The sequence below is a fragment of the Centrocercus urophasianus genome, unplaced genomic scaffold, assembly GCF_019232065.1.
Source record: "Centrocercus urophasianus isolate 14NV4802_14NV808 unplaced genomic scaffold, USGS_Curo_1.0 seq_11, whole genome shotgun sequence".
NCBI lineage: Eukaryota > Metazoa > Chordata > Aves > Galliformes > Phasianidae > Centrocercus > Centrocercus urophasianus.
In genome coordinates, this window is record NW_024884253.1 from 37,410,686 (window position 1) to 37,482,774 (window position 72,089).

Sequence of the window (72,089 nt, forward strand, 5' to 3'; positions counted from 1 at the left end):
AACTCCCATTCCCTTGAAGAAAAAGCCAAGAAGTCACCAGGCTAAATAGACAGATAATTAGGTAGAATGACATGAAATTTTAAAAGTACTTTGCTGATGAGCAGGAATGGGTAACCGACAGTGGCAAAGCTGGCTGAATATTTCCTCTTGGTAAAAGCACTATCACTTAGGATTTCTGAAAAGTGTGTTCCTGTGTATAATTCAAGTGAAATGGCCTCCAGAAAACAGACGTGTTGGCTAAGGAGGGGAGATGGAGAAGCCGGTTCTTGCTCTAACTTGAAGGATCCTTGGGAATGGCTTCTTCTCCCTTTTTGCCTTTCACCAAAGATATACTCTTTTGACTGGTTACCTTAGTTTTCTGTCTACTCTGGTGCTAAATCAGATTAATTTGAGAAAAATCTAACCAACTATGTTATTTCAAAGTTGTCTGAGTTTTCTGTTTCATTTTCTTCCCTACCATGAACCAGGGTGTATTACTTCTGCATCAAAGTTTTAATAAGATAGTTTCTTACATCTGCCTCCCTTGCTCTGCTGAGTACACAGGAGCATGCCATTCACCATAGATTATGTTGGTTCAGGCCTCACACAGCTTTGAGGCTTTTAACAAAATCTAGAGGACAAACAACAGTTGCTTTTAATTAAGAAAATGTTTTATCTGTTCATTAGAGAGACTTTTCTATAACATTCTAGTAGATTCTAGTACTATTTGATTTCTTTGAGATATCTTTTTTTGTTAACGATCATTAAAAAACATTTGAGGTAGCATCAGTAAAAATGCAGATCTCCTCAGCATCTAAATGCCATGAAACTGCATGTTTTCCCTCACCTTTTTACCACAGATAAGCTCCATGAGGTATGAATCATTTTTATGAGTTAGATGGATGCATTTAATTTGTTGTTTGAAAGCAGACTTAAAGAGAAGGCGGATCACCAGCTTCTTTGTCCTTGTAGTTATAATATGCTGAGGAACAGAAGGTAGAGGGTGGGGCTCAGGAATGGAAGAAAGCTACTGATGTCTTGGTGACAAATTGTCTACAACTGTTATATATGACATTCACAGTTTATTTTAGCTTCTTTCCAGATAGAGCATTTACCCCATTGTCCAGAACATTCAGAAACCTTGAATTCTATCTTTGAATTAGAATAGTTCCATTGCAAGGAACCTACAAAGATCATTGAGTCCAACTGCCTGACCACCTCAGGGCTAACAAAAAGGTAATGTGTGTTTTTGAAGGTATCGATCAAATACCTTCTCAACAGTAACAGGAAAGGAGCGCGAACCACCTCTCTAGGAAGCCTGGGGCAGTGTATGGCCACTCTGCTGACAAAGTGCTCTAGTGCCCAGTCTGATTTTCTCCTGGTGCAGCTTTGTGCTTGCTAGGTGACCCAAGTGTCCTTGTCCTCTCCTCACAGGACATGCCTCCCAGCCTTTTTACCACCTTTGTCTTCCTCCTCTAGATGCAACCTTTGAAAAGATCTTACCTTGAAAAGCTGTTGTACTGTTTTAATATCCTCTTCATTTTCATTCTGCAGGGCATCCTTAGCTTGACAGCTGTCTGCATGGTAGCTGTGAGTCCTGAAGTAGAGCAGAAGTTGCCTCCACATTGAGAAATAAAAGGCTCTTCTCGAATTCAATCTTGCAGTGACCTTTCTTGGCACCGATTTTATTTAACGATGAAACAAAACCAAATCCCAGACACTGGACTGAATGACAACAACATAGAGATGGCTCTCCTTACACCAACGGGCAAATGTCAGGGCCTCTCACAGCTTGCCAGCTCCTCCTGAGGTCCCCAACATTCTGGAGACAAACAGGATTATCTGCCCTCAGATATCTGCAATGCTTCATCCCCTGAGCACTGCACCAGCTTAGAGATTAGATTTACTGCTCTGTGGGTTTTAGCAAGTCGAAAAGGAGGAAGAACGGTATGTAGTGGTTAAATATCTGTCAGAGAAATGGGCTGTAACAACCATGAAACACATTCTATCACACAGGAAGAAGCAATTCACTATGTGGTTGTACTCTGCAGACAGTACCAAAAGGAGATGTCTTGTTTTAGGTCAGTGGTACCTGTCAATCACATTTTTTCTAACCGACTGAACAGATGGCCTAGTGGTAATCCTTCCAGCTCCAAGGAAAACACCACATTAGAAGCAGCCCTGTCTGCAGACAGAGACAAACTAAATATATAGACTAATGCTCCAGGTAGATTATTAATAGTTTACTCTCTTAGTTTTGCAGAGGACTGCCAAGCCCTTGTCTCCTGTTTGTCAGCACGCACTCAGGATTCATTTTTTTTTTTTCCTTTTTGAAAAACAAATGGAAGAAACACAGAGAAGTAGAAGGAACATTGAGCAATGCTGAACTTTTCATTCAAATATTAATTGTAACTGTTTAATTAATTAATTGCAAATTAATCAATTAATTGCAAATATTAATTGCAGTTGTTTACCGTTTATAAAGAGAATTAAGGAAATGATAGCATTCCCTGTGTGGCAACATCTTTAAAAAATTCTTATTATTCAGACAGCAGGAAGTCAAAATCACACAGTAGTGTGTGTGCACTGAAAATCATCAACTTTTAAATTTGCTCATTGTTTCAAGACACTTCCAATTTTAACAATTTTATATTTTAAGTTAGTATTCTTATTAGTATTAGTATTAGCTGAAATTTCCAAATGAAAATTTACTATAAACAGGGATCAAGAGAGTTTCTAGTTTGAGTGTTGGACTCAAACAATTTTGAAAGTTTACTATATCCATTTCAAATTGAAAAAGCTCATAGAATCATAGAATGGTTTAGGTCAGAGGGGACCTTAAAGACCATCTACTTCCAATCCCCTTGCCATGGGTGGAATGCTCAAGGCTCCATCCAACTTCGTCTTGAACACCTCTAGAGATGGGGAATCCACAGCCTTGCAACTATGCCAGTGCCTCAACACTCTTTGCATAAAAAAATTCGTATCATCTAAGCTGAATTTGCCCTTGTTTAGTTTAAAGCCATTTCCCCTTGCCCTATCACTATCAGACCATGTAAAAAGTCAGTCCTGCTTCTGCTTATAAACTCCCTTCAAGTACTGGAAGGCCACAATGAGGTCTCCTCAGTGTCTTCTCTTCTCCAAGCTAAAAAAGCCCAACTCCTTCAACCTATCTTCATAGAAAAGGTGCTTTAGCCCTTTTATCATCTTCATGGCCTCCTCTAGATCTGCATCAACAGCTCCACATCTTTCTTGTACTGGAGGCTTGGACACAATACTCTAGGTAGGACATCATGAGGGCAGATTAGAGGGGGACAATCACCTTCCTCTCCCTCCTGGCCATCATCTTTTGAAGCAGCTCAGCATACAGTTGGCTACTCTCAATCCCATAATCTGTGTCATTGATAAAGATGTCGAAGAGCACCAGTCCCAAGATGGACCTCCTGGGGGACACCACTTATGACTGGCCTCCACCTGGACCTAGAGACATAGACAACTATCTGACTATGATGACAAAACCAAATCATTATTCACCTAACAGTCCAGCCTTCAAATCCATTTCTCTCCAATTTAGAGAGAAGGATATGGTACGAGATCATGTTAAAGGCTTTGCACAAGTACAGGTAGATGACACCAATTCCCTTCTTCTGCCCATTGATGCCATCACTCTGTCACAGAAGGCCACCACATTAGTCAGGCATGATCTGCCCTTGGTGAAGTTGTGTCAGCTGTCTTGTATTACCTCCACATCGCGCACATACCTTAACATCTTTTCTGGGAGACTCTGCTCCATGATCTTCCTAGGCACAGATGTGATGCAATAATCTTTTTCTGCTAAGATTAAAAAGTTTGGGTAATTCAGCACTGCGGGTATAATGTAAGTATAATGCTACCCACCCTTATAATACCTTTTGTAAGAAGAAATGCCTTGGTCACGCCTCTATCTTTGTTTTCAGAGAAATCCCATTAGTGCTGAGAGAAAAATACAGAACAATGAGAGAATGCTGTTTTCAGCATTCGGCTTAACAAGCTGAATTGCATTAGAAATCATTGCGTAGATAGAAAGCTGTTGTATAAGCTTTGGTAGTAAGCCTGACTTTGGCAGAGTTACTGCTGAGATTTAAGTAAGCATTCTCATTCCTGCTTTCCATATAGAGTTAACATCAACAGCATCAGGTAGCTCAGCATTTCCTTCTCTCACCAAGAAGCTGCTGCTCTGAACTAGCTTTTTCTGTGAGATAAGTTAGAGGATCTCTTCCTTTTTTATTACTCTTTTATCCCAGAGGTAGGCTTCATTTCACCTGCAGCACATTCCCAGAGAAGAATGCTCCTTCCACATGTTCAAGTGCCATCCACTTGTTCATAACTGCCATCAGCACAAAGCACGAGACTGCAGCAGAGAGGGATGGTGGCAGAAGAGGAGATATTGTAGGCTGTAGAGAGCTGCTGAAGAGCCAAGATACTCCAGCTTTCAATACAGAATTGAATACCCAGGAGACTGAGAGCCACTTCTCCCTGATCTCCAAATAATGCACCTTCTTTTTAGACCTCAGCTGCATTTATTACTCAAGGCTATAAATAGGTACCTTTGCTCTGACCTTTATGTTCCTCTTTCTAAAACAGTACTTCACTTTCAATTTTTGGACAATATAGCATTGTACCAGTCTACTAGGGGAAAAATTGAAGATGCAGTCATTACAATAAAATGTTTGTTTATTTTTATTTTGAAAATGTGGTTCCTACTAAGGATGCGTGTCATACCCTAACTGAGCATGCAGAATTTAATTTCAAAGAGGTTGTGAAGCAAGCAGAAGATCTCTTGCTAAAAAATTTGCTAAATTGTGGTGAATTAGCTTTATCAGATCCTTTAGGCCAGGATTTGATTAATTTTAAAGTAAATCAACCAAGTTCTAACCTAGAAGCCACACAATTCTGTATTGGTTACAGAAAGCAACTATTGTTTAAGAAAAAATGTTCATAAAATAACCATAGCCCACAGTGTCATAGACACTGAAATGAAGATAAACTAAAAAAGAGCCAAAGCAGTAAAGAAAAAGCTGTGTGTCAATCCTGCTATAATTACCCAGGAAAAAGCTTCAGTGAAACACTGTGCATTGAAAACACTTCTGTGTTTGTGAAGGGGAAGACCCTTCCGTATCAACTCTTCACTATTACACAGGAGAGACAAGCATCTTGAGCCCCCACTGTTCTCCACAGGTCCTCCCTGATGCATGAGGCATGTTACTGTAAGGCAAACACAAATTCTGCTGGAGGGGGTGGATTGAATGGGAAAACCGTGAGAAGAACATAGGGAGAAACCGGAATTGCAGAGTAAGTCAGGGTCACTTGTAAGTGCAAATGTTGCCACATTTTCTCTCCAGGAAAAGAAGTCCGGTGTGTATCAGTGGGTCACCAGAAATTGCTGGGATTTGCTCCAGAATGGGAGGAATATTTACGGTTCACTGCACTTTCAAATCATGCTAGATTTTTTATAGGCAATATGGGTATCTAAAGACATATTTTGATGGCCCCTCGCTGCAAGAAAGACATTGAGGTCCTGGAACGTGTTCAAAGGAGGGCAACAAAGCTGGTGAGGGGTCTGGAACACAGGCCATATGAGGAGAGGCTGAAGGAGCTGGGAATGTTCAGCCTGGAGAAGAGGAGGCTCAGGGGAGACCTCATTGCTCTCTATAACTTCCTGAAGGGAGGTTGTAGTGAGCTGGGGGTCGGCCTCTTCTCTCGTGTCATTAGTGATAGGACCAGGGGGAATGGCTTCAAGCTACGGCAGGGGAGATTCAGGCTGGACATGAGGAAGTATTACTTTTCAGAAAGGGTGGTCAGGCACTGGAATGGACTGCCCAGGGAGGTGGTGGAGTCACCGACCCTGGGGGTGTTCAAGGAAAGACTGGATGTTGTGTTGAGGGACATGGTTTAGTAGGAGCTATTGGGAATAGGTGAACGGTTGGACTGGGTGATCTTTTAGGTCTTTTCCCACCTTGGTGATTCTATGGTTCTAGGATTCTATGATTTTTCAAAATGTGTTGTGCTCTTTTGTTTCATACCCTGGAAAGTCTAAAGGAGCACCTCAGATGTGAAGTTTCTTGGCAAAAACACATTAAAAGAACTAAGAAAATAAATGACTTTATCTTCTACTTATCTGTAGCTGAAATACCGGGGCTGCTCCAAAAGTAATGCCTCCCATTTTATTCTGCAAGCCCACAATGTCAGAGGTGGATGTTGGTTATATGGCAGTAGAGGCTGAACTTTCCCACCAGTATTCCATTACATGTTGTTTCTGTGTAACAGATGGCAGCAAAGGGGCAGCCTGACACAATGGTGTCTGATACGGAAGTGTGTGTTAAGCAAATGTGTGTCACTGAATTCCTCCATGAGGAGAAAATGCACCCGTTGTCATTCATTGATGCTTGCTGAACGTTTCTGGACACCAAACAGTGAACGCGAACACCGCGAGGCAGTGGGTGGCATGTTTCAGCAGTGATGACAGCAACATGAAAGACAAGCCACGTTCCAGACAGCCATGCAGATTTTTACAAGTGCAACATGCAGGCTCTCATTCACTGCTGGTGAAAATGGTGGTGACTACATAGAAAAATAGCGTTTTTTAGCTGAAAATTTGCTCTATCAAATAATTACTGTGCTCTTTGTCTATGTTGCAGTTTCCAGGGAAATAAATAGGAAGTATTAATTTCAGAGCCACCTAAATATATGACCACATTATGTATGTTTTAAAATTATAAATAATTAAATAGAAGTTGTAAAGTATATTATCTAAATATTATTTTAAAAATTTAAATGATTAGTTCTATTTATTCTATCCTGAAATTTAGACAACAAAATTCTTGAGCACATCCACCTGTGGAAAAGAACACGTCATATCTTATGGGAGCCAACTAGCAATCCTATTCTTCAGGAGTCAAGGCATAACGTACCAGGTAATGCGCCAGAAGACACAAAGATAGACACATTCTGATATCCTTCTCTTCCTGTAGTAAAGACAAATTATTCTAAGTTCATTTCTTTTTTGAAACTTTTTCTTCATCCATACAGTGGGGTACAGAAATGCTTTGGGGAAAGGAGTATTTTACATTTACGTACTATTTGCTTCAGTCTTGCTTTTGTACTCACCATTCATGTGATCTTGAGCTAATTTTTTCATATTTCCCTGTGTCTCAGTTTGTTTAGAAAACTAAGACTCTTCTTTTACATTAGTTTTAGCATAGACTTAGCTATTGATGCTTAAAATGCCTTCAGGTTTCATACCTTAGGAAACTTAGATTCCCTCTAATATTTTCCTCTTCCAATTCATAGGCATACCTGAATCTTAGTTACTTCTTCTCTGCTGTTCCCTCTCTCCTTCTGTAGAATCCCCTTCACCAAAAATAACAGGCTTAATATACAGTCCACTGACTAAGTGCACCTGGCACTGAGATGTGATAGAAAAAGGATGTCCTCCAGTGCAGCCATGGATGATTCATGCTTGAAGAACTCATGCTAAGAAGCCCATGCCTGTGGCTTTCCTCCCTTCCCTGTCATGCAATGCATGTACTGTTTTCTTTCCACCTGCCCCAGGGGGTGGGTTTTAAGCCTTGGGAAAGTGGGAATGTGAGCACTCAGATCTGATCTGAAGCCCTGGATGACCTTAAGGTCAAATGAGTTGCTTGTGTTAGGAAAACAGTGAGACTACTCCCTATGCTTTTCAAGTGTATAGGTACCACTTCAAAAATGTACTCTGTTACAATTCTTGCCAGCCTCTATGTTTTGTCAAAAATATTTTGTGGATCAAAGAAGTATGTTCACTTCTCATTACTTTCTACTTCTGTTTTAGCTGAATGAGCTTTCCAAGCCACTTCTACACATGCTGGAAACTTGTACAGACATACAAAAGACAGCCTGGTAATGCAGTGAATGCTGAGAGGTTAAATGGCAGACGTGTAAAACTTCTGTAATTTGCAGAATACATGAGAGATGATGATATACCGTTCTTATACAAGAAGGGGAACAGAAAAATACCCTCACAATTCAACTGTTTGCAGTCTTACTGTGAGGATGACTCACCTGCATCCATTTTGATAGTACTAAACTATTTAACATTTAATATATTCTCTATATTATTATATTCTATATATATATTATATATATATTATATATATTATATTAATATATTCTCTGTGATCCAAGCAATTGGTGACTTTTATTCCTGCATGGTCATACTTAATTCTTCTCTATGTGTTTCACACATCAATAAGGTCACCTAAATATAGCAATATTAGCTTTTAATGGATATGATAAAAATTAGTTAAGTGAGATTAGTTTCACAGTACCAGAATCCTAAAGCTGGATGCTTATGAACAAGGTGTAACCTAGCACTTTTTCAATCATAAGCTTTAGCAGCATCCAGTTCAGAGATTCAAGCAGCATGAATAAAGCAAAATGGGGTGCTCTCTGAAGCTGATGCTGTGGAGTGGGGCTTTATTGTTAGTTCAGACAGCATCTTGCTGTCTGTAAGGATCATAGTAACTGAGAAATGCTTGAGACATGTTCCTGTAATTATTATATAATGTTTTTTTTTCTCAAAGCCCACCGTGGCAGTGCAGTGAAGTTCCTTTACACAAAATGCCTCATTAGACTTACACTGGGTGAAATTTTCAGACGTGCAAAGGCCTTTGGCAGATGAGGGATGAATGCATGTAAATCTGTAGTAATGCAGTATCCTGTGGCAAGGTACCTGCCAAAGGAGTAACACTATCATCTGAAAGGTTTTCGCTTCACTGCCTACCTCCTTTCTCAAATATTTCTGAGCAGACTCCAGCCAGATGCTTTTTGCACTCTGTTGCATGGCGAAAACTGCTTGTTTATTCTTACCTTCTGCTGTATACACACCATTGAAGAGTTAGTAATCAATACAGAAATCTTCAGAAATCTTTCCTTTTAACAAAGCAGAAGGGGCTTTTTTTTTTTTTTTTTTTTTTTTACTCTTTTAAAATTACCTGAAATTCAGGAATTTTACTGAATGCCTCTTGGAAATTCAAGCGAAATGTATCAGCCAGATGGAATCCACTGTGACAATGTTCTCCAGGCCTACAAACAACTCCAACAGAAACATGAGATCTGACTGTCCTTTACAGAGCTGTTGTGACTTTTCGTTAATTATTTCCTTTTTTTTCCAAGTGGAGAAAAATATGTGCATAAAGTCTATTACTTCACTGGTATATGAAAGAATAATTCACTGTTGATGTTCACTAATAGGGTGCACTGTGTTCCATAATTTGACTCCTCTGATAGAGTCTATTAACTTGCCTGGTCTAAATGTCATGTTTACTATTTGGTAGCTCCTTAAAAATGCTCTGGAATTCCTATTACAAAATTATTGTAATTAATTAATACTACAATTTCTTCTCCTCTTTTTGCATTTCTCTTTTTGCTAGTTCAGTAGATTTATACTTCCAGACATTATGACTCATTCCAAGGCTACAGAAAAGCTATAGGAAAATATTTCTTTACTGCAGCCTCTCAACAGCTAGTGAAATGAACAATAAAGCTAGAATCTGCCACTTATGACAAAATTGGCATGTCAAATAACATCCTTTCAAAGCTCTTCACTGTAGAAAATGATCATGTTTCTACAGTACAAAATTTTAACTTCCAACAGCAAACTCTTCTTTCAGCCAGACTGAGTGGATGGCAATAAATCTTGCAGATGGTGCAATTAGGAGAAAAAGTCTGCTATGAAAAGGACCAATGACAGCCTACATTCTAAATAAGAGATCACATTGGGCATCAAATTGAAGCCAGGAATTTGTTCTTCTGACATGAACACTTTTCTACAAAGCATTTGAAGCAATAATATTAGTAGGGACTAGAGCTGAGAATCAGTCCTATGCATATGTGTACACAGTACTCAGAGTACTCAGATACTGGTACTTGAGTTAAAGGCAGAAGGGTGCTCAAGAGGAGGTGAGAAATCAAGGGTTTGGGCAGAAGTATCATTGTGGTTGACTGAGGAAGTTTCAAGGAAGAAAATCTGAAGTAGACCCAGGTTAGATGTGGGCTGACTGGTAGTTTGTAGGATCACCCTATAGGCCTTTGACGCTTTCAGTGGATGGTAGAATATCCAGTTGGGAGGGATCCACAAGGATCCTCGAATTCAACAGCTGGCTCCACACAGGACCACCCCAAATTCAAACTCTATGTCTGAGCGCTGTTCAAACAGTCCTGGAACTCTATCGGCTTCCATCTGTGCCCACTGCCTGGGCAGCCTGCTCCATGCCCACTGCACTCTGGTGCAGACCCTACCTTTAAGCCCATTGCCCCTCCCCTGACACGGCTCCACGCCGTTCCCTCGGGCCCTGTCGCTGTCACAGAGAGCAGCTGCCTCTGTGAGGAGCTGCAGGCGCCATCAGCCCCCCCATCAGCTCCTCTGCTCTGCACTGAACGAACCCAGGGAGCTCAGCTGCGCCACAGAGACCTTGCCCTCCAGACCCTTCATTCTGCAAGTCCCATTTTCAAAGCCTGAAGTGTTGTTCTGATTGCCTAGTGAATCCTTTACACTTTGGTTTGAAAAACGGATAGAATCATACCTACAGAAGGACCTAGATAGACTGGGTCGATGGGCCAAGATTAACTGCATGAGTTTCAGTAGGGCCAAGTGTCGGGTCCTGCATTTTGGTCACAATAACCCTACAGGCTTGGGGAAGAGTGACTGGAAAGCTGCCTGATGGATAGGGACCTTGGTGTACTGACGGAAGGTCGGCAGCACGTGAGCCAGCAGTGTGCCCAGCTGGTCGTCCGCAAACTAGGCTAACTTGGCCCTCGGCGGCCGCCGTCGCCGTCAGCTGAGCGGCGTCACGTGGCGGCGGGCGCTTTGCGGAGCGGCGCTTACCGGCGTTTTTCTAGCGGTCAGCAGTGCTGTCGGCTTGCCGGGGGTAAGTGGGCGCTGCCCGGGCTGTGCCGCTCACCGGGGTGCGTGTGCGGGGCTCCCGGGTGAGGGTTGCCGGGACACGGATTCTTTTGTGGCGCTGTGAGCGCCCCGGTCAGTTCGGCGGGCGGCAGCCCCTTCTTGCTCTTCCCCACGGCCTCCCAGCCGAACCGAGTCTGCTCGTGGCAGCGCCGTCCTTTTGGTGGCACGAGGAGCTGCTCTGGCTCGGCCTCGTGGTGTTGAAACACCTATGGTGGTTGCTGAGGGGACGCAGAGAACGTTACCGTCTTTGTAGGTGTCTGATCACAGAGGTAGTTTCAGAGGGCAATCGATTTCATTGCTTGTTTTATTTTATTTCATTCTTGTTAGCGTCATATTTTCTTTGCTCAGTGATGTGAAGGCGCTGTGCCTGTTAAGGGTGGGGCAGGAGGTGCCAGTTTGCTCTTAATAACTTCTGTAATGGGAAACGAAAATGCCCACAGACAGGGTGGATGGGAGGCCTGGTCCGGTTTGGGCTGTAACAGATTCCTGCTCCAGCCGGGCCCGGAGCCTCTGCAAGCATGCTTCTTGTTTTGGCATCACAGTCAGCTGCAGATTAAATCATACAGGAAGGAGAAAGCAGAAGTGGTGAAGGTCACTATCTTAGCCTATGTGAGGTGGTTCTTACTCTATATAGGGTTTGTTTTTTCTGCTAGTGTAGTTTATTTGCTTGTATGCTTTTTTATTTAACTAGTCTAATAATTGCAAGCAGCTGAACTAAATAGGTCCTAAAGTACAGTGGGGAGGCTGGTGTGTGTGTGTGCATGGGATTGTCAGCCTTACCATCAGTCCTGATTTGTAGGTGGCTTGTGTTGTATGTAGGGCTACTTGAGCTGTGTAGAAAAGATGGTTTCATTTGGTTGTTTGAGAATTAACAAGGCCGGAAGTAATTTAATAATGATTGTATCCTAACAACCTTGGTTGTGGTTAGAGTTCAGTGTATGGCATGTATTGTTTGCTTCAGGGAAGGCGTCGTGGTAGGTGCTTTGGTTTCTTAGAAAATACTGAATATGATTTTAGGAAATGGGGCACTTGAAAACAGGTATTGTTTTGTTACTTTTATTTTTTACCTGAAAGCATTGTACAGATACTCAGCTCACTAATACTTCAACAAAAGGTCTCAAATGTAACTTTTATTTCTAGGTGCATTCTAAATATCAGTTAAGATGGATATCCGAGGTGCTGTAGATGCTGCTGTCCCAACAAATATCATTGCTGCCAAAGCTGCGGAAGTTCGGGCAAACAAAGTAAACTGGCAGTCCTACCTCCAGTAAGTAAAGTTTTTTCACAAATCATTGATTGATTGATTACTTATGTGTTAGACTTCAGCTGATCTTGGCTGAACATGAGCCAATAGTGTGCCCAGCTGGCCAAGAGGGCCAACGCATCCTGGCCTGCATTAGAAATGGTGTGGCCAGCAGGAGCAGGGAGGTGATCACCCCCCTCTACTCAGCACTGGTGAGGCCACACCTTGAGTACTGTGTTCAGTTTTGGGCCCCTCGCTACAGGGAAGGCATTGAGGCCCTGGAGTGTGTCCAGAGAAGGGCAGCGAAACTGGTGAGGGGTCTGGAGCACAAGTCTTATGAGGAGAGGCTGAGGGAGCTGGGATTGTTCAGTCTGGAGAAGAGGAGGCTCAGGGGAGACCTCATTGCACTGTGCAACTTCCTGAAGGGAGGTTGTGGTGAAGGGGGATTTGGCCTCTTCTTCCAGGCAACGAGCAGGACACGGGGTAATGGCTGCAAGTTGTATCAGAGGAGGTTTAGGTTAGACATAAGGAAGAACTTTTTCTCTCACAGAGTGGTCAGGCACTGGAATGGCTGCCCAGGGAGCTGATGGAATTGCCATCCCTGGCAGTGTTCAAGAGGTGTCTGGATGAGGAGCTGTGAGATATGGGTTAGTGCTTGTGGTGACAGTGGTGTTGAGGAGACAGTTGGACTATATGATCTTATAGGTTGTTTCCAACCTTGTAGTTCTATGATTATTGAGATTTTTGGGATATACTGAAACATTACAATGCAGGACAGTCTGTCATGCTGCCATTAAAGAAGTTGGAAAACAAATGAAACAACTGGAAAAAATCCAGGAAAACAAGCAAGTATATCAAGGAATGGTTGGAAGCAAGTACTTCTTTGTGGAGAGAGCTCTGCCATTTCATGTTAGGTCAGAATTTACTTTGGAAGTAATAGCAATGGAAATAAGTAACAGCAGTGGAAACTGAGAGAAATAAAAAGGACAAAGGATCAAGGGGGTGGAAACGGATTTGTGTGGGAGGTAGAGAATGAGGTAAAGAAATAGAATTTTGTTTATTCTCTCATCTCTGTAACCTGAAGGAAAATGAAGAATTCTTGTATCTCTGCATTGTTATTGACTGATATTCTTGACTGTGAGGAATATTAGTGAAGTGTGAAGCGATATCATCTCTTGAGCGTCCAGGTATGGTAGCAAATTACTTCAGTGTTAGCTGCTTTGGAATCAGCAAGATTTCTGCCACTTGAGTTACAGAGGTACAGACCATGCTGCTAGTGCTTTCTGATTATCACTTCAGAGAAAGGCAGGTAATTTTCCCTGTAAAACTGTACATGTGCAAGCTAAGAAATGCTTGTGCAGTAGAAACTGATGAATGACAGGTGACTTGAGTACTGTGCTGGGTAGCCCAGTCTTGCCTTTCATTTGTGTTGTTGTTGCTTTTTTCTTCTTTGTACGTCTGCATGGTAAACTAGATTAAGGAACTGATCTATAGTGGAAACTTACTTTTTCTGAGTTATTTTTTCAGATGGATTTGTTCCTGGTTTAGCTCATGGTGTGATATTACAGTGACTGCAGGTGAAAGAGCAAGTTTGGTGTTGTAACTTGACAGTGGCAGCTACCAAGCACTTGCTAACAAGTCTAAATGGCTTTTGCTGTTACTGTTTATCTGACAGAAAATGTTCTCTGAGAAAGCTTGGCAATTGTTTTGTTCTGTTGGCTAATTTGCAGTTACTCAGGATAACAGTGGGAGTACGGTTGTTCTGTTGACTGTGGGATAGTATTTTTCATGGAGTCTCTGGTGGCTCGTGTTATTGAGCTGTTAAGATTGAGCTGTTGCTTTTGTCATACAGGAGTTGGTACTGTGTGGTATGAAGTTGCATTTTTTAATACACATAGTATTAATTGCTTGACTGTGTTTAATGTTGTCTGCCATTTATAATTTGCCTTTGTTCTTGGTATCCTCTTTTCTGTGATTATGTATATAGATTGGGCGGTTTTGTTTATTTATCAGCGATTTCCTGTATAACTTCTTTTGACCAGTAGGTAGAGCTGATGATTCTTTTTCAGATCCTAAATGTAGAATTTGATTTTTGTTTTGCTATGGACTCTACAAAAGAAGAATGTGCTAATTATTTCGTTTCTGATGTATTGGGAGAGTAATGTACTGCATCTGGTTATCTGGCTAGTGATTGTATTGTGAGACTGCTCAGTGCTTGATGTCCTCTATAAGTCAATGAGGTTGTGTCTTGTTTATTATTGCTCTTAGATATAAATATAATCTTTGTGCTTTATATTTACTGATAACAGCCTGCTGTTACCTCGCTAAGGTAGGTTCAGGGATGAACATGAGTGATGCTAGAGGGACTAAAGAGCATTGTGAGGATAGCTAGTTCTTTGGCTGAGGAGTTTCCTTACCATTAGTTATTGGAAATGTTATATAAAGTTTTGGAGCTTCTAAAGAGGAAACAATTATTTCTGGTTTTGAACTCGTCCCTTCTACTTCAGCTAGGTTTGGGCATGATAGTGTCTTTGACGCTGGCTGATGCTTTAAGGGATTTTTTGAGAAGTCAGATGTTGCAGCAGTATTGGCTGGTATTTCTAGAGCAAAGCGCACTTTGACTGGAATCTGCTGGCTTCTGATGACCTGCTAGAAGCAGGTCAGAGTAGTTTGTGCTGTCCTGTAGAGTAGAAGGAAGCTGGTGTGCTGGTGGTTCTCAAGGACGCTTTTCTTTGTTTGCTTCTGAGCTGCTGTTCTGATGGTCTGTGCAGTTAGTGGTTTAAGTGTCCGTGTAAATGTATGTTTTTCTTAAGTTAAAACATCAACTTCAGCATGACCTGATTTGTGTTCCGTGAAGTGTGGATAGCATTTATGTAGCTGGAAGTAAAGAACCTCACAAGAAATGCTTGCTTGTTTTTGTTTTCAAATCTGGCTGCATCAGTTCCGTAAAGATGACTTAAAAGCAGCACCACTCACAATAGCAATGGAGTCTGGGTTGTGAATGAAGGGCTTCTGAAGATCTTTCCTGCCGTGCAGAAATTTCCTCAGTGCAGAAGTAATATGGCTTGCTAATAGCTAGGCTGCACTAGTCTGATTTCTTTTTTGGAGTCAACTCAAGCTAAAGATTAACCAGCATATTGTTCATTTCATCTGAAGGTTATAACTGTAAACTAGATGTCAAACTACACTAACATAGCTGCTGATTTTTGATGTTTTCTATGTATACTATTATCACACATGATATGTACAGTCATCATACCTAAATATTGTACTTACCTTTGCTGCTGCTGAATTTTCCAAAATTAGGCTGCCGAGTGTGGGTTTTTTTGTTTTTTTTTTTTTTTTTAATTTTGTTACTGAAACTCAGAAACCCAAGCTGGAAGTCAACACAAATCAGGCATCTTTGGGAGAAGAAATAAACAAATCTCAGAACAATTGAAGATGAATTGTTTTGGAAACTAAATGTGGTTCAGGGCAATTAGTTCTGTGCCTTTTGTGGTTTTTTTTTTTTTTTTTTAAAATTCAAGGGAGTTTAGAGATGTTGATGCTGTTGTCTGATTGAAAATACGGTACGCCACTGTTGCATCCTGTATGGATGTCGTCAGCATTTGCCTCAGGGTAATACTGCCTTTATAGGGTACCTTGTCTTGAAGGAAATGCAGTTCTGCTTGTTGAAGGTAGTAAATGATTTCTTGGAGAAGTGAACTCTTCGGAAATTGCATCTTGCTGCACTGTAGATTTTCTGTGTCTCTATGTTATTGTCCAACAATTGAATCCAGTGAGTGCCCTTTTGGTGCATGTGAAGTAGTGTAGATAACCAGATGAGGGACCATGCCTTGACACTGTGGTGGGTAGTTAAGAAAATGAGCCATTTGTAGCAGATGGACAAGAGCCCAGCATCATTCAAACAAAAAAGGAAGAAAAGCTGCTGGAGAGAATCTGTAATAATTAGGGGGAAGAAAAAAAAAAAAAGGAATCATAAGTTTGTGAATCATCTTGACCAAGAGCTTCTGAAAGCAGTGGTCTCGCAAATATTGCTTCTCTCTCTTACTTGTCACCGTATCTACTTCCCCCCAGCCTTGCAGTCTAATGTGAGATGAAAGCAAAAATTTGAAAGCTTTCTTCCTTGAAGTTTGGCAGACCTTTTCTAACAACCTGCCTGTAAACAACAATACTTCTCATGGTAAGGCTTTTTCAATCACTAAAGCAAAAAATAAAGAATTCACCTCGAGCTATCTCTGAAGTGCTTCTTAAGTGGCAATATTCTTACAGAAAGATAGATAGTTCATCTGGTTACTTCATGTCATTATTATCTAGGTGTCCCTAGATTGGCCAGCATTGATTGAAGCATTAGTGGCTGCTAGTTTGTTGTAGTTATGGCCAGTATTTATGGCAAAGTGTTGGTCCTTTTTCAACTGCTCCAACTATTTTTAATAGGAGAGAAAAGAAATAATCTAAAAGGCAGAATGCTCATCACTGTAATTATTTTTCTCTCTATAATTACTTCAATTTTAGTAGAAACTACTGTGAGTCTTCCATCTGGTAAGTCTTAATTGCCTTTGCTCAGTGTAAATTAGAATATTCCTTAAAATAGTGATGAAATGCAAGAATAGCAGGTGATGTACTGAGCTTGCTTATGTTCTTTGCTTGAAAATTAAGTAGATAGAAGGTTTTTTTTGTAATGAGGCTATCGTCATCAAAGGAAAAATAAAATTGAGAACATGGTGTAGGTCTTATTTATGTTTCTGTAGCTTATAAATTCAGATGAAACAAAAAAGTGAAAATTTTCTGTGAGTTTACCAAGATTTTAGTGGAACGTTTAGTTGAGGAGCTGGAAACCAACCGGGAATATGGAAAAGATGAATTAAAAGAATCTATGCTGTGTGACTTTGAAAAGTGGATGAGGCAGCTGAGTCAGTGGAAATGTGAAGAGATGAATCTTGGAAATACTGGAACAAAGCAAGGTCTAATGCTTAACATACCCTCTGATTTTTATCCAGATGATGGTAACATGTACAATTTTCTTCTTTCCTGAATTGGTCCTGCTATTAACTAGTCACGCTAGTCAGCTACTAGTCAATTTAAAAAATAAGTAATAATATAAAAATTCCAGGACTACTTGATTTAAAAATCAAAGTTTGTACCTGAAGAATACCAGTCTGTAGTGTTCTGTTTGGTGTGATGGTGAGTTTTGCATTGTAGCAAACAACAAAAGGCATGATATTGTGCTGGCTCTACAGCTGAGTCAACAGTTTACTGTGATAGTATTCAAGAGGTTAGTGCCATCATTAATGCAAACTTATTTCTCATTATTTCTTTTGGTTAAAGAAAACATCAGACAGAGCAGTTAGCCTGTAGTAGCCCCACAGCAGTTGTCTATTTCAAGCCCTCTTACTATGTGTTTGGATGAACTTGAACAAAGATAAACTTGTAAATAGCTATGAAAAGCTGAAATGTCTTGATTCCTAGTGTATTTTTAAATTGTTATAAATTAACTTCTCTCTACTTCTTAAAGTTCTCTTCAGTGCTTATGGCAAACTGAAAATAGCAATTAACTTCATTTTTCAGCACTTATTTCAGCTTGGGTTACTGTTATTCATATTCTGTATTACAATGTTGTGTATTTCAGTTCTTTTAACTATTTTCAGTGAACACTGCATTCCTCCTCTGAAAACTTGAAAATGATTTAGAGAATGCCATTGAACAGAGACAATGCACAGGGAAAGATTTGGAGAGGCTGTTCATTGTATGCGATACTAGTTGCAGAAAGGACATCTTTATTTTCTGCTGTAGAATGTAGGATTGGTAAAGCAGCACTATTGAGATACCAAAGTTGAAAAAGGATGTTTTGACTTGAAAGAAGGATGTTTTGAAATAATCTGCTTATGTGATACTAATGGTTCTGTATTTTGCTTTCCAGAGGGCAAATGATCTCAGGTGAAGACTGTGAATTTATTCAAAGATTTGAACAGAAAAGAAATCCAGAAGAGAAACAAGAGCTGTTGCAAACAGAAGGCAATCAAGTAATTTTCCTTTCTTTTAATAACACCTTTTTAGGGGAGGTGGATGGAAGGAAACTTTAAAGTAAAGTTGACAGTACAGTTAAGATGTTTTGGAAGAAGTATAAAACCTGTATAAAAATATACTCTCTTTTTTTGCTAGATGTACACCTCAACATTCATTTAATCACCTGGTATATTATTATTAAATAGAAAGCAGGAGAGAGGAGGTACGCTGAAGACATACAGCTTTGTTTTTTTTTTCTACCTTAATTTTAGAGTATTCTGTGTGTTTTTTTCCCAAGTTGTCAAACACTACAACTATGTAATAGGTAATAATTTGCGTAGTGATAGAAACATATCTAGTGAGTGTCATATGCCACTCTAATTACAGTGCAGCAGTTCAGAGTTCTGTGTTCCATGTGACAGAAAATTTTCTTGTAATGTGGTGCCAAATGGTATCTCTGTTGCAATCAAGATGTTGGGATGCTCAGTGCCTACGTAAGACTTCATGGGATCTCATTAATTCACAATTTTACATTATCAAAAGGAATAATGATATTACTAATATGAATGTCTCTTATTTTCTAGTGTGCTAAAACATTTATAAACTTGATGACTCATATCTCCAAGGAACAGACAGTTCAGTACATTCTGACTATGGTTGATGATATGCTACAAGTAGGTCAATAATCTGTCTTATTTATCTCTCTTTAAATGAATGTTAGAATGCTTACTGAAGTCTCCTTCAAGACTATATAGGTTTCACATTCTATGAAACTTGCAGGTTCTGTCTTCGGAAAGAAGTTAAATGTCAGAGCTAAAGATGCATGGGTGATTTAGTCTTGCGTATACGTGTTCATATTCTAAAAAATAAATATGCCTATATGTCTTATCTGTCAGTTCTCAATCCTATTTGTTACAAAACTTGGATACTCAGGAACAGTTTGTGATCTCAGTCATATCCCAGTGTGTAGGTACAATATGACAATGAACATGAAGTTGTTGAAGCTTTTCCTATGAAGGTATCATTTTGGCCACCCTTTGCAGGAAGATGTAGTTCTTGCAGCTTTAGATTTCCAACATATGTTATACACTAGAACGGTATGTCTGAAATTTTGCATAGTTAAAACTGGAGACTTATTTTTTGATTGAGAACATGTTGAAGTTGTTGTGCTTTCTTTCTTTAATCCTGTCTCCTTCATAGCTGTTGTAAAATTAACTTATTTTTGATCATTTTAGCTGGACTTCGTGTAGCATAAGTGTGAATGTTAAGTTCATTTATTTGATTAAACTCATTTTTTCATTAAACTGGTCATCATGGAGCTGAGGCTGTTCATTAAGACGCTATTCGTGAGACCTTGGGGTTTAGGGTTTTTTTTTTTCATTCCGTAGTTTGTACAGCAGACAGTAAGATATTTTTGTGTGGCTTTTGATATGTGCCTGATAGAATGCTAGGCACTTGAATAACGTGCTGTTGTAAGAGTTATGAGTATCAGATAACCAGGAATACCTAGTCCTACCCAGTAAGTGAGGAAGATGGAAATATGCAGTCCAGTGCAGTAACTTTGCTACGTTCAAGGAAGAGTTGGCTACAACTCTGACATTTAGTAAGATGCCAGTATTTGGATGATGCATGCATTCAGGTCATGTTGTGCTGTATGCGTGACACTTCAATAAGTGGGCTTGCCTAGCTAATTTTTCATCTGTAGTGTTGTTACTAGGGTGCTGTATCTGTGGAGGAAAGACCTTCAGTTAGTGGAATTTGATAAATTTCATGGGGTAGTGGAGACTGAGATACTGTGCTCATGCAAGTTGCCTTGTTATAGTGTTTTGAGCAGGTTTGTCTACCTTGATAAGAGTTTTATACTTGTTTGTAGTAGCTTGACTTCAAAGACTAAGCATCTCTTTAGAATAACAGCATCTTATGCACAAGCTAGAAAGCTTGTGGAAATGCCGAGGAAGAACAGAAATCCAAATATTGCATTTTCTGAAAGAATGTTTAAAACAACTGGGAAATATAGCTCCCCTTTCTCCTTTAGATTTTCACGTCTTCTCTGATCTTCTTTAAAGTCGTAGGTGCTTTGCACAGCTGTTATTAGACAAAATGCTGGAAGCAGTTGTGCACAATGTCCTATTTCGTCTTGTGGTTTAGCCTAGAAGCTCTCCAGAACAGACTTGTAGCGTTTGTTGTCTTGGTGCTCAGGTTGCCTGCTGTGACAGCTGAACCAGCTTTAGTATGGAAGTAAAAACAGGTGGAAAACTTTGTATAAACTTTATTGAAGAGGAGTGGTGTTCCTCTATGAAACTGGTCTCTCACTCTCTTATTCTGGTATATTTTTTACTGAATCAAGTGTTGGAGCACTGAGAAACAATTGGGGTTTCCAAGTTCATTTCCATACTCCCTAAATTTTGAACTTTTTTAGTGCTGAAATAGACTGTATCTGCAAGTAACTATTGAACTGAAAATTTTCCATGGGCTATTACAGTCCAGAATGTGCTCTGGTAATGTATATTGACTTATCAATATAATGAGGAGCATAAATATTTGTCTTATATTAAATGTTTTTGCAGGTCTCTCAATTCCTTTTCTGACTCTTAATTTCTACAGGAAAATCATCAGCGTGTTTGTATCTTCTTTGATTATGCTAAACGTGGTAAAAACACTGCATGGTCCTACTTTCTGCCAATGTTGAATCGACAGGATCTTTTCACTGTTCATATGGTAAGCTTTCAATAAATCTTGGTAGCTGGTACAGTAAAATGCTGTTTTTGATTTTTCTTCTGGTTCATTGCATGTGTTCTTGCACTGAAGCTCGTGAAAACACTGAGCTTGGCAACATTTTTTCCTCAAGTTCATTATTAATTTTTGTGTTTCCTTTTGATGTTCTGCTTTTCTTTTTCTGGGCTGGAAGTTTCTTCCATTTTGAAAATGACTTGCTTCAGTTTAAGGGGAAAAAAGCCAGCTTGAATAGCTTGCAGCCATTAAGTAATTATGGCATGTGCCAGTGCAGAAATAAAAACACTCATGCATGTTTTAGACCATTGTGTCATAGGGCTGATGGATATCTGACTGTAATAGTATCCTACAACATTAGCCTGTTGATAAACCCATTTTTTGTAGCTTTTTGTGAGCTTTATTAGCTACAGCTATCTGATAACATTCTGAAAATATACCACTTACTACAAAGCAGATACAAAATAAAGTTACTTGGAATAGAGATCCTCTTATATAGGAAACAGATTTCTCTAGGGGGTCATCTTTTGTTTAAACTTGATTTCAAGGTGCCCTCTAACACTAAATCCTGAAACTGTTGTGTCTGGGAATTTTTTTTTATTGTATTCTCTTTCAGGCAGCAAGAATTATTGCCAAACTGGCTGCTTGGGGGAGAGAACTTATGGAAGGCAGTGACTTGAATTACTACTTTAACTGGATTAAAACTCAGCTCAGTTCACAGGTAAAAACCTACTTCTGCTTGAATGTTAGAATGACTTTGGAAACACCAGTTCTTGAAATTTCAACTTAAGATTTTGAATTAAAAATAAACTTTTTTTGATTGGTTAATGCTCATTCTCTTCTGGACACTAAGAAGAAAGCATGAATTTTTTTTCTTTGTCTCTTTATGTTGTTTTGCTTCTCATAGCTTGTTAGTAGGATGAATAATCCCATGGCAGCAGGAGGTGAACATGGAAGCATTTTTCCAGTTTACTATACTGAGTCATCTTAAATTTAAAAAATTTTTATTTTCCACTTGAAGCTAAATAAATTTTAATTTGTTTAGGCAGTATTTGTATGTACTTAGCTTAGTGTGAACTGCTTACTGCTGGCTTGTCCTTCAGATATGAATTTTTCTCTTTTGAAGTCATTTTTTTGAAATTTACCTGCTTCTTCACCTTATCAAAGCCTAGTGATTTGTCATTCTCTAAGGAAATTTTGTAACAGAAGTGGAGTACAGAAAATAGAAAACATAAGTATATTTTTAACTGTATTTTTCAAATTGTAGGTTTATTAAGAGTACTATGTAGGCTTATTAAGAGTTCTAGAAAAATCTTCCAGATAAAGTTGGAGTTTTGCTAGAAAGATTCAAGAAAACAGCCTTTAAGCCCTGGAATGAAGATGGAACACAGCATTCTGTAAATCTACACTTAAACCAAAAAAACAAGTCATGATGGGGTGTTTGTGAAATAACTGCATTGTACTATTGTAATATATTGAGCAGAAAAAATATCTAATGGTCTTAGCTTTTTATAACTATAGGGATGGGAGAATCAAAACAGTGCTGGGAACAACCCTTTTGTGAGGATGAAGGATAGCTCTTATTTTCAACTTCTGTATTTTTTTGCTAGAAGCTACGTGGTACAGGGGGTTCTGTGGAAGCAGGAGCAGTCTCCACAAGTGATGTGAGTATATCTTGAAGATTTGTTAATTTGATATTTCAGGCAAACGGTATCCACTCCTCAGATTAAGGTGCAGAAGTGTTCTGGAGTCAACAACAAAAAATGGAATTGGAACTGTATTACAGAGTGCCAGGTGATGGCGCCAAGGAATTAAATTATTTTGGAAAACATTGTCTTCACAGAAAATACTGGCACTGGAAATGTATATTTTACAAGTTGGATTGGGTTGTTAAAAACTGCGGATGTGTCTAACCTCACTGTTATAACTTGAAGAAGAGATGTGCAAATGTTAAATTAATTGCCCAACACTGTTTAGCAATGAACTGTCTCACTAGAAGAAGACAAAGTATGAAGCTTATGACTTTTACAATGTGCAGAACTTGAAAAGGCATATTGGATATTATAGCAAACATTGTCCCTCAAATCTCTGTAGCATGAAATTACTAAGAGTGCTTTTGAAGCTATAATGCCGTTATATTTGAATAGCCTGAATTCAGGGGAGAGTAGATTGTCATTTTCTCATCAGTATTCATTTATACTGAATTGCACGTAGCTGTAATGAGTGTTGGGCTTAGAGATAAACTTCGGCAATATAGCAAATGCAAAAGATCGTAACACTTGATTTTTGACTTTGTTGTGACACAGTTTGTTGTGGCTCTTGAATGTGAGGTAGAATTCAGAGCGGTCTTTTTCTTCCCTCTTTCAGCCTGAAATTGTTCGTTGTCTTTCAGAAGACTTAAATATGAACCTGGAATTTGTTTCTTTTAGAAAAGTAGTTATAGCTTTGAAGTGTTAGCCTCCTATAGAGAAAAGCCTTTTCAATTACCTGACCAGAATTGAAAATAGTAAAGATGAAAGACTGCTATATATCACCGTGGGTGTTGGGGAAATTACAGCCTGAGCATGGAAGTTGAAGTATGTCAGTGTTTGTGTGTAGCTCCATGTTCCATACTGCTAAGCTGTGTTAGTTTCTGTCATGTGGCTGTATGACAGTGAATAGCTCTATTGCATGCCATACCATTCATTATAGAAATGTAAGCTATTCCCTTGGAATCTAGGAATCTATACTGGTTGTGCTCTGGCACTGAATAGACTGTAAGGTCTCAAAGCAGCAGAATCCTAGGTTAATTAAGTTGGACGAATTTGCTATTGAGTTCATTGCCGTGTTTCTGATTTTAGATATAGCTTGTGCAAGATTTTCAAGCAGGTTCAAATTTATTTCTAAGTAAAATAGGGATGCTGTTGTAACATTTTAGATAGGGAATGCTGTCTGGGATTTATTGTGAAATTTCAATTATAAGTGTTGGAAGAGAATGCTTTTGTGATAATCACCTTACAAAGTTTGGTAATATGTAGGTTGGTAATGCAAATAAATTAATAGATTATTTCAGGAGGACAGAATGTTTGTGTGTTTGTATTTGCTTTATTTACATAAGCGAATACATACTGATCCAGTGAAATAAATGTGGGGTTTTTTTTAAATCTAGATGTCCAGACTCAGTTTTTACACAAAGATTTTGATAGGGATGAACTCATTCTGTGATACTCATCAGATGTCAAATTTTCTTTTTTGCTTCTTATCTTTTCATGTGGGATTGCCTAATTTTTTTTCTCCAGTAAACATTGGAAAGGTTTGACCTTCTGTTGTGTAACTGATCTACCATGAGGCTTTGGAGGCACTTACTAAAGAAGGGGGCTTATAGGAAAAAATATTTGTAGCATGTCTGAGTATTAGTAAAGGTAATACCAGAAACTGAGCACAGAGAGAATAAAATGCCAATTCTGTACCTTGGGAGCTGCCTTTATGTTGACCAAAACCCATTTCTGAACTTCAGTTGATCTTATCTTACCGCACAAAAAATGCATGCTTTTAGTGATGAAAATCTGTTTAAACATTTGGTCTGTAATAATCTGTATAGGAACCTTGCTGAAAGTAGAGTTCAGTGATGCATCTCTCAACCTTTTCCTGATGGGAAAGTTTTAGTCTTGTCCTTCTTAGCACAGTATAATGTGCTAAGATTTTAATGAATAGAGAAAAAATTAAAATGTAAGCCTGAAGTTTGACGATGATTTTGCATAGTCATCTTCCTAATGGTATTCTTCTGTATCAGTATACATATCATTATGATGAATATGGTTAGGAACTGAATGTGGAAAGAAACCAATCTGAATTCACTTGGCTACAAAGATCTCCAGCAGACTTAACCAGACTTGATTAAAAAGTTTGTTGTGTGTTCCACAGTTTACTCAATAGAGTAGCAATTGATTCCATGGATCAAATAGCTTTGGCACTACAGTCAAACAGAACGTTGCCTACATATGTGCTAAAAGAACGCATGCTCAGATAGGCTATTACAGTCTCTTTCTGTAATGATAAACTGGTATTGCTTGCATAACAACTTCTTCCTGCTCAAAAGTCTTTTCTGTTTGTATTTTGCTTCTCAACTTTTGTTTTCATTTTATTTTATTTTTAAATAGAAGCTTGTCAAATATTGTAAGAGTGAGTCGTCTTAACTTTGAAATGTTGCTGAAGAAAAGTGCATTGATGTATGCTAGCAGAGCCTAGTTTGGAAAACTAAGCCTCTCCTGTAAAAAGTGATGTGCTCTTCTTTTCCCTTAGAGTTCCCAGTATGTACAGTGTGTTGCTGGATGCCTGCAGCTGATGCTTAGAGTTAATGAATATCGCTTTGCCTGGGTAGAAGCAGATGGGGTAAACTGGTGAGCATTTTTTTCACTTAATGTGGATATACTTGACCTTATGATAGTATATTCTCCAATGACCTGTTTTGGAATGGAACTCTTACACAAAGGGACAGCTGCTCTGTTTGAGTACAAAATTTATTTGAAAATGAACATTCATTTTTCTGTTTGACAGTAATGAAACTTGCAGATATAGGTACCAATGTGAGTCCTTGATGCTATTTTACTTTTCATGAAGAACTGTTCAGATCAGTATCTGAAGCAGATTATAGCTGTTTGCCTTCAACTTTGATTCCTTGTTTTTTACTTGATAGAACAAGGACTGAAGAAGTGATTTTCTGCTCATATTTGCTGTTCATTTTGGAGTTGTTTGATCTCAAAATATTAGTGAAAGGAGAAAATAATTAACATGGCTTCAGCTAGATCTTTTAATACAAATTCTCTTTATAAAGATCTGCATGAGTCCAAGATGTCACTCATCTTTTAAAGCTGTCTACATGACTTTTATACCATGTGTATGTCTTTGGGAGATAGTGGCTGTACAATTTATGTTTTAAGAAAAAATTACCTTGTACTCTGAATTAGAGAATATTCAAAGTAGCAGTTGAATTGAGGAATATCTCAAGGGTTCTGCACCTGAGATGGAATAATGCCAGACCAGGCATGGACTGGGAAGCAAGTGGCTGGAAAGCAGCTCAGTGCAAAGGGACGTAGAGGTGCTGGCTGACAGCAGCTCATCTGAACCAGCAGTGTTCCCAGGCAGATTGGAGGGCAAACTGCATTTTGGGGTTCAGTAAAGCTCAACCAGCTGGTCAAAAGAGGTGATTTTCCCACTGTGTTTAGTGCTGGTACATCCTCACCTTAAATATTGTTTGTAGTTCTTGGTTCCATAGTACAGTCAGGATGTTAACGTCCATGAAAGCATCCAGAAGAAGGCACCAAAGCTGGTAACAGGGCTGGAAGGTGTATTCTGTGAGAGGAGAGGCTGAGAACATTGTGCTGTCCAGGCTGTAGAGGAGGAGACCAAGAGGTAACCTCACTGCTCTCTGCAGTTTTCAGAGGAGGGGAAGCAGAGGGAGGTGCCAGGCTCCTGGGTACCAGTGTCAGCATGGGAATGGCACAAGGCTGCACCAGGGGGGAGTCGGACTGGGCATTAAGAAGTGTTTCTGTGCTGTGAGGGTGGTGAAACATGGGAACAGTCTTCCTATAGGGGTGGATTCACCATGTCTGTAAGTGTTCCAGAGGTGTTTGGACAGTGACCTTAATGATGTGCTTTAACTTTTGATTAACCTTCAAGGTCAGACAGCTGAATTAGATAGCTTTGTAGCTACTTTGTAACTGAGCTATTCTAAAATGAAAATTCAAAGGATGCTTGTGTGTGTCAAGATAGCTCCATTGGAGCAAACTTTTTCTCAAAGGAAACTGGTACAGCAATAAACTGTTTAAGTGTTACAATAAGTCTGTATTTCAACAAATTTGAATTTGTCTCAATTTTGATGACAGCTTATGCATATACACTTCTAAACTTGATTAGCCTTTATTTGGAATTGGCTTGTATCCTAGATTTAACTGGGAGAGAGTTAAAATTATTCCTACTATTTGATATAGTTCATTGTTTTGGATTTTGGAGGGGAGTAATGCTGCTAACACAGATATTGTAGCTTTTGCTGTGCATTTCTTGCACTAAGTCAGATTTTCCTGTCTCTCATGCTGCCCTGCCAGTGAAGAGCTGGGAGGGATCAGAATGAGCCACTTGAGCCAAACTGCTCAAAGGGATATATCCCAGGCCAAAAGGCATCGTGCTGAAGAGTAAAACTGAGAGAGTTGGCTGGGGGAGCTGCTGATGCTTGGGGACTGACTGGGCTTCAATCGGAGGATTTTGAACAATCACATTGTTCACTGCTTGCTTTTTATGTACCTTTATCTATTATAGTTATTTTCCCTTCACTTTCTGAACTACTAAACTGTCTTTATGTCAGCCTGTGAGTTTTACCTTACCTGTGAGTTTACTTAATCTTGTTCCCCCATACTACTGGGGGCAAGTGAGTGAATGACTGCCTGCTGGGTTAAACCACAACAGCTTGTAAACTGCTTGTTTTAAAAGCTCAGCTGAACAAAATTTCTGCAGAACTTCTTTTTCTTGTAAGTCTTGTGACACTTTTTCTTCTCCAATTGTACTTTGTATGTGTATCCCATCTCATATATGCTATACCTGTAAAATATCTCTTGAAAACTCGCATATAGTCACTAGTTAACTTAAGCTCATTTCAGATGCTTGCATGGATAAATACAATTATGGGAACAATTTGAATCTGTGTAGATTTTGTTCTGCCTTTATATTCCTCTTATATTCCTCTGTTTCTCCTAAAACCACAAATGATGCTCTAAACTTGCCACTGGTAAAAGAATTGCAGTGAAGTTAAGATAAACGCAGTTCCACAGCAGTTCACACTGGAAAAGCTTCCTTATGGCAGAGGAAGAAATAATTATATTTTCAAAAGAGTGGTTTCTGAGCGAGCTGCTTTTACAATCAATGTTAAATGCTGGTGCAGGATGCTGTGAAGTGTTGTATACTCTGCTCTTTTCAAAAAGTTCCTCTAAAACGTTACACATCTCTAGGTATAAGAGCTCAATGTATGTTATCATTAAAAGATCAAATGTATGCTGTTAATTTTTCAGTATCATGGGCGTCCTGAGCAACAAATGTGGCTTCCAGCTTCAGTATCAGATGATTTTCTGTGTGTGGCTGCTGGCATTTAGCCCTCAAATGTGTGAATATCTACGTCGGTATAATATTGTTCCAGTGCTGTCAGATATTCTTCAGGAATCAGTCAAAGAGAAAGTAACTAGAATCATCCTTGCAGCATTTCGGGTGAGTGTCGGACTGCAATTGCACTGTACTCATCTCTCAGTTGATTAGATCTGAGATGATTCTGATGCACAGCTTTTTTTGTTGGGCATTATCAGGTGTCTTGGACTGACTGCTTAATTATTCCTCTTTTTGTGTGAGATGAGCTTTGTTTTGAGTAGTAGATCTACTATTAGAGGTAATAGATGTTTACTATTCAGTGTTTTAAAGTGAAGTTGACTGCAGTAGGAGGCAATGCAACAGTTGACAAAAATTGTTAGTGTAGGCATTAGTAGTTTGCCATCTTTAGTTCAAAGTTTTATCTTCTAGTGCTTGTCTAAAAGGCTGGAGTTTACTAGCAGTACACTTTGCCTTATGAATCAACTAGAATTAAATGTAATGAAAATATTGAAAATAAAACACAAATTGAAATATTATTTTAACCAGGCATCTCTTTGGCTAGCTGACTGACTTGGATTTTATCTGCTAGTCCAGAAATCTTTTCAAGGCTCATGTCGAGCTTCTTGTCCACTAGGAATCCCCAAGTTCTTTGCGGGGCTGCTCTCAGGAGGTTCTTCTCTTAGTCTGTGTAAATACCTGGGATTGCCCCAACCCAAGTACATCACCCTGCACTTGGCCTTGTCGAACCTCATTAGATTTTTTTTCATGGGCGCACTTCTCTAGCCTGTCCAGGTCTCTCTGGGTAGCTTTCCTTCTCTCCAGTGTATTGACTGCACTGCTTAGCTTGGTGTTGTCTGAGAACTTGCTGAGGGCGTACTGTATTCTATTGTCTGCATCACTGATAAAGATGTTGAAGAGCACTGGTCCCAAGACTGACTTTTGGGGGACACTACCTGTGACCAGCCTCCACCAAGACTGAAACAATGATCACAACCCGTTGGTTACGACCAGTCAACTAGTTGTTAATCCATCAAACAGTCTGTCTTTCAGATCTGTACCTCTCCAATTTAAAGAGAAGGTTGTGGTAAGGGACCATGTCAAACGTAGATAACATCTGTTGCCCTTCCCCTGTCCACTGGTGCTGTCTCTCCATCATAGGCGGCCACCAGATTAGTCAGGCAAGGTCTGCCATTGGTGAAGCCATGCTGTCTGTCTCTGATCACCTCTTCATCTCGTATGTGCTTTAATATGGTAACTGGGAGGATCTGCTCCATGATCTTCCCTGGCACAGAGGTGATGCTTACTGGCCTGTAGTTCCCTGGGTCATCCTTTCTCCCTCACTGCTTAGTTACTCCAAATTAACTTAAATTTCACTTACGAAAAGCTTGTAAACCTCTCTTTGGTATGACTTATGTCATAGTATTTTGAGTAGCTTTCTATGTATGTCTGTCTCATAAATAACTAGGAGGTTTTTTTGGGACACTTTTTCCTACCTGTTCCTTGAACTTCTTAGGATTTGTGGTCTTTTGAGGTCTGTTATTTGTTCTTTTGTCAGCACTTACAACTTGAAGTAGGTAGTTCAGCATTTTTTTCTGTAAATTATCTTCACTTACTGAAATAGGAATGTGGTTTTTTTTTTTTTCTTATACTAATGGCTGCGTAGAATTCACTTTAAAAGCTGTAATTTGACTTATTTAAAATAGGAATTTTTTTAACATCCATTTGCAGTGTTCTATCTTATTTAGTGATAACATAAGTGTAGAGGTTCTGTGACATGAACAGGAGTGGAGTCCAGTTTCTTCTGTGTGATTGCATGACTTATTTCAGGTTGATATTGATACTTATTTATATGAATGCATGTCCTTTTCATAAGGACTTATTTTTTTCTATGGACTTCATGTTGCACCAGAAACTGTAGGTGGCTAACTCAGAACAATATAATCTGAAGCTGATTGGTTAGAAATGTAATGAATAAATAACATTGGAACTTGACTATTATATTCTGTGGTTGTAATTCCTGCAATAAGTTTGTCTTTATATAAAAGATAGCTAGTTGGAATGTTCCCAAATTCGAAAGAAGCTATCTAATCTAGATACTAGCCCTTGAGTTAGATGGCTACAGTTTTTTGATGTCTTTCTTGCTTTATACTGTTGCTATATGGAAAGCTAAAATGACAATCCCAGATGGAAGCAGTTGTTTACAGCAGAGGCTCCAGAATCTGGGATGTTTCATTGTGTCCTTTTCCTTTGACTGGTCTTCTAGTCGGTCCTATTTGACATAGAAAGTGATCAAAGCAGGTAAATTAATGCTTCTCTACGTTTAAGGTAGCATACCATCTAGATGGAGAGGGGTCAAAGTGACCCAAGATTGAATGCAGTCTTGTTTGTGCTGTTCAGCATGCATGTTTGCATTACTTTTACCTTGCAAGCAAGAGCCCTGATTTTAATTTTATTTATTTATCATTTACATTCCTCTTGATATGCAATAGTAACAAATATGAATACTCCTATATAGCATGGTTGGTCCTAGACAGCCTGCACTGCTAAATATAGATGTAGAGCGGCTATTATTTGGTAGTTGTACTTCCTTGGAGACAGTATTTCAGAAAGTGCTCAATCCTGCCAATAAGAATTTCTTAGTGATATTAGTCTTCCAAAATAGTCTTTTCTTAAAATCAAGAAATAAAAATCAACATTTTATTTCTCTAGAACTTGCTGGAGAAATCTACTGAGAGAGAAACTCGCCAAGAATATGCTCTTGCCATGATTCAGTGTAAAGTTTTAAAGCAGCTGGAGAACTTGGATCAACAGAAATATGATGATGAAGACATAAGTGAAGATATCAAGTTTCTACTGGACAAGCTTGGTGAGAGTGTGCAGGACCTTAGGTATGTTTTTAAGTATGAAGTTTTTTCAAACACACAATCCAACAAATGTTGGTTGAAAACCTTTATTTTCTTTTTTAAAAGCTGTATAGTAATATATGGTAATTACAGCTTTTAAATGATGGCTGATAAGGTATGTACAGATATTCTGGTTATGTAAGTTTCCTATTCAAATAAGTATTTATTGGCTGAACACAATCCTCATTTCTGGATATGTAATCTTCATAACTGGTAAACCTTGCAGAAACAGCTCCATGAGGAGTTTATAGGAGTTCCCAGTTTATGCTAAAGACTGCTTACTTAGCATAGTTTTGCTATCCACACTAACTCAAGATTTTGATAATGCTGATGTAGTTCTTGTTCCTTTGTATAAATTGAATTGTACTGTAGTTCATGTCAAAGGTTTTATTGTATGAAAGGCAAAGACGGGGATCCTTGATTGGAGAAATTAAATGTAGAATTGCAAAATATGAGAATTCCCAAAAAGCATAGGGTTGTGTGAGATTTTGTTTCTCCTCTCCAGGAATTCTGCTTTGAGATGGGTGGATGGGTATGTTTGAAGACAATTTTTTCTCACATTTCATGCTTTTTTTTTTTTTTTTGTGGCAGTGCTGAACTCTGAATCAAGGAGTAGTTCTAATGCTCTGCACAAAGCAGTCTTCTAGATGAGTCAAATGTGTTATAACAAATTGTGCTCCAACTTTCAGGAGGCGGGCTTTGGCGCACAGTTCAGACTCCATGGAAGCATAGCCAGTATTTCATTCAGGTCTTTTGTGCTGCAGCTCCTTCGATGAGTACAGTTCTGAGCTCAAGTCAGGAAGGCTGGAGTGGAGTCCTGTACATAAGTCTGAGAAGTTCTGGCGAGAGAATGCTGTAAGATTAAATGAGAAGAACTATGAATTACTCAAGTAAGTTTTCAGTTCTTGAATCATGCAATTCTTTAATTCAGTAGTTAAGTGAACTTTTATCTGCTTTATTTCAACGTGTGTCTAAAACAAGTGCAAGTCAGAGCATCCTGCTGTCATTGGAATGGATGGTCATTTTTGGTCCGTTTTTTTTTTTTTTTAAATATATATACTGTATGGTACTTTTAAAAACTTATCTTTAAATGCTGAATTGTTCATTTGTTTTTATTTATCAAAATGTTTTAGTAATAGTTAAGCTAGAAATATTTTCTTTTAAGTTTAAACATGTACAGCTGAATCATGTAATGCTTTCATTTGGAAAGCAACTATATACCTTAATTTTTTTTGTGTTGTCACTGGTTTGAGTGAACACTTCACTTGAATAAACTAGGTGTTCAAAGCTGTGATACTGTTTCAAGGAAAATTAAACTTATTGTATGATATACTAGATTAGTGGGCATAGTGCTAATGGGCTGATGGTTAGACTAGATGATCTTAGTGCTCTTTTCCAACCTTATTAAATCTATGATTACATTCCAGTTCATTTTGTCTTGAGTCAGTCTTATAGAAAATTGTTAGATAAAGTTGAATCTTAAGCTTATCTTTCCTGTTGGAGTCAAGTAATTGCTGACTTCTGGAAGTGTGCGCTGAAAAGAAATCTGGGTTTTAAACTGCTATGGGAGTTGTTGGTTATCTAATTGTGTTGTCATTAACTGATAATATGTGGTGTTCTTCCTATTTAGTATTTACTAGTATGTGCATGACCTAACAGAAAGCAGGAGACAATTGAAGTGTATGTTACATTGGAAGGCATGATGAGCAAGCTGGGTCTGAGCTTTAGATGCACTTCAGTCTGTCCTGAAATCAGTCTGATAAGCTCCTCTCTGAGAGCATGTTTCTAGATGCTAAATATTACACACACAAAAAAATTAGATGCTGCCAGCTGCAATGTGAAGATGATGTTGAGACTAATTTCCTGCAGCGACGGCAGTATTTTGCTGTGTTTATCTCTCCAGGTTTTGGGACAGCTTGGCAAATGTGTTGTGCTTGCACTGCCAGAAGGACAGTGATCTACAGTAGTTCCTTAAAACCAAACCAAAAAATAACCTTAACAAACAACACCACCCCCACAAAATGCATGGCAAAGAGATTCTTGTACCTAAGAATTTGAGTATTTGACAAATTTGACGAATAACCCTTCCTTCACTTCAAGCTTTATCATTTTATTTTCCTGTATCTGTCACTCTGTTTGTCTTCTAGCTCTAATATACTTTATTGTTGAACATGCTGTTCTTTCTGTCTTGCATCAAGATTGACTACTTATGCATGTGATGGACTTCTTTGCTTAACAACTTTGTGTAGATCCTTTATCATCTTTGATTAGTATAGTACTTCGATTAGTGTAATGCTTCAAGCTTCTGCTCATTCATCTTGTACTTTAAACAATTTGGACAAAGTTCTTCATGTTTAACTTTTTAAAACTTATTATCATTGCCTAGCCTTCATATCTGTCTTTTTTTTTCCCCTCCTCATTACAGGGCAGGGAACAATGTCTTATTGCTGGCTATCCACCACTAAAAGTAATTGAGCTACCTCTTAGGAAATGAAAACAATAGAATAAGTTGAGAAATTGTTTTTTAATTCTTCTGGCCCTGTGTTTCTGTTCTGTTTAATTTTTAAATGCCATTGCATGGCAGTATTCTGTGGAAATTTCTGTGCTGAGCTGAAGAAGGCTGCTGCTGTAAGGTGAAGAGAGGAACAGAGGTGGGGAAAGGCTGACCGATAGTATTCTTGATGCAGCCCTTTGCTTTGTCATTAGCATTGGAGTCTTGTAGGTTCCTAAATCCATAGTGCAGGACCTTGAGCGCAGGAGCTGGGGAACAGCATGCAGGCATGACTGGAGTCTATCGAGCAATGGAAGCAGCAGTGGCTGCCTTGTGTGCTTTGTTTTTGAGTCCTACCTGTATCCGATTCTATACATTTGCTAAGTACAGCTTACCTGGAATTCTAAACTGATGGTCTTGAACACAGCATACACAAATATGGAGGCATTTGTAAATATTGCCTATAGGTATTTGTTTGTAGGTGTGGCTTTCTAGAGAGAACTGAGCAAATGCTTTTAGTAATTTCATTAATGAAGGCAGGGTCATCTTTCTTTTAAACGCAGCTGCATATTTGGAAAAAAGAATTGCTGTTTGTGTGGCTTTTAGAATGTCTATTGTTTGTATGGTTGCAAACTTAGAACTAAGACAATAAGTTAACAAAAATAAAGACCAAGGGAAGCTGTACAAACACACGAAATAGCAACAACCGAAACCTAGGACTTCTTTGTTTCTTACCCTTTCCTAGAATCCTGACAAAACTTCTGGAGGTTTCTGATGACCCACAAGTGCTTGCTGTAGCTGCTCATGATGTGGGAGAATATGTGCGGCACTATCCCCGCGGGAAACGGTAAGCAAAATGCTGCTATGCATTGGTGTGTTTGGCACTGTGTTTCTTGACACTGGGCCACAGTACACACTTGACTGCATTTCTTTTTCTCTTACGTTAAAATATGCTACTTTGGGATCACAGGTGTTGATTAAGGGTAACTTACTGAGGTGTTGCAGATTGGAAAATCCAAACTAGATACCTGCCTCAATATATTCTAGTGTCCCTTACTAATTGAAAGGAACCTACGTTTAAAGCACTCTTAAATACTTTTTTCAGTCTAAAGCAGAAGACGTGCATAGGAAAAAATTAAAATAGCTAGTAATAATTCAATCACTGTATCATTTTTTGCCATTTATAACTATTTAACTTAAAGTGGTGATAAGCTATTTCAGTGATTAAGTATTTTTGTTTAAAACTTTTGTCACAGTTCATATTGTAATTTCAGTAGTGTTAGTACAGATTCAGTTATCACTCGTTTTCCTTTTGTTACTCAAATACAAATTGTAATTGAAAATGGTATTTTAAACATATCAAAATACAGACATTTATTTTTACTTTGTGTTGTGTTAAAAACTACAAGCAAATAAGTTACTAGCTGAATAACTGTATCTATAAGGAAAAGACTGCTGAAGCAAAAAGGGGCCTTTTGATTTTGTAGGAATCATGCTTGTCAGTCAGTCACAAAGGGACATGTGACAATTTCTGCAGCAAAGAAACAGTTTTTCTGGCTTCTGTACAGAGTTTGACTGGAAGTTGGGTGTGTCTAGAAATGTCATGAATATGTCTTTTGTGTACTGCTGGACATGATTCTACTAATGTCAAGATAGCGGATCATAACTTTGTTTGCTTGAAAGACTTGTGCACTCTAGAAAGACTCCCAGGCCTCATAAATCTTGTAAGCAATTTGAACTGAAGGTGTTTTTAGATTATTGGAGCAAATTGACTGTCTCTGACAGGTCTATTACGAAAGATCAGAGGTGTTCAGTATACTGCTTGTACTTAGCAATGCTATATATTTTCCAAATAGCTCTTGTATTTTCCAAAGAGATTTATGACAAGTAGTATTTCAAGTGGAGGCGATGTATCTTCTCATCTGGAAACTCATGCTGCTGCCTTCAAGGAAGCAAAGCTGAAGGATTAATAGACAATACTTCTGCTTCAAGTTGCCCTTTGAATGAGTTGTATTAGATGGTTACTGTAATCCTTAAACAGCTTGCCCATATCCACTCAAATGTGGTATTATGATTGGTCTAATATGGCTGTGCAGTTGCTGCACTGAAACTGTGAAGTCAAATGAATGGACAAACAGAATCTGTGTCTAAGGCAATTACCTCTTTAGGTGTGTTCTGCAGTGGACTGGGGAGACATTAATGTGTGCAATAGGGGAGTCCTGAAATCGAGGAAACTCGAGAACATGGAGACAACTGTCAGGAGCCCCCAGTCCTTACAACAGTTTATGAGGAGGTGTAGGTGTGGACAGGGCAGTGGCACAACATTTCCCCCCCCCGCCACGTACACACGGAGTGTGAGTGACTAGGATGGGCAAACAGGGCATGGCACATCACTAATCACAGGATTGTAGGTGTTGGAAGGGACCTCCAGAGATCATCGAGTCCAACCCCCCTGCCAAAGCAGGTTCCCTACAGCAGGTCGCACAGGTAGGCATCCAGGCAGGTCTTGAACATCTCCAGAGAAGGAGACTCCACCACCTCCCTGGGCAGCCTGTTCCAGTGCTCCGTCACCTCACTGTAAAGAAGTTCTTGCGCACATTTGTGCAGAACTTCCTATGCTGCAGTTTCCGGCCGTTTCCCCTTGTCCTGCCTCCACTCACCACTGAAAAGAGGCTGGCCTTGCCATTCTGCCCCCCACACCTTAGATATTTATAGACCTGCATCAGGTCCCCTCTCAGTCTTCTTTTCTCAAGGCTGAACAGACCCAGTTCACTCAGCCTTTCTTCATAGGGGAGATGCTCCAGGCCCCTCACCATCTTTGTGGCCCTCCACTGGACTCTTTCCAAGAGATCCCTGTCTTTTTTGTACTGGGGAGCCCAGAACTGGACGCAGTACTCCAGATGAGGTCTTACCAGGGCAGAGTAGAGGGGGAGGATCACCTCCCTTGACCTGCTGGCCACGCTCTTTTTAATGCACCCCAGGATGCCACTGGCCCTCTTGGCCACAAGGGCACACTGCTGGCTCATGGCCAACCTGTCGTCCACCAGGACACCCAGGTCCCTCTCTGCAGAGCTCCACTCCAGCAGCTCATCCCCCAACCTGTACCGGTAAATAGGGTGGTATTCTAGGGTGGTATTCTCCTGGTTGGTGACTAGGACCTGAGCAGGAGGAGGAATGGACCAGCTGAATGAATGGTTGGATGAATGGTGTTGCACTCAGGGTTTGGTACTATGATCTGGATGCATCTTTGATAGACAAGGTGAAGGCAATTCACCTGTGCTGCCAGGAGGGGTGGAGCCTGGCTCCACCTTTTATCTCCGTGCTGGTAGACCCATTTAAGAGCTGACTACTAGTGGGAAAGGATCTCTTCTGGAGATCCCCTCCCCTGGAGTTTCATAGCGAGCCCAGTATACGGGTAAGCATTCTATCTATTCTGTTTTAGTATAATAACTGCATAGCCAAACTCTCTGGTATATTTCATAACTATAACATCTGTACATTGATTGATTATACACATATTGACATTGGATGAAACACAACTGACCAGGAGGGACAAGAATGTTCTGGGCAGCAAGCTGTCTGAACTGATTAGCTGAACTTTAGCTGGATTTGATGAGGTATGGAGATGTATTTCTGAGTGACAGAGTAAAGCGAGGGAATGCTGACACTTAAGAGAACAGCAGGAGAAATCTTTGTATTGCTTCCAGGGGAATCTGGGAGGGCTCCTCCAAGAAGGTAACATAACTGATAGCCCAGCTTAAGTGCCTCTACACCAATGCATGTACTATGGGAAATGAGTAGGAGGAGTTGGAAACTGTGGTAGAAGAAAACTATGACTAATTGCTGTCATGGACACATAGTGGGATGAATCACACTACTGGAATAACACAATTGAGGGCTACAATAAATTATTTACTCAGACAATGGAATAAGTTGCCTGGAGAAGTTGTGCCTCATCCCTTGTAGTGTTCAAGGCCAAGTTGGATGGAGTACTGGGCAGCCTGATCTGGCCATGGTAACCATGCCCACAGGGGCTGGAACTGGATGACCTTTAATGTCCTTTCCAACCCAAGCCCTTCTGTGATTGCTGTTATTTTCTCTGTCTCTAGCTGGGGAAAAAATACTGGTGGGACTGCACCTCTGCTAAGTTGCTATGCCTGGTCCTCCTTAGCTGTTAAACCTTTTTAGAAGTGTGTTGTTGTTTAAAGGGAATGATTGCTATTGAGTAACAAGTGTCTTCAATTCTAACCTGCATTATTTCTTTTTATGATTTCTAATACATCATTTGTTGGTTTTTTTTTTTTTTTTTTTTTTTGAGCACAGCCCTGTTTAAATTAAGTTTTCTGTTTTGAAGGACAAGCTAAAATTCCTCAATATATTTCTTTTAAGGAAATTAATTGTGATCTGGTTTATTCTTAAGTATGACATAATAAATTATAGGACTAAAGGATTAAAAAACTTAATGGCTATAGTTTTTCATCTTCAGCTCTTTACTACTCTCATGCTTGGCTGGTGTTCCACACTTCTTTTTTTCACTTGTATGTCTTGCTCTGAGAAGGGATGCACTTCTTTGGTTTAGAAGAATTCAGATGTCTTCCACATCTTTTGTTCCTCATCTCTTAAGTGGATCATCCTTCAGCTTTTGAAGGTTTCAGGAGTTAATTAGAACCTGACATTTCATGAGTTTACCTTCTGCATATAGCACAGACTCAGAGTTCAGGTTCTCTCTAGCCTTCCACTTCATATGATAATGTGAAATAAAAAATACTGTCTTTTCAAGGCAATATTGAGTTCTTTAGCAAGTTGGGTAAATTACTCTTTTTGTGAAAAGGGTCATTGCTTGATGGTTAAAAACTAGGGAAGTACATAGTGGATAGCAAGCTTTCTTCTGATGTTGTGAATTCTTTAATAAATTGTAAAAAGCAACTTGTTCAGGAGGTAGTGTGAGAAATTTGTATTAGTAACATGTCAAATAAGAAGTATGTGTGTATGGGAACTGTTGTGTCATGGCCTGAACCACTGATTGAGCACCTGAGGAAAGGACTCGGTCTGCCCTGGGAGCACAGGTGAAGGCAACTTAACTGCGTGACCAGAAGGAGTGGAGCCTGGTTGCAGCTCTCCTAGACTCCATTTAAGGTCTGACTGCCACTGGGGAAGGATGTCTTTCTGGAGATCCCTCCTTGGTGGAACTTTCCCCTGTGTTCACCTGTATCAGAAGATCCCATGTTCAATCTTTTTCCCTTCCTTTATAGCACTCTTCTGTTGTGCTGTCCTGTTGTCATCACACCCTTGTTGTAACACCTTTCTCGTTGTATTGATCTGTCTGATTGCTACATTGTGCTAGGAAATAAGTACTTCAATAAAATATCTATGATAGCTGATTAAATTTGGATGCCTTGAATTATGAAATAGTTGGATGGGCTAGTTACCCAGAAGCTGAAGTAACGTGGGGGAAAAAACTTTTCTCTCTTTCAGAGTGATTGAACAACTTGGTGGTAAACAGCTAGTAATGAACCATATGCATCATGAAGATCAACAAGTTCGTTATAATGCACTGCTGGCTGTGCAGAAGCTGATGGTTCACAACTGGTATGTAAAGCTTCTTTTAACAGTAAGAAATGTTGGGCTAGAAAGGGGTACCAATTTCTTAGTGTGCTTGTATAGAATCAGAATCAAATTTTCACGTGGTAAAGCTGCATTCATTAAATAGTAGAGTAATATGTTCTTCATTGAGAGCGTGGTTGGACACTGGAACAGGCTTTCCAGGCAGGTCACAGCCCCAGGTTGCCTGATTTTTAGGAAGTGTTGGGATGATGCTCTTTGACAAAGGACAACCCGAAAATCTACATCTAATGTGGAGCTAAGGAAAGGACTTAATCTTTTATGGGTCCATTCCAGTTCAGGGTATTCTGTGGTTCTATGATGCTAATGCTAATGTCTAAGATTTCAGCTACATTCTCTGCTATTATGGCAGTTGAATTGAATAGCTTGACCTTACGGAATTGAAGTAATTCAGTAACACACTTCCTTGAACTGTTTAATACTTGTTATGAGCTGCAGTTCAGATTTGCAAAAGTGTGAAGTCATGAAAGTGGTAACAAAAATGTCCTAACAAACTTATTAGTCTTAGCTGAATGAAATGGTAGCTTGACATAGTTATGAGTACTATAATAGCAAACACTATAGTAGCAGCTATTTCGCGATCTGCATTTCTGACTAGCCTGTTGCACTGTTCATTACTCTAATCTTTTCCACCACACTACACTAGTATTTTCCTGTTTCCATTTTGAGGAGTGTTCTTTAAATTTTTCTTGAGTCTTCTGGAGCAGCAAAAGCTTGTGGGTTGCTTATTTAGGTGAAGTTGAAAATTGCTCACTCCTTTCTCTTTCATCACTTGCCTAGAGTGGTGTTTGAAGTGAGGCTTTTCCTTTCATTGTTTTTTGACTAGTTCTCTAATAAGGCTTCAAAAATCTTGAACTCTGCCATAGAAATGGCTGGTAGGTCATACTGCCTTTGCAATAGAGAGAGAATGGGACTTTTATAGATAAAGTTCTGAAGGGCTGGCATTGGGAAAAACTTTAGTGTTCACATAGCTTCAGTATAACCTGTCACATAGATTAGGTATGCTAACTGTACCTATTTTTTATGTTTAAAATTAAAATGTTGGTTCTTTGAAGTACCTGCAATTTCTGTCGTGTTTTTTTTTTTTGTTTGCTTTTGCTGCTTATACAGATTAGTTTTCAGAAGGCTGATTAGTGATGGTTCAAAGAGTGTGAAAGTGGTACGGGAAGAAGGTTTACCAAGCATATTCTGGCAGATTCTTTAAGTGATCTATTCTCTGTAGAAAACAGGCTATGAAGGGTGACAAAAGCCTCCTGATTCCCTTCCCCACAATACGTATTTTCTTATTAAATAATGGTAACTTTACCCCTTTCTTTCTAAAGTACTTGGTTTTCTAATTTGCATACTTATTATTACATTCACATGGTTTTTATTCCTCTTTCATACCATGGTAGCCTTATCTAACAGTGAAACATAAATTTAAATTATACAGACTGAATGTTCTCTACCTGTAAGGAGGACTTTGATAAATAATATTCATTTTCTGTATGTGTGGAGTTAGAGACTAAATGTATGGTGAGGCACAACCTAATTAAGGGACAGGATTTTTGTATTGCTTTCCACCTTGCTTCTCAGTTTGGTGATATCAAAACAACACAAAGGAAAAAAAAAAACAAAAAACATTAAATGTTCTTGGTGTTATAAATTCTCTTACATATATAGAGTTATAATAGAGCCCTAGATACTGAATTTTTCTTAAATAAGGGGAAAGGTCTTATTTGCTTGTGTTTTAATGTCTTGAAAGTCTGTTAATAAAAATAGTAATCTTCCTTTCTCCAGCACATTCCTCACTGACAGTAGTTTTCCTGGGTGCTTAGCCTGGCTTTTCTCATTTCCAGCTTAGGTCTACTAATTTTAAATATATCAAATCTGCTCTTCTGGGTTTGTCTTGGTTCTTTCTATAGTGTGAACGTATCAGCCCCTGCTTTTCTTTCACTGCTTCTGAACTTTTAGACTTGAGAATGGAGAGAGAAATTAAATCTAGTTAAATCTAGTTTCAGACCTACAGAGGTGTCAAAAAGTTAGTGCATTTTTCAGACTTGTATTGTCACCTCTGTAGGGATTTTTCCATTAATACTTATTGAAAGGAGAGTCTTTGGGACCCATTGTCCCTGTCAGTACTAATAATTGCAGAAGTGTTCACTTGTAATAGATAAGTGATGTATCATTTCTTTAGCACAAGCTACATGTAAGAAGCTAAATCTGTCTTTGTATAGATCTGGCTTTTGATAAGTATGAGCTCTTCTTCAGTTTCATAGCTTGTGTGGAGAGAAGAGAAACCAGTCACTTTAGGTGCTGCATAGTGCAGTTCAAAGCCTACTTGTTTAGCATCGTTTTGCCATAATATGAATTAGTGGGCAAAGTCAACATTTCCCCTACCTCGATTTTCAGAGATGGAGAAATAAGTGTTTTTCCCTTGCTTCCATGTATTTTGGAATTCCATCTTTTTCAACTGAGGCAAGTGTTTTTCCTTGACTTTAATTAGTGTGGTGAAACCCTCCATTACTGTCTGTTGTACGTGCGTGACAGAGGCAATGAGGCTCTTCCTACATCCTGGAGCCTAGCAGAGGACAAGCAAATAAAGTCTTTCTCTGCCAGGCTGAGGCTCAGTGTGAGTAGTGTGCCTTTGGAGCATAAAAGTGAGGAGAACTTCTGTAACCAGAGTGAGGGACTGCCATGGAGCAGCTGAAGTGACGATGGGTTTAAAACAGCCCTGTATCCTTAGACTGCTATTAAATCAACTTGGATACAATTAATTTCTAAGTAATTTGAGTAGTTCATTACAGGCTGCTCAGCTGTCTTTTCTGTATTTTAAGTCAGGGATAAATAGGGAGGAAATCAGACTGTCAGACGTTCTGTTCAATGGCAAAACTAGCTTGGCAAAGGCAGCAACTGCTGACAGTTTTGGTTTTTTTCTTCAGGTGAGGTAATTTAAGTGAAATATTCCATTTATATTTGCACATTAAATGATCACGCGTTTGATGAAGCAGAAAGAGAACATATCTTTTTTAGCATCACTTAATGTCTTTAATTGGTAACTTATCCTGTGCTTTAATTTCACTTGAACTAAGAGCATGTTAGTCCTGGCACTAATGACGATTGAAAACCTGTTATTGGCAGATGAGAAAGTTTGGCATGGAAATAATGGTGTAGGATTTCTTTTCTACTGTCTCTTTTTCTGCTGTGCCTTTTGCATATATGTGAGAAGCATCCTTGGCTTTGACGGAATTCAGAGAGCAGTGCCCAACATGACTATTTTATTAATGTGAACTGATTTTGATAATCTAATGCTAGTTGGAGCTATGTCTTTGCACAATTGGAAAGTATCAAATATTAAGTTCTAAAATGACAGACCTGAAGTACATTGTTTTAAGGAACCTGTGCAGGTTTGTACTGAATTGTTCTCTACCTCTGCAGAAGGAAAGGTGGAGGGGTGACAAATTATGGTAACGTGGTTGTGCTCCTTATGTCAAGGGAATAACTCTTTTGGAATTATTGTTGGCTGAGATGTGCAGAGTTATATTATTTGTGCTTTTTTTTTTTCCTCCATGGAAGTGTATCATAAAATATGGTGGCTCTCCCTCTATAGATTGAAGGTTTTCAGTTTTCATTAGAGTACTAAAACCATGGAGGATCTGGCCACAAGTTCATTTTTTCCTCTGAGTTGGGATAATGACTGAACTTGCAGCATCTTTGATTATTCACACACACAGAATCACACAGAACCACAAGGTTGGAAACTACCTGCAAGATCATCTAGTCCAACCACACTTGTTGTTCACACTGACTAAAGTACTAGACTGTGGTGTTGCGTCTTTCTGCTTAAGTCTTAGTAGTGAGTTACTGTTAGTGAGGGATTGCAAATGTTACCTCTGGGCTCAGGTGTGATGCCTAATTTCTGCTGCATCCTTTCACCTGTGTGGGCTGAGAGCTAGAGACCTCCTTCAAATGAGTAGGCTTTTAGAATAAAAAGTGATTCAATGAATAGACATCAAAGTGCAGAGTATGAGTGAGCTGGAGGATATTAACAATGGGAATTAGGATGCATGATTGATGCACATTTATTGGAAATAAAATTAATAAACTGTTGAACAAAGCAATGATTTCAGATAAGCTTCAAATGAGCTTTTTTTCAGGGAGTGTTTACCAGACACAATTACTTGCTCTTCATCTTTTAAAATGACTAGTTATGCTGGGAGACGTTTAAAACAACAACAACTAAAAACCAAACAGCCTAGAATTTGTGATGTCATCTATCTGGAAGCTATTGTTCTAGGGTTAATATTGAACAGTCAACATTTTTTATTCTTTTTTTTTTCAGTTGAATGTTATCCTAAGCCTGTGCATCTCCTGAGCTTCTGGACCTTACTGGCTCTTTTACCAAGTGCAGAGTGTAATGATAGTAAACTGGCACATGTAATGCTTAACACATTGGGCTTAAATCTAACATTTACCCAGTTTCTTGGTCTTCATTATCAATACTATTTCTTCTCAGTTATTTACTAACTAGAACTTGACTAATTCAAAAACTTGAGAAAATAGTCTAATTAATTTTTTTTTGAAGAGCACAGTTCCTAGATATGAGACAAATTGAGCAAAAATCCAGTTAATCATAGGCACATCTGATACGTAGCATTAGTGCTTCATCCTTTTATGTGGAAGTGAATGTGTCCTTGTACAGTCTCATTCAGTATCACCAGGGGCTGTTGTTTGTGCTGTGCTTGTGCTCTGTGGGATTTCACACTGTATAATGTGTTTTTTTTGTGTTTTTTTTTTTTTGTTTTGTTTTTGTTTTTTGTGAGATCTGCATCATTTGTAAAACACACTTCATTTCTCGAGTTTCAAGCACTTCTAAGCACTATCCTCAATAACAAGAGAAACCATGTCACCAAAGAAATTTCTGGTAGTTTCACTTCTAATTAGTGTTAACTTAAAGATGTGATGTCCTCATAAGTTTTGATTGTAAAATGCAGTTAAGTGATTTACGGCAGTTTCAAAGTGTTATGTACAAGGTTGAAGCTCTTAAATATTGAAAGCATTTTGCTTATAGCTCATTGTGCCAAGTGAACCGCAATACAGAGTCACTTCTGAACCACACTGCATGATTTAATCTAGTTCTTTTTAATTCATCGAATGTCTCTGAGTGTTAGCTCATAACAAATCACATAAATGAAAAAATGACTTCATCTTGTTTCCCTAATAGGAAGGAATATTGTTGAATTGAATTCCTCAGGAAATCTAAAAATTTTTGAGTAACAGAGACTCATTGATTTTCTGTTTCACTGTGGCCTGTATGTAAGTTGTGAAACTCTGGCAGCTTCTGAAAAACGGGAAAAACCTCTCTGAAAGGAGACTGCTGAGTCAAAGTGAGCTTCCTGCAATGCTCTTGAAATAATTTAATACAATCTGAAAATGCGTGTTAATCTTGAATTTCACATCATAAGGAAGGCTGTCATCCACACAGTGAATTGTTTTCCATAATCAGGTGATACGTGTAAGGTTGCCCACTCATATTGTTACGTTACGTGTATTACATTAGAGTCTCCATTTGGGGCAGGAAAAAAAAGACTTTAAATTTATAACTTGTCCGCTTAACAGTTTGGCTTTGTTCCATCTGTTGCCATTGTATCGAACCTGTAAATGTTTGGTTTTTTAAGATAACCTTGTTTTTAATTCTAATTAATTGGAGGTAAGATGTAAAACAAATATTGGCATACGTGATAGAAAAAAAACCCTTCATTTTTGCTATATTTCATTTACTCCTTTTTCTGTGCCCGCTGAAACAAAGAGTCTCCAGGTCACTTTGTTCCTGAAGGAAAAGGTAGATCTAACCAGACTAGAAATAGAAGTATAACTCTGTAAGAAGTACCCATTGAACTACAAAGCTTATTTCTGTAGCACACAAGCTCTAGAAATCAGATGTTATGGACCTTAAAAATTTTCCATCTGTCATGGGTTGTTATTGACAAGTCCTTTACTAAATCTGAAAACTAGCATAAAATTTTGAAGCAGGATCTCCTTACCTTGTACTTAATGAATTTGATGGTTGGATCAAAACCTTGTGCCTTTTCCTAAGAATGCAAAATTTTCTGGATACTATCCTGAAGAAGCACCAGTAGGTGTGTGGTTATTTTCCTTCCCTTTCTGGACAGCAGTTAAACAGTAAAGCATTACATACTATCAAAGCATGTTCGATGTTACTGGTATGCAAAATTTCATTTTCTTTCATCCCTTTAAATGATTTGAAGGGCACATCAGTGTTACATAATGGCTGGACAGGTGCTGTACATGTAATCAGAAAATCTTTTCTACTTCTGACTAGCTTGAAGTATTCTCTACAATAATATGATGCCTACTCGAGATGAAAGGTGACTTTCAAATGAGAAGAATTATTGATTGAATTTGTGTCAACTGGAATACTGTGTATATAAAGTATACTTCTGTATACTTTCAGCGTGTCACTCAGTATATATTGGTTAAGAAAGATCAGCTTGGCCTGATTAGAAAGGAAAAACTATTGTAAAATTTGTGTAGTGAAAGACAGTAAGTACGGAAGTCCCAAAGCTTGTCTGTGTCAAATGTTAGCAGAATGTGTTTTGCCTTAGTCTATATAATTGAGCTGATCAGGCATGCATGAACCTGTGGTAGCCATGTTTGTATGTCATACTGTTTCTACTTTTGCTTCTGAGTTGAACCATCTCAAAGACTGACTGTTATGCTTCTGTAAAGTTGGTCTTTTTCTGCAATTAGGAAAAAAGAAATAACAAACTGTGTTTAAAATAAGGAGAAATGGTCCTGTTTGTGAGTTTACAGCTTATTTTAGAAAGCACTTCTATTCCTAGTTGCTTTCCACTGTAGTATGTACCTCTAGTCTGTGCCAGGTGTTTCTTTTCAGTATTTTGTGAAGCTATTTGTTACTTGGCTGATGATCTATTCATCTTTCATCCTGCATGATCTTACAGTGTGTGGAATGCTTGCATTATTAAGGATAACTACAGTTCTGTGGTATAAAGATTAATTCTGAAACCTCAGCCCGTATTTTAAAATCTGGATGAATAACAGTGTGGGATAAATCAGATCTTAGATGCTTTGTAGGTAACAGCATGATGATGGATACCCATGCTCAACTTGGATGAAGACTGAAGCTTGCAATAGTGTTTGATTTCATGATGTGATCAAATATGAACGCTTAAAAAAACACCTTGAATATTCATGTATTTTAGTATTTATTTTAACAGGGAAAACAGGTGGTTGCTGAAGCTAGAGTAGCTTGAGTTTTAGTGGAAGGTGTGTGGAAGGTGATCAAAGGCCTGGCAGAGTAACAGGGCAGCCTCCTAGGGCTTCACAGGAAAGTGTCACAGCTGCCTAAATCTTTACTGAGTGTCTTATCAGTCTACCTATTACCAGGTGTAGCCCATTCAAAAACTTTTCCTATGTTACCCAGTAAAACACATTTCATAAATGATAATCAACCTGAAGAGTAACTGGTGTTTGTAACAGCATGTGGAAGGTAATACTTCTGAATACTTAAACCATGCTTCTCTGCCTTTTCAGCAGAGATATTATTGCTGAATACAGTGTAGTGTGTTTGGGTTTTAGTATGCATCAACTATAATTTTGAGACAGTATAAACCGTGCAATTTGTATTGTGAAGGACTGTTAGCTTTTTTTATGCTTCTGAATAACTTCATAGGAAATTCATGTTCTAAGTGGTCCATGTGCATTTTGAGAATAAGTAATTTGGCAGGCTTGTGCTGTGAGGTGATCTGTGCATCATTGCTTTCAGGGCTTGAGTGTGAGCAAAGATGTACTAGAACTTGTATGTGCACACAGTTATGGGGAAGGGAGGGCAAGAAGAGAGAGCAGGTGGACATTTGATTTTTGAAGCCCTTCCATAGTTGCTGGTTGTAGTTTTTGTTGGCTGTCAAATTTCAATTACATCAGTATTACAGTTTTGAGCACAGTGATCCCTTCCAACCTGAACCATTCTATCATGATTTCCTTCTTTGTCATCAGGAGTCTATTTCAAGGATGGAAAACTACATAGTACAATAAAAAGTCATATTAAAATACTGTGATTCTGCAGAAACACCTGATAAAACTTTGAAGAGAAGGTGCTAAATCATAATTCACGGCTCTAGCATACAAATTGTTATTATTTTATTACTAGCTGAATTTGAAGCTAGGATTGTACTTCATTGGAATTTTGCTTTCCTGGCCATTTAGTCTTAAAACTGCCAAACTCTATTCTGCAGTAGAAATTACTATGCATAGGGAATAGCAGTTTCAGAAGACATTAGACTGAAAAGTATTTTTTAGAATGTTCAGTAGGAACTGATCTTTTTTTTTCTTCTGGATTTAAATGTTTTGTGAACTTGATTTTGAATAACAGTTCTCTGAACTGCTTCTACTGCTTATCCTAGGTTAAACAGTGAAAGATGGGAAGACTCAAATGAAATGTTCAGTGTTTTCCATAGGATTTATATATTGTTGCTGAGAGGAGTGGTTGGAGTTTGTTCGATTGTTGAGATTACAGATACAAAATAATTGATTTAATGGATTTCAAAACAAGGCGAAGAAAACATTGTAAATGAAGTGTCTGTCTGCAGCAGGCCTGGCTTGGATCTCTTCTTTCTTCCAGCTTGAATATGAAGCTCCACAGCATCTCTTCAGCTGTGTGAAGATTTTGCTCACCTATGGGTTAAATTGTCAATATTTCTGCCAGTATTACATGCGCTTATGCAGCATGAAGAGATCCTTTTAAAATACTTTGCAATGACCTTTAATATGCATATTTAGCAAGAAAAATCTGTGGGCTTAGTGGGTGCTTTGTAACTGTTGCCAGGCCTAAGCATGAACATGGAGTCTTTGCTTTTTCTTGAGAGTTTTTGTGATGTTCAACTCGTGCCTTATTTTCAGAGGGTTAGATGATAGCTACCTAAAGCTTAGGTACCCATATATTAAAAAGTTAACTGAAGCTACTTTTAGTAGACTTGTTTTGCAGCTCAAAATATAGTGTGAAATGTATTTGAATCTCTAAATGTAAATAACACTATATGTAAAAACTACTTCCCTTCGTAATTCCTACTACCATATTACTCCATTCTTTCCAGAATATTTCTCAAACTACTTTTCTTTATTATTTCAGGGAGTACCTTGGGAAGCAATTGCAGTCAGAACAACCTCAAACGGCCACTGCACGGAGCTAAACACTTCCATCAGTGCATAACAGATCGTGCTTCTATCTAAAATGTTTGTCTTTTAATATCAAGAAAATAGTGAAGTCCGTGTTCTTTGCCTTCTACTAGTGTGTAAGCTTTCCAGCTTTCCTCCAGTGTTGTTGGCTTAGTAAAAACTTGTTCAACTAGTTCTGATGAATATGTCTATCTTGTTCTGAATATATCTGAGTAAATATGGCTAATATATTGCATTTATTTTATGTATTTATTCTCATAATAAAGAATATTATTTTCATTCCATGTCAATTAACCTAGAAAAAATGTTCTGTTCTTTGAGTGGCTTATCAGTGTTTTGACTTTCTGGGAAAAGTGAACATAAGTCCCTTTATATTATCTCCAGAGAAATTAAGAGTTTTGATTTGGTGTTCTGTAGACAATGTGACAGCATGAAAACTGATGATTAACAGTACTAAAATAAATACTGAGTCTCAAAACAGTTTTAATATCGTAAATAAATGCAAATATGTGGGGGCAGTTTTGAGTGGGGTTTTTATCCTTTTGTGAGACAAAAGTGTACAAGATGGGCTGGGAGATGAGAAGAAGAAATCTAATGAAAATTGATGCAGTAAAAACTAGTGGAGCCGTATAAACAATCAATGTTTAAATTATAGATTGAAGATCAAGTGATTTTTGCTCTTTAATAAAAATGTTCAGTAACAGTTGAACTTGGAATTTCATGGGAGTGTTTTTATTAGCATTTACAAATATTTTCAATAACTAGAATTTTGGTGTCATTTTAAAATCCATCATATTTCATTTGACATTAAGTAAAATTATTTGCCTGCCAAGTTTTTTAATTTTCTAGCATGTAGTGCAAATGATACAAGCATCAGAGAATTAAAGATTATTGATTTGGAATGCAAAAATGGTGCTGCTTATGCAGGAACTTGGCTGCAGGCACTTGTGAGTATTAGCTGCTTAGTGTTTCATGATTCACTTTTAAAATGGTAAGATATAAGAGAATGTGACTTAAAGCTGTGTGGTACAGGTTTCTGAAGAAGCATAGGATACTTAAATGGAAAACAAATTTCTCAGTCTGGATTTTCATTGTAGGTAACTAAAATTTGACCACCAACCAAGGGTGAGAGAGATGACAATTTGTAATGATTTCTTGGATTAAAAGTGAATTATATAGATTAATGATTTCCCATTATGATTAATGATTGCTTATGTATGTAAGAAACAGGCATTGGAAACTGAAGTTAGCATCATGAGGATAGATAAGGTCTGAATAGAATTAACTGATTTCATTTTGAGGGTTTTCTGGATGGATCTTATTTCAGTGCTGCGTGTTCCCACAGTGATGAGGAATACTGGTTGTCCAGAAAGCTGCTGGAATAGCATGAGTCAGTGCTCTTGAAAATCAGTCTTCCCTGATTTTACACATCAGTTGGCACCACACAGGAGTGTTTGAGGCATGAATGTGGCTCTCTGATAAAGCTAACCTGCAGGATGTATGTTGTGTGTGCACTGACTACTTGGCAAGTTTTCAGTCATCTGGACCAGGTAAGAGTTGGTTTGAAATGAGGCTCTTGGAATGCATGCTGGGTGAAGGACTGTGGTTTCTTAGTGCCAACTCTCACTCCATAAACAAGATCCTTGTGTCACACTTCTTGCTGGTATAAGTAGAACCCTAGACTTCTTTTGAAGGTGCTGTAGAAGTTTGTTCTGTGGTTACAGTTGTAACATTGGGCACAAAGTGGTGGAGTGTGGATGGGGATGGTATATACTCAAGCCTGCAAAAGCAGGAGTTTGTGGAGTATGTGGTTGTCATCAAGCAACTAACTATTGTTTGTCTATTATAAAAGCCTATTCTTTTGCTTTGATACTTTTTTTTTTACTACATGTATAAAAATGAGTGGTGTAGTCGAGACAATAGAAGGGAGCGATGCCATCCGGAGGGACCTGGATGCCCTCAAAAAGTGAGCGTGTGAAACTCTAATGTAGTTTAATGAGGCCAAGTGCAAAGTATTGTATGTGGGTTGGGACAGTCCCAGATATGAGTACAAACTCCAAAGATCTTGAAAACAACCCTGCAGAGAAGGGCTTTGGGGGTTCTGGTGGACAGAAAGCTCAGTATGAGCCAGTAGTGTGCTCCTGCAGCCTGGAAAGCCAACAGAGTCCTGGGCTGCTTCAAAAAAATGGTGGCCAGCAAGGAGAGAGGTGATTGTCCCTCTCTACTCTGCCCTCATGAGGCCTCATCTGGAATACGGTATGCTCCCAAAGTACAGGGAGGATGCAGGCTGTTGGAACAACTCCAGAGGAGGGCCACAAAGAGGGCTGGAGGCTGGGCTCCTTCCTGTCCTATAAAGGAAAGTTGAGGGAGTTGGGCTTGTTTAGTTTGGAGAAGAGAGCTCTTGGGAGACCTCATTGCAGGTTTAGATACTAGGAAGAAATTTTTTACTCACTGGCACAAGGTGCCTGGAGAGGAGGTGGATGCCTTATCTCTGGAGTTGTTCAGGGCCAGGTTTGATGGGATCCTGGGCAGCCTGATCCAGTGGTTGGCAACCCTACTTGTGGCAGGAGACAGGAACTAGACAATCTTTAACATCCTCTCCAACCAAAGCCATTCTATGACTTTATCTTAATTACGCAGTCACAGTTTCCAAGCTGTGCAATGCTTGGTGCTTTCCCTCATTTTCCTGAGAAATTTGTTGTTGGCAGATAATAATTTAAAAAGTGGTGTTTCATTTACAGCCTGGTGAAGTATGGATACTCTAGTACCTGTGAAATGTGTGAGCTCTGACACTTCCAGCCCTGACTTGCTTGGCCCAAGAGTTGTGATTTCACTGAGTCCCTTGGGTCGGTTGTACAGTAGAAAGCCTAGAAGCTTGACTAGCTAGCTAATCTGAACCAGGACTGTGAAATTCTTATGCCAGAGTTGTGATTTCTGCAGGAGTCAAGAGCACCAACTGCATCTTGCAGGTCCTGGAGAGCCTTGGCATAGCAGCAATTTGTAGGTACAAGAACCCACCCATGTGTAAGGTTCTCCACCTTCCATCTTATGACAGGCCTTATTCCTGTAGGCACTGGAAGGCTTTGGATTCACAGTCAGAAAACAGAGTTGTCCTGTAGCTTTTAAACTTTAGAAGCCTTTAAATTTCAACTAAGTTATAAAACTTTATACTGTGCCAGTTTTTAATCTGAAAAGTTCTGATTAGCTTTAGCTTTTACTGCTATGAGATAGACTGTTCAGTACTGTTCACCTATCAGAAGCTCACTTAACTTATTCAGTTGCTCCCAAAATCTAGCACAGACTTGCAGGTAGATGCTGTGGTGGCAGATATAGTGCTTCAGGACCCTGTGGTGACAGTGTGGGTACAGCTTGGTTTTGGAAAGAGAATGAGGTGCCAGCAGCTTCCTTCTTTTGCTCTGGCGAGTGGAGACTTAGAGATTACCAAAGCTGAGCTTTTATGGACCAGATGGCTAGCTTACTCCTAAAGCAAGGCGTTAAAATTTCTGCTGTTTACGTTAATCTTCTCGGAAGATTCTCTCTAGACTTTTGGTCCAGATTTACAGTATGCAACAACAATACAAAGAACTTGAACCTGGCACCATTCAAAGCAGAAGAGAGAAGGGAGAAGTGGAAGAACACTATTGACATCTGGGGCTGAGCCATGGAAAATGCCTTACTATGCTTAGTACACGTTTATTGCTCCTGCAAGCTGTTAGATATGTAGCCTGGATGAAGAGGCAGACAGATTTTGGGCTAGAAACAAGGATGATCATTGATCATTTTCACTTCCCCTTAAATTCCAAAATCAATATTAAAAAAAAAAACCCCAAAAACAAAACAACGAAACACCGGAAAAACCTTTAAACACTTAATTGGCAATACCTGACAAAGTATTTACAGGTAGGCCAATAGTCATTTGCAGAAATAAGTGTCAAACTCACCCAACCAGTGAAGGGGCCCTCTGGTTGCACAGGACTCCTTCTCAGGAAGCAACTTAGGTCCAGGAAACATCCTCTTTCTAGTGGCTGTCCCTTAAATGAGCCTATATGAACCCAGGGTGGTTCCATCTTGGGTCTACCGTTTCTGGTCACCTGAGGAACACAGTTGCAAACAATTTGCCTATGCTTAGTTCACCTTCACCAGGTGCTCAATCACTGGTTTGAGTTGTGATCTAATAGATCTACAGCTTCTTTCCTTAAGGTACGAATACTGCATCTGTAAAACTGTACTGAAGGTGCTAGAAACAGTTAGTGTCTTTATTTAAGGATGGTTTTTGTGACCTGCTGCTTAGCCTTACTGTTGCTTGAAAGCTAAGTTACTCTATGATAAGGAGCACAACAGTAGAAATAGAATAACGGTTAGTTGTTTCTGTTCTTTGGTTGTATCCAAGAAAATTTCGTGCTCTGGGAACTTAATCTTTATTGAAGAGAACTTTTAAAAGCTCTTCATATAAATGTTGGCGCTGGCACCACATTTTTCTAACCTGGTAATATCACAGATTTTCCTAGATGAGCACAATTAGTCTCTCTGAGGGAAAACTAAATCTGCATCAAAGAGCTGTTCCATTTTTCATGAATCATCTTGGTGTCCTTGACAAACAGGAGGGGAATCACCTCTTTGAAAGTGTTGATAACAGCAAGACAAGGGGAAGTGGTTTTAAATTGAGGGAGGGAAGATTTAGGTTGGATGTCAGGGGGAAGTTCTTTACAGAGAGAGTGGTGAGGTGCTGGAACAGGCTGCCCAGAGAGGTTATGGATGCCCCATCCTTGAAGGTGTTCAAGGCCAGGTTGGATGGGGCCCTGGGCAGCCTGGTCTGGTATTAAATGTGGAGGTTGGTGGCCCTGCCTGTGGCAGGGGGTTGGAGATTCATGATCCTTGAGGTCCCTTCTGACCCTGGCCATTTTGTGATTCTGCGATAAGTGTTCGTGTTTTTTTTTTTTTTTTTTTTAAGGCTCTTCAGCTACTTTGCCTTGGCTGGATTCTGTGTAGAGACAAAGCTTAAAAACTACAAAACTTTTTTAATGCAGTCACCAGCTATTTTAATAAAGCCCTGCACATCTGGCTCAACCATCACATTGTTGAAGAAGCCTCATTGGTGGTTGTGGCAAAGCAAGTTAAAGCATATTGATTCAAATACTACAGAACTGTTACGTTTTTAGAATCTTTTCTTGCAGGAGAAGGTACTAAAGATGCAGAACTGAAGTCAGTGTGCTTTAAGAAAGTGGTGCAAAATATGATGTTCCTGTTTTGTTTAGATGGCTAATATACAATTCATGTAGTTTGCCTGCATGGGGTTCACAGCTAATTGTTTGGTTGTGGTTGTACACAAATGCAGGGCAAGATATTTTAGTGATTGGTTAGATAGGTAAAAAATATCTGACTTGAATATTAAATGGGAAAATAATTTTCTAAAAACGTTCTTTTCACTTTTAAGATGTTTCAATGTTGCAACGGTTTTTTTTGCCTAAGAGATCATACGATGCTTTAATCTCAGAGAGCTGCTTTGGATTTGACTTCTCCAGCTAGCACGCGTGAATTAAATGTTTCTTTCCTGTCCAGATACACATGTATGAATCCACTGCTGTTTGATATTTTTTTTTCTGTTTGTTCTTTGAACTGCTTTCAATTCAAGCTTTAACACTTGATGGAGAATTACAGAGTAGGTTAACAGGTTGGTTAATTTACTATTTCTAAATTTTTCTTCAATTCTTTAAATAATTTCCAAAAAATGATTGGAGGCATTTCAAAAGGCCATGTGAGGAAGGTTAAAAAAGGAATAAGTAGGATGTCTAATCACAAAGCTTTACATCATAATCAACATTAGCTGATAATTAAGAAACTGAAATACTGATGTCTTAAAGGGATGAATTCCTTTTATAGGATAAATTCTTTGTATTCCATTTCTGTGGAGATTTCCATTTCCCTACCTTAATTAGTCCATCTGAATAGCCTTTATCTTGGGCCAAAGCTGAGCTGGAGCAAACTTTGGCGGTCTTGTGGGGACTATGTGTTGTAACTTGTTGATAACAGCCTGTGGGTCCTGTTATGCCTCTGTGCCCTTCCTGGAGATGGAAGGAGCTTGGCTGAAGTTTACTTGAATCTTCCTTTTTATTGTTTCCTAGCTGGATATAGTAGTTGCCAGCTTTGATAAGAGTTGTGCGGTGCAGCTCTGTATCGAGGATAAGTGGTGGATTAATCCATCAAAGCCCTGAGATCCTGTTCATACTCTGTTCACCATCTTGTGTCCATGTCATCAACACACAGTCTGAATTTTCTTTTACCTGGTTCATTGCATGAGAAATCATGCATCAGTTATATACAGTTGCATGACAGACATCCTAGTCTCTTAGAATGGAACGGAGCTGGTCTTCTGCCTTGCCTTTATCTTATGTAGTCTTCATTTGGATTTTTGTTTTAGCCATTATCTTTTCTTTCTACCTCTTTCTTCCTTGTTCTGGAAGCGTGGCAAGGTTGTTACTTTATCTGATGTCTTTTTGGTCATATAAAGACCGTTTTTTCCTCACTTTTATTTAACTTGCAAATGCTAAGTTGGCTGTTCTATCAAATTAGTGTATGAATTCTGTTTTCAAATGCAGCTACAGTTCCCAGCCACCCAGTGCTTTGTACAAAAAAGCTCTTCATTGAGAGGCTGTTTAAAACAATTAGGTAGATCTGCTGTCTACAGTCATCTTTACTGGATCATCTTCAGTGCAGCCTCAGATACCATCACTATCCTTCTCTCTATCCCTTTATTTTTGAAGTGTGAGGCCTGCTCATTTCTCATCTTGGACAATTACTCTTTCTGTCTAAAGTAACATTTTTCCTGTCAACCTGGCAAGAAAACAAAAACATTTAAAGTTGGCAGCTTGTTTAATAGGAAATAGCAAAGCAATTTCATTTCTATTGTGCATTTTGAAGATATAAAGAATGATATATATATATTTTTTACAGTAATGGAGTAGAGTAGCTTGAATTTTAGTTCTTTTATTGCTGAAGTGTTGCAGTCTAGGCAGATACAACAAATCATGATTTGGGCTTAAAAAGCTAATTTATTCTTATGGTCTAATCCTACACCACCAGTTATGATAAATACATAAGATACTTGAAACCAGTAGGTTTTTAATACATTTCTCTCTCTTTCCTGCCCCAAGATGGCATGGCAATCATCATTTTATGACATCTGTTTCTGAAGACCGTGTTCTTGAAGATCTTTTTTCATGCAGTGCTTGTAAAAGAAGTATTTTGTTTTCTTTGTGGTTGTGGCTTACAAGGTGCAGAATCCATGGCATAACCAGCATGGTACTTGAAAACTAATTGGTGTGAGTTGGGTTCCATAGCCAAGTAGAATTATGTAATGTATTCTCAAATTATGAAACAATTATGAAATGAAGTTATTAAAAATATTCCTTGTGTTTTGTTTCTCATCAGTTTCCTTTTGGCCATATGTTGGTAACAGTGAAATGTAAACCAGCTCTCAAGAAGCATTCTGAAATGACCTCTGCTACTGCTTATGTAGGGGCTATTAATAACATATGAAAAAAAAAAGTTAAATCTTAGTTAAAATAAACTGTTCTGTGCCATCTATTTTGCTCAGTGTCTCAGGCTGAATTTCATTTGAAATTCCTATGGTATGCTATCTTAAGCTATTTGCTTCTGCTTTGTGCCTGACCTGGATCCTACAGTAATAATTGAACTGGGAATATTCATCAGGTTAGAGATTCCAGAAGAGATCAGTATATTGAGGATGACTGCTGAAGCTGCACTGCAACTGTTCACAAATTGTTTGGCATAAGTTGTAAAGAATTTATATCAGTGACTTTTTTCCCACGTCTGTAGATAAAATTGATTCTTGCTTTCCTTTGGAAAGAGAACAACCAACAAGCTCCCTTGAGAATATATGCTGAGGCATCACTGTAGTGCTCATGTTCTTCTAAAGGCATTTCACCATACTTCTGTACCCTGTCTTGAGGCAAACGCTGACTCCTAGGATGGTGAAGAATTGCTTGCTGTCCCACTTAAGCTTTTTGTTTTCTAGGAGGCTGGAAAAGAAATAGAGGGGTTTACATGGTCTGTTTTGAGTATACCTAATTTCTGCCAATTTACTTCCTTCTGTACTTAGATGTACAGCTTCCTTTTTCTTTTTTTCCACACGACTGCATGACCTGTTCCCTCCCCAAAGCAAAAACACCAGGCAAGTCAGAAGTCATGTTTTTTCCTGTTCTAGTTTCATACAACTTTTCTGGGGGTAAGAGTTGTTTCTTCTTCCTTCAGAACTATTTTTCATCTTTTCCTATTTTGAGAAGCTGTTAGAAAATGCAGATGAAACATGCCTGTCACTTCATAAAATGACAAGTTATTTTCTATCTGAATTGCCTGGGGCAGGAATAGAACCAGATCTCTGAGGCTTGCTCGTGACTTGGTAATAGTACTCCTGTCGTTTTGCCTGTGCACTGAGAGAACATCATCTCATATACATATCCTGTGGGGCAGGATGTACTGGATGGGCTCTGTAGGTACAAAACCATCTTTCTGAGTCCCTGACTTGCTGGTTGAATTCCTGGTATCAGACTTCAACTAATTTAACTGACACCTTATATACTTGAAACGCCAAGTATAACAATTTGTTTCACTTTCAGAGAGACTTCTTACTGATGATCAAAGGTTAAAGCCTTTTGCACTGACTTTTCTCCTTCTGGGTATTTTGTGGACTACACAGCCCAACTGTGTAGCAATTTGTGTATTTCAGTATCTCCTACCTATGACACTTTGGATTCAGTAACTGCCAAAGAAAGTTTAGGCATTTACAGTGGGATCAAAGAATCATAGAATCCTTAGAGTTGAAAGGGACCGCTGAGAGCCATGTAGTCTAGCTCCCCTGCAATGAACAGGAACATCCACAGCTGGATCAAGTTGCCTAGGGCCTTATCAAATCTTGCCTTGAAAGTTTCTAGGGACAGGGCATCAGATACAACACCAGATAACCTGTTCCAGTGCCTCACCACCCTCACTGTCATTATTAAACTTCTCTAGGCATTTGGGAATTTGCTTACAGTAAACATTACAATGGAAAAAAACGTGTCCTTTTCCCAAAAATGTTGAAATGGCAGAACGGGAATGTGTCTGGTAAATACTAAGGGGACAGATGGTGTTTTTCTCAGCGTAGATTTGTTTTGCACAAGGAAGAAAAGATGAAGGTTACAATATTATTGGGACCTCCTGTCTAGTGTAATTTAATGACACTTCTTAATTAATCCAATGCTTAGAAAAGTTAGGGAATAACCGCTGTTGCAGAATAGGATTTAAAAATAAGCCAAAAAGGCCATACAAAATTAATTTATGTTCTGACATGAACATGTCTGAATGAACATGAACATGTCATTTTCTGTTATGAAAATAGCTGGTTTTAATCCAGTTAGCAGAGGCAGGTTCCTAGTTAGCGGGTCATCAAGCCACCATTCTTGGCTAAGGTATCAAGCAGTCACTACTTTCTGTTCAATAGCAGAGAGCTCATCAGAAGGGCCCAGCTCTTTGATGGGGCACCATGAGCAGTGTGTGGCACTGCTAGGGATCCCCAGGCTCACCATAGTGAGCACTGTGCCAGTGCACCTTGGGCCTCTGAGGCACCAGCTGTGTCTTGCTGCACTGCCCGCAGTGTAAGAACTACTCCTGATTTCATCCCTTATAAAGCATAATTCCGTGATCTTTTGTTCCCAAGGGCAGATCCTTGTCGTGATCTCTCCTGAGATGTGGGATTAAGTCTAGACGTTTGTGTCTGCAATGATGATGCAGCTCTGTGAGACAAAGACATTCCTGAGTTTCCTCATGTATTTTTCCCAGGGCTTAATGGGTTTCCATGTAGAGCTATGAGTCTTTGAATTTGTAGATGCAGATAGTAGCAGCAAGGATACTGTTAATTTATTTTTGTTTCATTTTCGTATACCTGCTTACCTTCTTTAACAGTAACTGCTCCCACTAGTCAGCTCTGAAGATCATTTCAAGCAAAATCACCTAGAAACACCAACAGCTTCTCTTTCCAGTGGGACTTAAATGTATTGTCAAGTCTGTTTTCTTCCTCAAGTCACAATGAAAAAAAAAAATAATAAACCAAAAACCAACCAAAAGCACCATAATTAAATGCACCATAAATCTGATGTATGAGAGATTTCAGAAAGTGCTGGCATGAAACTCGTGTATTATGGGGAGGCTGTTAAAGACGCATAAGCTGTATGTGTTATCTGTAATGGAGCTGATACCTCCTCATACAAATAATAAGCCTGTGATTGAGAAGCATGCATGCAACTACTAAGTGGGTAACCAGAGCCTTAGTTACCAACTGGTGCACTGTGTTTGTTTTTGGGTCAGATTTGTAGTTTTCTGGGGAGGGCTGCAGTATTGTGACACAAGAATAAAAAAGGAGAAAAAGAAAGTGTTAGGCTGTTACACACAACTACTTTTTGCATTCTTTTGTAGAGGAGCAAAACAGCTTTCATAAATGTGGCACTTCATCATTATCTTATGACTGAGTCTTCTGTTTGGACTTGTTTTTCACACAGAATGAACTACCCCATAGTATGACAATATACTTTCCGTATGTAAATACCTGAATTTGTTTTTGTCTTGTATTTGAAGGAATATGTGGTCAAATATGCTAGTTCTCACTTCACTCTTACCTAAGTGATTTAGGATGGTTATTTATGATTGCAAAATTCTATTTCTATGGTAACGTTCTCTTCTTGAAGAGAAATGTCATTTCTGCAGTCTCAGTTTTTTTCCCACCAAATTTGTTTTCCTTCTTTGAGTAGTTTCTTTCTGGTGCAACTCCTATGATGTTTTGCTAGCATCACACAGGTATTCTTGTTTCATTGGTGCCTTTGCAGTGTTCTCACAACTTATTCAATGCATACAAAGTTGTAGATAGCACTAAGTAGGCTTAAATTTAAGATAGTTTTGTGCTACCTTACTTATTAGTCATACAGCCCTTGATGTCACTGCCTTTCCTATGCTGACTCATTTCACGTTAAGTGTAACAGCTGTGCAACAGTGAGTTCTGTTTGCCCTCCCCCATCTCAGTTGTTCCTTCTGTTTGGTCTTTGCAGCCTGACAGCACAGAACACAGTCCTCTGTAACTCAATTCTTGATTACAGTAAATGAGCACCATCTGTGTTCCTGATGAGAAAAACTGGTATAATCCTGCACAAGCTTGTCATGCTTCAGAAGGTTACTGAATGCAAGAGTAGGATATATTTTGTATGTGTTTGTATTGCTAGTTTTGCTAGCAGAGAGAATGAAGTTCTGCTTTTTTTCTGGTACTGGAGCTAAGAGGTTAATTCCTGTCTGTGCTTGGTGAGACTTAAAAGTATGGCAATATGTTTTCCTGACATGAAGGATTTTTCTTGCATGCACACAGTTATGTAGCAAGACCTGACCAAGAAGCTTTGCTGTCTTCTTCCTGAGCTGAACTGCCCTGAAATGTTTCTGAAGTTTAATAAGTTGACTGTTAATGTAGCATAAAATATTTTTACTAGAATGTGTTTGGATTATGAGATTAATTTGTTTGCCATAACTAAATTGCTTAAATATAATGGTATAGGTAACTACTCTGAGCATGACACCAACTTTCCTGTATGCTTATCTTAAAATAACTGTTGAAATAACGATGCCAACATGAGTCCCTCCAGGAAAATTAACAGAAGGCTGAAGAGATCAGAAGAAGGTCGGAAATTATAGTCACTGTCTTTGAAAGCTTTTAGATCAGAGGAGCTGATATTGCAAACACATCATCTCTTGATGCATTGCTCTCTACCATATACAGGACACTAAATATTGAGGCAGAGACTAGAAGTCAGAGTAGTCTGAATACTTGCTTGAGGAACAGAAAGTGGGGGTTATATCTATCTCAGTGAATTATCTGTACAAATTAAAGCTCCTGTAGCAAAGGAGATGGGGTAGCTTTCTAAGAAGGCCAGGCTGGTAGTCCCAGTACCCTTGTGGTTACGGATACTTGGTTTCAAACTGGGTCTTTCTAATTAAGCAGCTGAAATGTTTGAACATCAACATTCACAACCTGAGAATCAAACCACTATTTTAAGGCTTGCTGATTTTTCTATTTAGACCTAAGTTCCTCAAATAGCTTAAATGCTTCAGAGTTAATGGGAAGTCTGAAATATAGTAAATAGAATGGAAATTTAATCCCACCAGGCAAACCTGATTTCATCTTATAGGGCAATATAAGTTAATCCACTTAACACCTGGATAGGAAATAGCTCTTGTGCACACAGAAGAGCTAATATAATATTGTCTTGATTTTTAATGTTGTGGTTTATTTTTCTCTCTGAACTTTACTGTAACATTTCATCCACTTGAATAGAAGTGGTATTCAGTGGATAGATACAGAAGTTATTGAATTTGAGATGAAGTTTGCTCATAAAAATGCCCATGAGCACATTATGATTCCATCGGTAGTTTTTTGTTCTTTAATTTGACTTAATTTTCTGTTTAGAACTGGGTTTTGTTCCTTTCTGTGTTGTTATTGGCAGCAGTTATGTGATTAACTGATGCCATTAGTGAGCTTGATGAGCTGTTGTAATTATATAAGTCAAAATGTTTCTATTCTAGAGCTGTTATGCTCCACAAGATATATAACTGGGGGAAGAAATGTAGACCACTGGATAGAGAGAAGAATTTGACTCTTGGGTAGCAGTAATAAATGAAGAGGATTGGGAAACTTATCTTAACCTAAGCATTATCTGAAATGTCAGCTCCAGACACAGGCCTATTTTTATCTCTACTTAGAGTGCAGATATGAAATGCAATCTTTTGCAAATTATTTAGATTACAGTAGTTTCTCCCTGCCCCAATGAGGGCTGTTGCCCTTTTTGCTATGCTGCTTGCATGCTAGCAACATTGCACTTGTTGGCCTGAAATAGGGCCCATCATCCTGTATGTGCTGTACTAGCTGCAGGGCCTTGGTGGTTTAAATGCTAAGTACTTTTACATATAATTATATCTTGAGTATGTGCAGTATTGTTTTCTTATTCTTGGAAGCAAACAAAATAAGTGTGATTACATCCAAGACAGTAATTTATCACACAACCTAATTCTTAAACTGCAGCATAAACAGAACTGCCAGAAGTTGCAAGGATTTGGTAGGCGGGAGGCAGATCTCAGCATCAGGAGGGAAAAGCGCAATAATTTTTATTATTTCACACTTTTAGCTGTGAATAGCTGACAGCTCCTTCTGGGATGAGGCATCAGCCCTGCAGCCCTTCTGGTTACAAGATGATAATCCTTTATGAGAGGTCCTTGACAAGCATTCTTCGCAAATCTGCAAGCTCTTTTCACATATTATCTTAAGAAACAGCAACTTCTGTCCTATTCTGGCAGAAGGACCTGATGCTTAATTCGTGAGCTTTGCTGGGAACATTCATGACCTGAGGCAAACCCAGCAGGGAATGTAAAAAAGGCCAGAGGTGCCAAATGCTGCTCCTCTGTAGAGGAGGAGGTCTTGGGCCTATAAACTGACTCTGTAGGTTACATTGTCTTGGTTTCTTAGTTGTATTTCTGATTCAGGAATTTCTATTGTTTCATGAGCTGAATTGCATAGATAAGAGAAAAAAAAAAAAAAAAAAAAAAAAAAAAAAAATATAAATATATATATATATATATGTATATGTTTCTGCCAGCTTCACTATGCCTGGTTTAAACCACCCTTCTGGGGTATATTTGCAACAGGTTTTCAAAAAACAAGAAGTTATGGCTGCCCAGCAAAATCAGTAGCTGTACATCTTAAATCCTCTGATCTTCTGCAAGAGCTGTTGGAGCAGAGCTGCTGTTAGGCCATAGAAAGATTAACATCTATGGAAACAGCAGGTGTTTTTCACTGTCTGAGGAACAGCCATTCAAAGGCAGACAATTGCGTGTAAGAGCTCAGGTCAGAAGAGCAATCGAATCCTCTGCCATATCTGTAGTGGTGTCTTCATTTGCATTTGCCCCCGTATACATACATGTATACTGAGCCATATAATCTGCTTACTTTTAATTCTTTTTATCTAGGTCCTTTATAAAAACAAACAAACAAAACCCAAACCCAGAGGTTTCCTATGGGTCTCTGTTGAAGTGTCTTCCCCTATAATCACTATTACAGCACAATATTGATTTCAAGTGCTTTGTTATTTGTTGGCGTTTCAATCCTTTTGAAACACGTGTATTCATGTTTTATTTTTCCTTTTTTTTTTTTTTTTTTTATAAAATCATTTGTTAATATGAATGGGTGCTCTAAGCCTGGTGCTTCCCTTTCTGTGAAGGTTGACTGAAATAAGAGAAGAAAGTGGATCAGTTATTTATGAGAAAGCAATCTTTTATTGTAATAGGCTCCATAATTTTATCTCCTGAATTATGTTCTTCTCAAGTTTGGTTTTCCTATGGAGTTAGTTGAAATAAAAACTTGTAATTGACAGTCAGCCTATAGCATTTAGATATTAAAGATGCCCTGGATTAAAGATGTCTGGAAATAGTTGCAAGGTGGCAGAGATTTGATGGAAGACTACTACTTTAGTAGTCGTCTTCAAATAAAACAGAAAAGGGTGCTGGTATGCACTCTACCTAGTTGGCTTGCATGCATTTCATTTTTTGAAATGAAAGAATAACAATGGCTCTTTTTCTTGATTTAATCATGGTAAGGATAGAGAAACAACAGTGAATAAACTGCTTATCCAAACAAATTACTTTAGTCTAGTGTTTCCTCTCTCTTTGTTTTGTTTTTCTATTTAAAGGTAGAAACAAAAAGCATTTAATGGAAAATTTAAGTATCCAGCATGTAAATTTTGAAAGGTGGTTTGCAATATGAATTTTAAAAATGAAGTATGTTGATGTGTGAATACAACCACGGAAGGAAAAAACATCACTATTAAGATTATTTGGCAAAAAAAGAAAAAGCACAAGAAAAAAAACCACCAACAAACTAGTATTTTACCATCCATGCTTTGTGCAATACTTTGTGCAATATTCACACATACTTCGTGTGATTTAAAGTTTATTTAAAGCAAGAGCACAGGTTTCCAATCCTTTGCTATATTTTCACTGCTGTCATGAAAGACACCTTCAGATTATAGTTGCCCAAAGTGCAGCTCTCTACTGTTCTCTCTTGTGCTGAGGGACATGGTTTAGTGAGTACTATTGGTGATAGGTGGATGGTTGGACTGGGTGGTCTTGAAGGTCTTTTCCAACCTTGATGATTCTGATTCTCCATTTGAGACTACATGTTCTTCACTTGCTGGCTATGGACTGCTGTGTACAGAAGGCATGTGTTCTTGATATGTAGCATTCAGCAAAAAGCATGGAGGTCAAAACAGATTGAAGTCAACAGAGTTATTTTGATTAAAAAAATCAACTGAGACATTTATGTAAAGACTGTAATAATGAAGGCATAGTGAAACTCTAAGAATACAGAAGAGTTCTCAAAGGTGAGAAGCAAGATACACTAGGAATCTGTAAACATTTTATGTTGTTAAAGCAGAAATACTTACATGATGCTCTGTATTACAGCATGAGCTCTTTCTGTGTCAGCACAAAGCAGTTCCTGATAGGGGAGTCAGTGCTGTAAACCTTGAGTCTTGGCCAACGGCAAGCCTGCCAGAAATGCTTGGATAAAGGCTTGAGGACTGAATTGACAATAGAATATATGCAAAAAGTGTTTCCAGAGCATATCCTCATCTGCTTGACCAACAGCTCATCAAAGGGGAGTAATAGGAAATGCATCTCATACTTTTGTGCATGTCTGTAGCAATGCAGCATTTAATGACACATCCCCTGTTTGCATGAAGATTGCACTTAGCCCTGAAACTATAGTATGGCTTGTGTCTGAAGAAACCTTAAAAATGGAGAGCAAAGGGATGCCATCCACTATATCAGGCTGCCCAAAGTCCTATCCAACATGGTCTTAAACGCCTCCAGGGATGGGACATCCACAGCTTCTTTGGGTTTCCTGTACCACTGCCTCACAGTCCTCGGAAGAATTTCCTCTGAACATCTGTTTCAAATTTTTTCTCTTTTAGTTTAAAACCGTGTTCATTTGGCCTATCATTATCTGTCTTTTTTAAAAAGTTATTCTCAGACATCTTTATAATCCCTCTTTAAGTACTGGAAGGCAGCTATAAGGTTCCCCTGGAGCCTTCTCTTCTTCAGACTGAATGAGCCCAGCTCCCTCAGACTTTCATTTTAAGATAGATGCTCCAGTCCTCTGATCATTCTTGTGGCCTCCTCTGCACCAGCTTCAACAGCCCTGCATCTTTCTTGTGCTGGGGGCCCCAGGTCTGGACACACTGCCTCATCTGAAGTACTATGAGGACAGAACAGAGGGGGAGAGTCTCTTCCCTCTCTCTCTTTAGATGCGGATCAGGATACTGTTGGCCTTCTAGCCTTCTACTGTTGGCTGGCTTATGCCAAGCTTTTACTCCACCAGAATATACTCCCAGATAGTTCTCTGCAGGGCTGCACTCAATTAATTCTTCTCCTAGTCTCTACAAGTATCTGGGATTCTGAGATTGTCCTGACCTTGCACTTGGCTTTGTTAAACCTCAATGTGTTCTCATGGACCTACTTTCCAAGTCCTTTCCATTGCACCAACTGTACCACACTGCTTGGTGTCTGCAAACTTGCTGAGAGTATGCTTGATCATACTGATAAAGGTGTTGAAGAGCATTGGTCTCAGTATGGATGTCTGGAAGACACCAATCATGACTGGCCTCCACTTGGACACAGAGACATTGACCACAACTTTCTCGCTGTGTTCATACAGCCTTTTCCTTATCCACTGAATTATCCATCCTTCAAATCCATCTTTCCAAATCAGCGATAAGGATGTTTGGGGAACCATATCAAAGACCTAGCAGAAATTTATGTAGATGACATTGATAAATCCTCCCTTGTTGATTGAAGCAGTTTCTCTACCATAGAAAACCACCAGATTGGTCAGATATGATCTGTCTTTGATGAAGCTATGATGACTGTTTTGGATCACCTTATTGTGCACTTAATGTAGCTTCCAGGAGGATCTGTTTTATGATCTTCCCAGGCGTAGAGCTTAGGCTCACTGATCCTGTAGTTCTGTGGGTCTTCCTTTCTCTCTTTCTTTGCACCCTTAACTCTTACTTAGAGATTCAGGGACCTGAAAAATATATGTACAAACACTCAGATGTTTGTATAGGGCATGCTGTGCCAAAGGAGTGGTGTTTAGGAGTGAAGTGAGAGCAAAGTAGATTCCTGGGGTCTGGTAGTGGCATGCAAATTAGTTGTGTGCTGCCTGTGCCTTCTTGTTGCTTAGAAAAAGTAAGGTTCTCTCTTCATGCGTGCAGTTACTGGTTCTGATCAAGAAGCAGCAAGAAGCCAGTTTTACAGAGAGGACAACAATCCAAACCCATGTATTTTAAAATTTAGAGGCATAATTTCTCTTTTCCTTGTTTCACTCAAGCTCCAAGTTAGGTGCAAATGAGAGAGAGTGAAAAGCATATAATCTCTTTCATGTGGTCAGGTTGGAAGAAATGTCCATGACATCAGAAATATAGTACTTCAAAGGATAGGTTTAACGAATGCTTGCTGGGCTGCTCTTCATCTATGCAGTAGTAAGAGAGTACAGTGATACTTGCAGGCTTTTTAAATGTTGAAAGGTGTGCTTGTGATTGAGCCAGTTCCAATTATTTAAAAGATGAAAAGAAGGCATGCTAACAAAACTGACTTCTTTTTTTTTTTTTTTTTTTTTTTTTTTTTTTTAAATAGAAAAAAGGAAAATTGAGATTTGAAGAGATTTCAGTTTTCTCAGCTCAACAATATATCAGTGGTTGGTAAAAGGTTCAAGGTGAAATAAATACAGTAATGATTGCATCATAATTATTTTGCTTAATAAATAGATAGTGGGTAAACACCAGACTTGGATAACAGCTTTATATATATGCACTGTGCAATGCCTACTTGAGTACAATGGGCAGCAAATATGTCAAAATCATCTTGGTAAATATGTAATTGTTTCAGAGAGTTTTCCCACTATCTGCTCTTTTTGGAACTGTCCATGTACAGAGGAAGTAATATATTGCCATTGAGATCTGTTCATGTCTGACTTTTGTCATGTAGAGCAGATATACATGAAAATAGCTTTTGTTATGAAGATAATTTCTTGTTACTGAGACTTCCAAAACACAAGGAGCTGATCAGCTGGAGTTGATAGGATGAATTGTATGGGAAATGATCTGGTGCATCAATGGATTGTACCTCTTGATATCATGATTGCCTCTGTCACATAAAAATATTAAGTATGCAGTTTGCAGGAAGAACACTGGTTACAAATATATATATATATATTGGATTAGGTTGAAGAGGGTGTTTTAATACTAATCTGAAGGAAAACTGTTCCCATCAGAAAGGTATCTGCCAAATTCACCATGTCTGTGGCAAAGCATGGGGTAAAATCAATCTCTGAGCAGAAGGATGACGTATAAGGCTCTGTGGTATCGATGTCCATGCAGGAAAGAGCATAACAATAAACTAGTTTGGCAGCAATCCTTTACTTCTCTGTCAGGACTTGAGGAGGGAATATGAACCTTCAGGCTAGATAACAACCTAGATAACACTTTAGTCTGTTGAAAAGCTAAATCAATAAATGTTTGTAACTCGCTGAATAGCTCTGTGGTATTTTGAGCCCATTCTTTTGGGAAATAGCTGTTGGAAAATTACTGTGCTGTGAATAATTTGGGGTATAATTTATCTGGGGGCTCCTCGTAGTAGCATACCTTGGAAAAATATGTTGCAGGAGTTGTTTTGTATTTTCTGGGAAGTGAAGCTTTTTATCAGTGGAACTTGACTCGCCTGCTTGGACAATTTATGGTGTAATAACTAAACTGTAGGCTTATGGCTCCCTTAGTGACTCATTTTACTCCCATAATGCTCTTTCCATATTGAGTAGCCTTCCCAGTGTAGTAGCAGGTTACTAGAATAGCAACGCAGGGAGATTGTCTGTGGCACCAGGAGAAGCTCTGTACTTGCTGAGGTCAAAAGTTCATTTGGTACAGAAAGAGCAGGCAGCTCCAGAACAGCAGGCACAATGGGAGAGCAATATAGTCCTGATAATTTCTTGAAATGTGTTGATGGAATCCAGTAAAGTTCATGGACCTCTGGAACCTGAGGGTATTTTTTTTTTTGTTCAGGACAAAATCTTTCTCTAGTAATTTCCAGACTTAATTTATTTTGCACAGATTCATTCAGTGCCCTTTTGAACCCAACTCTTCACATTTGTAGCATACCATGCCAGGGTACACCAGTCTAACCACCTTTTGCACTAAGAAATTGTAACTGTAGAAGGGTTTATTTTTGTTTATCTCCAGAATTGTTAGTGCCATGTAAACACAGACCTTTTGTTCCCCTTAGGAGACCATCTTTATATTCGTAGCATTGTATTCAGGACAGACATTGACGTGGAGCCTCCACACCACCAAATAAGCATGGCGAGGAGACAATATTATTTCTCAGAGTGTGAAAAACTACGGTCATTCCAACCAGTCTTCCAGAGAACAATTTTTGCTGTTTTATCTTTGACCTGTTAGCGTTCAGTTGGAAAGAAATTACGCATTTGCTACCCTTTGGTGAGGATGAAAGCAGAGATTCGAGGTATTTTCCCTTGTAGCTCAGAAATCTTCTTCCTGAACTGAGTGAAAACACAGCTGTGTTGTTCATTGAGTAAATCCTTGTGAAGAACCATCACGTCTTTAAAAACATATAAGTTTATTGGTTTTTAGGTCTTGAGAGATACTACTAGTTGAAATCTCTAACTAGAATGGCAGTATTTCATGTAAAGAAGGAAAGCTTCATTCAGTCCTTCAACAAAAACTGGTCTTAAGTTGTCTGTTGGCTTTCCTAGACAGCAGGTTGGGGGAGCATCTGTCCAAGGATGAATTGGATTCTATCTCATTTTCCTTGCATTCTGTGTTGTTGCTTCTGAATTTTCCGAAATATATATTCAAAGCAGAACAGGACACTGAATGATTTGCACTATAATTGCCAATATTTCATTAGCATTATGTTCTTGAAGCTCACTCTTAGCTGTGAATGTCTATGAGCATAAACTGTGTCAGTAGTGTTGGCTGCTATAAAAGTGAAATCCAGTACAGTCATGGTAAAACAATCCTGCCCAATGCCAAGTAATATTTTGAAGGCCTTTTGTTTTATTGATTTTTAAAATATGAAGCCTGAGTGCCACTGTCTGTAACTGAACTTTTAAATAACGTAACATCAGAAAAAGACAAACAACAGTCATAAAAACAGCAGTTGCCCATCTAGAAAAATAAAAGCAGTGTTTTGCCACTATACCTAGGGAAAAAGATCAACTTTTTCACTCAAAAGAAGTGGTAAACAGGAAGAATCTTGTGATTTTGTTTAATAATATGTATATATTATTCTAGGCAAAGGGAGAAACAAATCCCAAGTGGAGATGATTTAGTATAGACCATTCTCTTCATACACTTTTAGCTTTGCTAGTGAAGTGATGGAAGTGACTGTCTTGCTCTTCTCTGCACTGAGTAGACCTCATCTTGGGTGCTCTTTGGGCACCACAGTACAAGGACATGAAACTATTAGAGAGTGTCCAAGGAAGATGGTGAAGGATCTGAAGGGCAGTGTGTATGAGGACAGGCTGTGATCCCTGGGTTTGCTCAGCACAGAGCAGAGGAGCTGAGAGGAGCCCTCATGGTGGCTGCAGCTCCTCACAGGGAGTGGAGGAGCAGAGCTGAGCTCTGCTCTGTGTGACAGCAACAGGGCTGAGGGAACGGCATGGAGCTGCATCAGGGGAGGGCAGCTGGTGTTAGGGAAGGGGTCTGCACCAGAGGGTGGTGGGCATGGAACAGGCTGCCCAGGGCTGTGGGCACGGCCCCGAACTGCTGGAGGCCCAGGAGTGTTTGAACAACTCTCTCAAACACAGGGTTTGAATTTTGGGTAGTTATATGGAACCAGGAGTTGGGCTCAATGATCCTTATGGGTCCCTTCCAACTTGGGATATTCTATGATTCTGTCATTCTTTTTTCTGAATGAATGGTCTTGATTTTCATTGTGTGGGTGACTGAAAAGAGTTCATCCTCTCTGGGTCTGTCAGAGACCTGGAGCTTTCTCAGGTCCTATGGCCAGCAGCACTGAAGATGCAGGTGCGGCCATCTGACACTTGAGGCAGACACGTTCAATGTTGGCATGCTGCACATGCCTCAGCAAGCAGCTCACAGGCCCTGTGTGAGCCTGAATAGACTGGAGATGTGGGGTGTTTGGACTGAGCATCCACAGGCTTGGCAGTGTCTAATATACAAGCAAACCCATCAGATTGTACATCAAGAAGAATTTCTATTCTGTGAACATCTTGTAAGCACAGATTTTTATTTTTCTTTTCTAAAGTTAAAGTTGATAGATTCATCTTGGAGCTTGCCGCAAGTACAGCTTCAGTGCATGTAAAGGATTGCTTGTGTCAGCAAGAACCCCACTGCTAAGGATGGTGGCTAAAGGAAGTGGAAATGAAATGGAAAAAAGCACTCTGTGCTGACTGCATTTTTAAAGCAGTTTGTCTTAATAATAATCTGTGCACTCTACAGAAAAATAATAGTGATATAGGAATTGAAAAACAAAATAACAATAACAAAAAAGCAAATTCCCCTCCTCTGCTCCTGAAAAACCTGAAAAAACTAAAACCCCACAGAGTTAAATATTCAGTGAATATGTATATGCCAGCTGGATGTTATGGGCTTGAAAATACTGCTGCCTGCAAGGAAGAAATCCTCCTCTGCCTAGCTGTAACTACAAAGATTATGTCATTGTAAAGAAAATACTTGGGTAAATTCAGAGCATCCCATGGGGAAGGAGAACTGCCTTGCTAGCACACCAGCTTGTTTTCCCATGTCCGTGAATACCAAAGACCCATGAACGCTGAAAATAAATCTAGTATCTTGATGTTCACTTGTGGATAGATAGACCACGAGACACCTTCTCTGTTAATCTTGTGTAATCTCCCACTTGCATTTTGACAACTAGGGTCAGCATGATAAATGTACTCTAGTCTGAGGGCAAGAGCCAGGGATGGTGGTGGTGTAACCTCTATTTTCTTTTGGTGTCTTCAGGTACTTTTCTTGTGAGAGGTCTGTTCTTTCTGTAAAATCTGATTCTGCTTTGCAACGTTTTCAGGAAAATACCAAAATAAGTGGGAAAGACTTGTTCCAATTCTACTAAAATAGTGGAAGTTTTCCTGGTTATCTATGTGAATTTTGGGCTGAACTGTTGACAAATGCTGGTCTGGAGCTGAGTGTATTCAGATGCGTACAGTGTCAGAGTATATGATAAAACTTGCTGGCTTCAGGTTATTCTATATCTGGAAGGAGTCTATGGCTTTTTTTTTCTTTTACATTTTTTTTTAGCTGCTTCTTTCAGTTATGCAAACAGTTTTGTGAACTTTGATAGCAGTCCTCAGCACATTAAAATATTTGCTGTTGAAATGTTAAGTCAAACACTCACCTGAATATTTTTAAAGGTCATCGACACTGAAGGAAAACATAGATTACATACACCTTTCTGAACTGTGTTTTTTTTTAAATGTGGAATCCTGGAGAATATAGACAATGCTGCAACTAAAACACATAGGGCAAAATCTAATTTTGTATTACAGGAATTAAAAAGCATGATGATCTTTCCATCTTCCATCTACCTTTCATAGACAATTACAAAAAAATGTTCCAAAAGAATGGTAATGATCTTGTTTTAGGAAAAGCTCTCAAGGCATTTAGTAATCTACCTTTGCACTGTTTTCTCCATCACTGTGAGGTCCAGGAGCAATTCTGGGTAAGTGCCCCAGTGGCTTAAATTAAAACCAGGGTCCAGGAGCAAAATTGTGCAATTAGGGCTGAATGCTGCAATGGATTCTCTGGCTGTGGCACTGCAGCTCTGCAAGGCTCCGAAGAAGTGCTCCAGCTGCTACAGCAACAAGGCACATCAGATATGCAGGCTTGCTCTGCTAAACTAAATTATTGTTTTATACTGGGAAGATTCAGTTGTATCTCATTATTGTTAATGTGTTAAATCTCATCTTAATTTGTTTCTTCTAGCTGTTGGCAATATGTAAGTTAAATATTTATGATATTGACAGTAGTTCTAAGCACTCATCTATTTATAAAATTGTGAGCCAATGGAATTGAATGGAGTTTAATGCTGATGCTTCTAGATATACTATGTTCTTCTAGTTCATGTTCATGATCAGGAATTAAATACCCATGTGGAAAAATAGATTCAGCAATAACATCAGAGGGATAATTGTCCTATGTTTTGCTGCTCCAAGCAATAGATAGAAAGCCTGAGAGAGAATCAGAATGTTATAAAGCTTGTGCTGGTGTCAGTTCTTAGAGGCAAAGGCAGGCATGACAAGCTCTTGCCCGTGCCTGTGGGAATCCAAATGTCCATTGAGGTTTTGGTACATGGATCCATCATCATCATATAAAAAAATGCAGGAGGATTATTTGGTCTTGTATTCAATGACTGTTAGCTCCCATTTTGTTAATTTGAAGACCAATCCATCCATCTAATCTCTGTGATCTAGGTGATTTTTTTCTCTCTCTTACTTCCCCTTATTTGCTAATATTAAACACAGATGATGGTGGTGCAATTATTTCTTTCAAGGTAATTAATTCAGAAGTTTAATAAAAAGTACTTATCAGCTACAGTGGAAAAATCTAATGAGATCAAATATAAAATCTTTTCCTCACTAATGGGGGAGAGGATTTGTGTTTTTGTTTGCTATGAGAAGATGAAAGAACTTCATGTAGGTTA

At 38.8% G+C, this 72,089-nt stretch overlaps 1 protein-coding gene across 1 annotated transcript; it reads left to right on the forward strand.

Moving 5' to 3' along the window:
- The first annotated feature begins 10,835 nt into the window (after positions 1–10,835).
- Positions 10,836–48,735, forward strand: ATP6V1H (ATPase H+ transporting V1 subunit H). Its single transcript, XM_042808764.1, has 14 exons — positions 10,836–10,922; positions 12,098–12,224; positions 18,121–18,223; positions 18,791–18,880; positions 20,811–20,924; positions 21,553–21,657; positions 22,547–22,600; positions 25,218–25,315; positions 27,977–28,169; positions 30,756–30,934; positions 31,714–31,839; positions 34,186–34,287; positions 38,916–39,029; positions 48,211–48,735. Exons 2-14 carry the CDS (start codon positions 12,121–12,123, stop codon positions 48,269–48,271), a joined length of 1,443 nt encoding a protein of 480 aa, XP_042664698.1. The 5' UTR covers positions 10,836–10,922; positions 12,098–12,120; the 3' UTR covers positions 48,272–48,735.
- Positions 48,736–72,089: the final 23,354 nt, after the last annotated feature.

Coding starts and splice junctions, on each gene's coding strand:
- ATP6V1H (XM_042808764.1), top strand. CDS start 12,121: ATGGATATCCGAGGTGCTGTAGATGCTGCTGTCCCAACAAATATCATT. Junction 12,225..18,120: donor AACTGGCAGTCCTACCTCCA/GTAAGTAAAGTT, acceptor TTTGCTTTCCAG/AGGGCAAATGATCTCAGGTG. Junction 20,925..21,552: donor ATCTTTTCACTGTTCATATG/GTAAGCTTTCAA, acceptor ATTCTCTTTCAG/GCAGCAAGAATTATTGCCAA.